At 45.2% G+C, this 72089-nt stretch overlaps 1 protein-coding gene and 1 long non-coding RNA gene across 3 annotated transcripts; one reads left to right on the top strand and one right to left on the bottom strand.

Annotated features, from left to right (window-relative positions):
- The first annotated feature begins 16585 nt into the window (after nucleotides 1-16585).
- Nucleotides 16586-16978, top strand: LOC148121090 (rhox homeobox family member 1-like). The gene has a single exon (XM_087909472.1). It carries the CDS (start codon nucleotides 16586-16588, stop codon nucleotides 16976-16978), a length of 393 nt encoding a protein of 130 aa, XP_087765598.1.
- A 10771-nt stretch (nucleotides 16979-27749) lies between these two features.
- Nucleotides 27750-70646, bottom strand: LOC125396255 (uncharacterized). Of its 2 annotated transcripts, XR_007230766.3 has the most exons (3): nucleotides 70522-70646; nucleotides 31993-32091; nucleotides 27750-28123 (listed from the first exon to the last, which is right to left on the bottom strand). It is a non-coding gene; the product is annotated as an uncharacterized LOC125396255 (long non-coding RNA). The 2 variants fall into 2 exon arrangements; XR_015738487.1 differs by lacking the exon at nucleotides 31993-32091.
- Nucleotides 70647-72089: the final 1443 nt, after the last annotated feature.

The raw sequence follows: 72089 nt of genomic DNA, 5'->3' as shown, positions 1-72089 counted from the left end.
ATGATGGCTACATGCACATGACACACTAGTAGACACAGAGTTCCAGATGAACCGTTGGTTATTAAGTGGTGATGGCCTGGTGTGGAAAATTAATACACTTATTTAGTAGAAGTAGCTAAAGTAACATGCATCCGTGGCTGAGATCAATTAGAATACAAATTAGGTGTATAAACAGCAGAATGAAGGCTTAATTTGTGTTTAATTTGATGCCTGGCATGTCTGAGTTATACACCTTTCAAATGGCAACAGCAAAGAGGAAATCAAACATCTAAATAGGCATTGATTTATAGCGTGGGCTGAGCTGTGAATACATACCCTTTATAAACATTTTAAGGTTATGCTTATTTACTGTGTGTGCACACAAGTGACTGTGTGTGTGTATGTGTTTGTGTGTGTGTGCGTGTGCACGTGCACACATGTGGGGGCACAAGTTCACACATGCACTCACATGTGCTCGTACCATGTTGCATATGAGCAGGTCAGAGGTCAGTCTGTGGGATTCAGTTCTCTCATTTCACCATGTGAATCCCAAGATCAGACTCAGCAAGTGCTTTACCCTCTTACCCTCTGGGCCACTTCACTGGCCCCAAACACAATCTCTTTTAAGGCAAAGACAGTGGAACAGCACTTATACTACAGACGCATCTCCTTTTCCTTTCTTTCTTTCGGTTTCTCAAGACAGGGTTTCTCTGTGTAACAGTCCTGACTGCCCTGGCTGTCCTGGTTATCCTTGCTGTCCTGGCCTCAAAGCCACCGAGATCCGCCTGCCTCTGCCTCCTGAGTGCTGGGATTAAAGGTGTGTGCCGCCACGCCCAGCTTTGAGAACCATTTTCTCCATCTTTCCCTTTTACCTTTCTTTTACCATACACAGCGCGGTAAATTGTAAGCCAGGAGCCCTGCTGTCACTCACCGATGAGGCCTCGTCCTGCTTCTCTGCTCCTTCAGACAGTGTGATTAGAGTAATGCTGTGTTCACGAGCGAGAAGGAAATCAAATGCTCTCCAGGGTCACACGAACACAATTCCATGTTCATTCTGCCCTGGTTAGCATGTATGGGCACATATACATAACACTGTGTATTTGATGATACAGCCCCAGTGACTGAATCACACATCCACATTCTAACAGTGAAACATAGTTTTAATGTTGACTCATATCTTTTGTCGATATGTCGTCTGAGGTTTTCTGTTCTACTTGGTTCCTGCAGTCATTAAGTCCCAAAGAAATCACACAGAGGTCTACATTAATTATAAACTGATTGGCCTAGAATCTCAGGCTCTTATTAACTCTTATAGCTTATATTAGCCCATAATTCTTATCTGTGTTAGCAGCATGGCTTGATACCTTTTTTGGAGAGGCAGTCACATCTTGTTGCTCTGTGTCTGGCTTCCTCTCTGTCTGGGTAACAACTGCAGACTGAAACTCCCCTCTTCCCAGAATTCTCATTGCCCTGCCTTTTATTTCTGACTGGATACTGGCCAATCAGCGTTTATTTAAAATACAAGTGACAGGGTACAGACTATTGTCCCACAGCACTGATAGTTGTAGTTGACACTGTCTGAGACAAAATTTCCCAGGTCATATATATTTCACCCCTCCCCCTCCTAACCCTTCCTACAAGCCAATGAGCAAGAGAACTGCAGAGATAAAAGCTGCTGGCTGGTTGTCATGGTAGCCTCTGTGGACAGCATTCGGAAGGCTTCAGGCACTGCCATCTCCTGTCTTGGCTTTGCGGGCCTCGATCATCTGCTTGGTGGCCCATTTGAGGTTGGTGGAAAGCCCCAGGAAGCACATGAAGTCAATGAACCAGGTGGTTGGGTTGAAATTTAAGCCAAATTCACTGGCAGAGTAGTTGAAGGGAAAGGTGTGATAGTAATTGTGAAAGCCTTGCCCTGGAAGACGAAGGGTGCAGAATAGTGGGTTTCATCATAACATCTTCATACATATGTGCCATTATTTCATTCTCAATGGTTCCCCTCCCTCGCTGCCTTCTCTTCTAGCCTCTGCCTTGCCCCGGCTAGTCCCCCCTCCTTCCCCAGTTAGTCTACTCTTTGTTTTCTTATTGAAAGTCCTCAATTGCCCACTCCTTTCTCTCTCTCCCTCCCTCCCTCCCTTAAAATCTCCCCCCCAAAATCCCCTTTCTAGTTTTATGAATGACATGTACATAAACACACATCTGTTCACACATGTTATTTTAAATCTAGATTCTACATATAAAATATGTGGCACTTGTCTTTCTAAACTTAGCCTATTTTGCTTATCATAATGCATGGTTCCAGTCATTTTCCTGTGACTATGAGTTCACCTTGCCTTGCCATTGCGCGAAATCTCACTGTGTATATAAACCACATTTCTTTTCTTTTTCTTTTTTTTAAAACAACCTTTTTGATTTTACATACCAATCCTAGTTTCCCCTCCCTCCCCTCCTCTCCTCCTGCTTCCCTCCTTCCCCCTACTCCACACCCCATCTATTCCTCGGGGAGGCGCAAGGCCTTCCTTGGGGAGTCATCACTTTGAGGCAGGATCAAGACCCCCTTCCCCCTGTATCTAGACTGAGCAAGGTATCCCTCCATAGGGAATGGGTTCCAAAAAGCCAATTCATGCACTAAGGATAAAACCTGAAGGACCACATTTCTTTATCCATCTGCTGCTGGACATCTAGACTGGCTCTGTTCCCTGAATGTTGTTAACTGAGCAGCCACAAACACAGATGCCTGCACAGAGGTTCTGTCAGTGTTTAGGGTCTACCTTGTATAAGGCTGTGCATTTGGGCAAAGGGCTTGGCTCCAGTCCTCAGAAACATCCACTTTGTTGCTAGACAGGCTAAGTTGGACAGAAAATACCAACAGTTGCTCAGCAGCAGCAAGATTAGCTTTCCAGTGTGGAGGGCAGAAAGGCTGCTGCTCCCTCGGGGCCGCCTCTCTCAAAGTAGATGCCGTGAGGCTGACAATCGGTCATTATTTCGACATGTGTTCATGAAAGGAAAGTAGTCTCTGTGGGCAGGAATGGGCACAGGAAGACTTCCTTCAAGCTTGGGTGGGAGACGTGAAAATGTTCAGAGAGCTGAGGGAGATGTGATGTGAGAGAGCAGACCCGAGCCTTTACAGATCCAATCCTCGGTGGAACATTATCTCGTCTCCGCTCAGCTGTCCTCCACGCGGCTCCCAAAGAGTAATCCTCACGACCTGAGAGCTTCGCTCTTTCGATTTTCTTTGTCTTTCTTCTACTAATTATTTTAAATAGCAAAAACGTACATATCACATATAACAACATATGTTGAAAATATATGTGCCTTGTAGAATGACCGAGCCGAGCTGATTAGCCTATACATTCCCTCCATACTTAGTTTTCGTGGTAGAAGCTAAAAAAACAAAAAACAAAAAAACACTGCAAACAATTTTAAGAACACAATACGTTGTTGACACCTGTAATCACCATATTTTATAATATTTGTACAATATGGTGATTATGGTGTCAACAACATAGTGTGTGTTTTTAATGGATTTCTTTTATCTGGTGGGACATGTATGTGTGTGTGTGTGTGTGTGTGTGTGTGTGCATGTGTGTGTATGTGTATGTATGTGTGTGTGTGTGTTTCAGTACCTCTCGCCCTCCCTACTGTTGACTGAGGTTTCTTTCTTGCCTGATTCCACAGCTGTTCAGTCCCAAAGAAGCACACAGAGACTTACATTAATTATAAACTGGTTAGTCTATTAGCTCAGGTTTTCTTATTATATTAACTAACTCTTACATCTTAAATTAACCCAAAATTTTTTCTGTGTTAGCCATGTGGCTTGGTACTTTTTATCAGTGAGGCATTCTCATCTTGCTTCCTCTATGTCTGAGTGATGACTGCAGACTGAGCCTTTCCTCTTCCCAAAATGCTCCTATCTGGTCACCCCACTTATACTTCCTGCCCAACTACTGGCCAATCAGTGTTTTATTAAACCAACACAAGTAACAAATCTTTACAGGGTAGAAGGCCATTGTCTCACAGCACCCTACATCTTCTAGTACACTGTGACCCAGTTTTGCTCCCTGCTTCTTTGAGTTCCACATTTTGAGGCTCAACAAATATACAAGATGCTGCAGTCTTTGTCTTTTTGTGCCTGGAGCTCTTCCCTAAGTGCCACAGCAAAGCCTTCAGGTTTGCTGCATATGACAGTTCCCCTTCTCCATTCAGGCTGACGAGCACTGTGCATTGCACACTCGTGCAGCATTTTGTCTGTGACAACCCTCCATTGGTGAATGTCCACTCAGTGTCTTGCTACTGCGAACAGTGCTTCCATAAACATGGGGGTGCAGGTGTCTCCTCAGGGATTATTTCATTTCCTTTAGATAAACACACACTTGTAGACTCGCTTGATCACTTGATAATTATGCTTTTTAGCTTTTAAAACACTTTTGTATTGTTTTCCATAATTGTCATGGCATTTCATTTGTATTTTAATAAATACGTTTGCTTGAAGATCAGCCCCACTGGTCAGCCTTACAGACCAGGCAGTGGCAGCGCACACCTTTAATCGCAGAAGCCGCAGTAGCTTGTCCTAGAAACCAGGCGGTGCAGGCCTTTCATCCCAGTGGTGCCTGCCTTTAACCCCAGCACTAGAGAGGATTAGAACATGGGAGGAGACAGCTCTCACAGTCTCATTCTGAGACTCCTGGAGGCAGGATCACCATTTTGGACTGAGGTAGGGGTGAGAGCCAGTGGCTAACTGTTTTGCTTTTCTGACCTTCAGGTTGAACCCCAAAATCTGACTCTAGGTTTTTATTAATCAGGCTACACACAGTGACTAAACTCAGTTACAGAAGGAGGAGGAGAAAGGGGATGGAAAAAATAAGAGAGAAAGAAAGAAAGAAAGAAAGAAAGAAAGAAAGTAAAAAAGAAGACAATGAGAGAGAGAGAGAGAGAGAGAGAGAGAGAGAAGTCGCCCAACAGTGTGCAAGGGTTCTCGCTCCTGCCAGCACTAATCTTTTGTCTTTTTGAGAATGGCCATTCTAACTAAAGTGAAGCACTGTCTCCTTTTAGTTTTAATTTTCATTTCCCAACGAATAGTTCATTTCCTTTAAGAAAGGGCTTCATTGAGTTATCATCCACAGAATTCCTGCTTCTAAAGAACCAGATACAATGATTTCAAGAATTTTCATAGAGTTGAACATTTTCAGTATTCCTCAATAACCATCCCCAGCCCCATTCCTCCGCCCTCCCCACATTCCCTAGTTCCACCAACCTCCTATCAAGCCCCACTGGCCCTATTTTTTCTCTATACATTTGACTGCCTTAGACAGCTATAGACATTTTGTTTGTAACTGTGTGTGTATTTGTGTGTGCAGAGAGATGGGATTGTATATGTGCCATGGCACCGATGTGGAGGTCAGAGGGTAACTTTAGGGAGTCAATTCTCTCCATCTGGTATGGGTCCACAAATTGAATTCAGGTTGTCTGTGTGCACCGTGTCTGTCTAGTGGTTTTACCGGCAGAACCATTTCTCCAGTCCTGTTTTGGACAGTTTATGTAAATGACATCATGAAGTATGTCTTTCGTGACTGACTTCTTTCACTTAGCACAGTGCTTCCAAGGTTCATCTGGGTCACAGCACATAGCTTAACCTGGTTCTTTTTTATTGATGAATAGTATTGCATTATGTGGATGTAAAACATGTACACATCTCTCTGTCAGTTGATTGTTATTTGGGGTCTTTCCCTCTTTTTAGTTTCTGTGAATCATGTTGCTGTGAGCATTTGTGTTTCTTGAGGACATCACTTCCATTTCTCTGATGCATAGGCGTGGAGTACAAGCTTACGCAATGACAGCTCTTCATGTGGAGAAGCTCAGGCTCCCCCCTCAGTCCTCACTTATCATTTCATGATTATTGAGTTTAATTATGGTTACTGGTTTTTGTTATTTTGTACCTGGGCCTTCAAATACCAGACTTGTTGGTCTGGGTAGACTTCAAGCCAGTGTCCAGCTCTTGAGAACCCCTGTCATAGCCATGCTGGTCAGCCATGGTTGCCTGACCCATGTGTGCCTCTAGAAGACATGGTAGCCTATGCTGTCCCCCACTTCCATTTGTGCCCAGAACTGATACTGGGTGGGGTTCCTATGCATTAGCCCACTCAAGATACAAAGAGAGAAGGAAAAGCAGCAGAGAGGAGAGAATTCCTTCTGCAGTCCAAAGCCCCTTCCCCCCCGCCCCCCGCCTAGTCACTATACAGCTAGAGTTTTGTGGTTATTCCATCTCAGATGGTTGTTGTCAACACAAGTTGACAAGACCGTAGGATCCCCAGGATCTCAATTGGATGATCGATGAACCGGTAACAGTAACTCAGCACCAAGGGACAGAGAGAGTCCCTCCTCAATGATAGAGCTTCCCTTTCTGGCTTGATCTCTGCTTGATGCACAGCTTTACCGAGAGGCTGAGTTGCGTCTGGAGAGGTGCAGCTAACAGTCACGGGTCACATACTGCACGCTGAGAACAGCACTGAGGTCTCCGTGGTAACAATGATCACCTTCCTGCCTCTCAGCTAGCTGCCATGATTATCCCAGTTTTAAAACGAGCACAGACATGCACAGGAGGGACAAGTAACTCATCTAAGACCATACAGCTGGCATGAAGGCAGTGCCATGGAAGGCCTATTTCATGCTAACTCACCTCACCCTCCAGTGACCCAGGGAGGAGGGAAGGGCTACTTGTTGTATTATCACAGATAAGAACATAAAATATTGAGGAGTTAGCTAGTACCCTACCCAGAGTGCAAATGGAGGACCCAGGATGTAACCTAACTTGGACTCTACACCGGCCTTGCTTTAAGCTGCTTGTGGTCCCATGAGCCCCCTTTCTTGCCATTGCCTGCCTGAAGACTTTTTTCCCCTGACAAATGATTGGATAGACCAGCCTAGAGCAGTCAGGACTGTTAGAGAAAAGCAATTGCTGCTTCTCCTGTGGGGAATTTTCATGATGAAAACTGTTGTACCATTTATGGATCATCTTCTGCGCTCCAGAACTACCCTGAGCAGTGTGCATGCTCATGAGGAGGCATTGCTATTTCCCATCTAACAGATAAGAAAGCCATACAGCAGAGAACTCGCCCGACTTGTTTAAGAGCTAGGATGCCAAGGCCAAAGTTTAATTTCTCCACACCCCTCTACTCTTTCTTATAGCTGTAAAACCTTCCCTCCCACAAAGTCAATAACATCTTGACTGCCATTTCCCCATTGACTCTCAACACCCCACTCGCCAATGGCCCCCTGAGTGACGAGTGGGTTCTGCCGAGGGCTGATGCACTTGTCATAAGGCCACTGTTCATACATGTGGACAGCACTGTTGACCAGCCAAGTACTGTTGAGGGCAATGGTGTGTCGGAGAATGGAAGCCAGGAAGTAGGAATTCCACAGAGTCTCTCCCAAGAAGTATCAGGGCACCAGTGCAGGGAGCACAAAGCACATGAGCACCACACTGATTTGGGGGTACCTATGAGGAAGAACACCACGCCATCACCGGGCACTGGATCTGTGGCATACGGGGTGGGGTCACAAGACAACATCACAAGGCTACAAAAGTGAGGCAAGCAGCTCAGTTCTGAGAAATGAGGCAGGAAGAATGTTGCAGGAAGTGGTCAGCCTTCCAGGTGCTTTGGAAGGAAGAATTTCCCTGTCAAAGAGCCAACAGTATGGCAGCCAACCCCATGCGACTCTGAGGTACATTTTTCCTGTTACCATGGTCTGATCTAGCTCCTGGACACCCATCCATCTATCAACCTGATACTCAGGCTTACTCAAATAATTTCAAGAAGGAGCCAGTATTTTTAAAATAATTTTAGATGCGTGTTTCTGGTTTTTTTTAAGTGTATGATTCTCCATTAGAGGTGTTCTCTATCCATCAGATGCTACACTCCTAATCAGCCCAAAATATAAACAACCTTAGTATGATAGGGAAGGCTGTGAACCCAGCTCTCAGGAGGCTGGGGCAGGAAGAGCAAGAATTCAGAGCTGTCCTGGGCTATAGAACAAGATGGTGTCTCAAAAAATAAAGTGTGAATATAAGCCTATAGTTATTACAAATAGTGCTGCTATGAACATAGTTGAACAAATGTCCTTGTAGTATGATTGAGCATCCTTTGGGTAGACGCCCAAGAGTGGGATTGCTGAGTCTTAAGGTAGGGTGATTCCCAGTTTTCTGAGAGACTACCATACTGATTTCCAGAGTGGTTGTTCAAGTTTGCATTCCCACCAGCAATGGATGAGAGTTCCCCTTACTCTCCAGCATAAGCCATCATTGCTGTTTTTAGTCTTAGCCATTCTGACAGGTGTAAGATGGTATCTCAGAGTCATTTTGATTTGCATTTTCCTGATGGCTAAGGATGATGAACATTTCCTTAAGTGTATTTCAGCCATTTGAGATTCTTTTGTTGAGCATTGTCTGCTTAGATATGTACCTGTTGGCAGAGGCCACTCATTCGTTCCCAGCTGCTTAGACTTGAAATAATCACACAGAGCTATATTATTTGCAATACTGTTTGGTCAATATCTTAAGTATATTTCTAGCTAGCTCTTATATTCTAGACTAACCTACTTTCATTAATCTGTGCATCAACACGAGGTTGTGGACTACCAGCAAAGTTTTAGTGGGCTCTAGAAGAGGAGTCTGTCTCCTGTGGCAGTTACATGGCTTCTCATTGACTCCGCCTTCTTTTTCCAGCATTCAGTTAGTTTTCCCACCTAGCTCTATTCTGCTAAGCCACTGGCCAATACAGCTTTATTCATTAACCAATAAAAACAACACATATACAGAAGGACTTTCCACATCATCTCCCCTTTCCTATTTAAATAAAAAGAAGGCTTTTAACCTTAACATGGTAAAATTACATATAACAAAACAGTTGTCAGCCAGGAATTAGAGTTACAATATTTATATATACATTATCTTTTATCATAACTAAGGAAAGCTATAACGATCTATTCTTCAACTCTATCAAAGACTCCAGTAGGATATAATATTATCTAAGTAAACAGGAAGTGTATTGTAAGCAACTTCCAAAACTTTAGAAATGACAGAAACATCTCACTACCTGGACAGTAACCCTGTATGGGAATGTGGTACAGTAGTGGTATTGGGATATCCTGACTTATCGGGAAGCAAGGATATACTCAGAGCTATGATAGGACAGCTCTGGAGAAGTAGAGCTGCTATAGGACAGCTCTGGAGTCTGGAGCTACAATATGACAGCTCAGCCCTGGAGGAAAGGTGTCCTGACTATCGGGAAGCCAGGCTACCTGGAGATGGGGTGCTGTGGGGGATGGTCTCCCTGCAGGATATAGGGATCCTGTTCTTCTCCTGGAGAGCTGCTACAGCTGAGTTCTGCTCTGCTCCCTTTTGGGAGCATCCTAGCAGAGTTATCTGCTTCTCCTGCCCAAGATGGTTTTTCTGCTAACACTCTGCTAAAGGGAAGCCACTGCAGAAATGTTGCAATCTTCTGGGGGAGCTCCTTTTGCTCCTTCAGCCAATAGCCTTTATGATACCAGCCCACTTGGGCGTGGTCTCATTTGCTTTAAAAAGCAGCTGTAGCCATGTGCTCACTCTCTTGTTTCTGGCTCCGCTTCCGGCTACTAGACTCCTTTCCTGATCACACAGAGGGCTGTTGTCTGGGCCTCCCCCATTGATCACTAAATCAGAAAATGCCTTACAGCTGGATCTCAAGGAGGCATTTCCTCTTCTGCGGTTCCTTCCTCTGATGACTCTAGCTTGTGTCAAGTTGACACACAGAACCACCCAGCACAACAGACATGCCAACAGTCAGGACCCCGTACCTTAGAGAGCTGCCCTGACCTCCCCTGGCTCCAACCCTCTAAGGATGCGTGGAAGTTTGGCTACAGCCTGCAGGATTCAACCTCTACTCAGAGCCCTCTGCCTCCTCCTTGTAAGCTGCCCAGGAAACTAACGATACAGCTTCAGTTCCCAAAGCTCCAATCAGCCAAGGCCATCATCCTGTGCAGAGAAAGGGCCCCCAACATGGCTTCCCCAAACATAAGAGAAAAATGTAGCTGGCTTCACTGGCTAACGTGATCACATACAGCCTAACCCCCTTTCCCTGAAAAAGATGTTTTTTACCAAAATGAAGCAATGCTAAACCAACCTAAGAGCAAACCCGAGATCCTTTCCATCCCAACCAAGCGCAGCAGGTCCAATTGCAAACAGTGTCCATCCTGGTTCCCTGTGAGGCTTCTATGTGCACAGTGGTGTGGATGGAAGGGGGAACATCAGGGGCCAGTGCAAGTTCAGGCGAGATGATCGCGGTTTATACCCCAAACCGTTACTCCCCCTGACCATTCCAGACTCCGCAATCCTGTCCCCTGTGGACAAGAAGCCTCCCCAGCACAGCGTCAGCCAAGCACAGCTGGTCTGCCTTTCATTACAGGCGTTGGCCTCTGTGTCCGAGGACAAGCCCAACACGAGTTGACTCATCGGCTTCCTTCCTTGACAACGCTCAGTCTAAATGGTCTGAATGCCCTTGCCAGCTGCCCACAATCTCCAGAAGGCCTCCAGCGTGGAAACCCTGCTCATTTAAAACTCCTTTCTTCAATCAGTGGCAGGGAGGAAGGGTGGAAAGGGGCTGTTGGTATCGTCTGGCTTTTTGCTTAATGGGTTTTTGAATTTTATAGAACATCACAGAGCATTTAACTACTCAACTTGGCTACTTCCGAGCTATGTGACCCTGAGTAGAATATTTCATTGGGTCGAGCCCCTGCTTTCTCATCTGCAAAATGCTGAACCAACAGATTTATTAAGTGCCCGCCCTATGCCAGGTTCTTCTCTTAGTACTGAGACTCCAGTGAAGTCAACAGATAAAAATCACTTCCCGTGTGGAACAGGGGCAGCCTGTACGGCTGATATATTCTGTTAAGAAAGGCAAAGGCTAAACGGTATAGATGGAGCATAGAGTACGTTAGTCATAAGTGCAGGAAAAACAACGAAGGACAATGTGATGTATTAAGGGCAAGCACTGTGAAATAAGGTGTCTGGGAAGGCCTGACTTATCCCGTGACTTCTCAGTGAAGACCTAAAGAAAGCGAGGCGCTACCCATTTATCTAAGTATGGCAGGGGAAACACAACACAAAGGCTCAGGAGACTTCAGGTAGCTGCAGGAGAGGGCGGTGGAAGGAGACAAGTGGCAGGGATAGGGGGCCAAGAGAAAAAGGTCTCGAAGGGACTGTGGCAGTAAGGATGACCGGGGTGACTAAATTCTAGGTCTATTTCAAAAGACAAGTGATAAGATTTAAAAAAAAAAAAAAAAGACCTTGATGTCGAAGAGAAGACATGGAGTGGAAGAAGACACCAGAATGGAGACACTGTTCGTTGGCATGGGCAAGAGCTGCAGCCTGTGAGCAAGTAGCACATGAGAGCTTAGGCCAGAAGTCAGAGCGGATGTTTGTGTATTTAGCCAGGGATTCAAAGTTGGGGACGTTGACACGGGTTAGGGGCATTGACACAGGTGCCTAGAGTTAAGGGATGCTCCAGACAGAGGAGGCGACAGGAATAGACACTTGGAACATGTCAGCATGTTAATATATGCCAGGCACACACACTTTCACACAAACAGCCCACAAAGCTGTTTTATCGTCTCTCCTTTGCAAGAGTGATGCAGTGTCCAGAGAGACACTGGACAGACTCAGAGTCACAGTGGTTCAGAGCCCAGCTACCTACCGAGGCCGCAGGAGGGAGGGGAACTTACTCAGGGGTGACCCACTCGCCCTTGCACTGTAAGTGTTCACGCAGAAGTGGAAATTCTGTTTTCTTGTGGTCAGACTCAAGACAAACTAGGTGAACTGAGCTACTACCCAACTCTTGGATGAACCACGTTCCCCCTGCTCTGTGAATCTGTCTGTCCATGCTTCCTTATGCCTGTGTGGCTGAGTCGAGGAAGTATTGGCCTACTTATGACTTCTTAGGGGCGTCTGGTGTGGGAGAATTGTCTGTATTCTGTCAATCATATTTTAATAAAATGCTGACTGGCCAGGCAGGCAGTATAGGCGGGAAAGCCAGACAGGAAGTAGGGGTGGAGCAAAGAGCCTGGGAGTATTCTAGAAAGCAGGAAGCTCCCTCGGCCACTCCTGCGCAGACCACCGAAGAAGCAACATGTAAGATGACAGCTGAGAAAGGTACTGAGCCATGTGGCTAATGTAGATAAGGATAATGGGGTAACATAAGTTATAAGAGCTAATAAGAAGCCTGACCTAATGGGCCAATCAGTTTATAATCTTAAGGAGTCTGTGTGATTTTCTCTGGGACTTGCCGGTTGTGGGGTACCGGGCAGGAACAGATACCCCAACAAGCCGGCCCTCATGTAGCCAGACCTCATGTTACAGGCTTCCTCAGTCCCCACAGGCCGGGAAAGATCCATCCCCAATGTGCCAGTCCCCAGTGTTCCTACCTGCTGCGTTAATGCAAAGTCTGGCACAGAGATCAATGCTCTTAGCCCTGGCTTCATGTTAAAAGCAACTGGAGAACGTTTTAAGGGGATGAATACTGGAAACACATGGCACAGACCCACTGACTCAGAACCTCTGGTGCGTGTTTCTATTTTGAAGGCCTTCCTACGTTGTAAACATTGAGGCCTATGTGGTCTTGCTTTCCGACGGGCACTGCTTTTGTCCAGGCATTCATCTGCCCTCCTCACAGCTGTGTGCCGGGGAATGCTGGTCCTATCTAGGTCAGCTCATTGGCTCAAAGCCGATTGTGATCGAATCTACCTCGTCAATAATTATTTCTGGAATGGGCCTGTGGCACCGTAGTGGCTAACAGGGTAGGGGAGAAAGGATGACTGAGCTTCATAAGGAAATAACAAATGCAGATGAGGCCCAGAGAGATTACAGTGCAGACCCAGATACTGGAATGTGGGGATGGTAAATGGGGCAGCCATGGCAAAAAGAAAAAGGAAATAAAGGGGGCTGGAGAGATGGCTCAGTGGTTAAGAGTATTGCCTGCTCTTCCAAAGGTCCTGAGTTCAATTCCCGGCAACCACATGGTGGCTCACAGCCATCTGTAATGATGTCTGTCAGACATACACACAGACAGAATATTGTGTACATAATAAATAAATAAATTTGAAAAAAAAGAACACTTGCTGCTTTAAAAAAAAATAAAAAAAAAAGAAAAAGGAAATAAAAATGGAAAAGCTGGTACTTTCTCAAAAAGTCAAATGTCAAGTGATGACGTGACTCAGTACTTCTGGTGTATATCAAAGCAGAGACCCGAACAGATCTGTGTTTGCTTCTGTTTGTAACAGTGTTATTCATAGTAGCAATGTGTACAATCAACGCATGTGTTCATCAATAGATGGATGCACAGACAAAGGGTTATCTGTTCATAAAGTGGGATACCACTCAGGATTTGGGCAGAAGTGATGAGGGGGAGGAAGAGAAGACACGTGACTGTTTAGTAACTCCCAGGACTTTTGGGGGTGAGAATGATAAAGGTTTGGGTGATTTGATGATGACATCCTAGTATCTTTCCTATTACTGTAATAAGTACCATGACCACAAAGAAACTTATTTTATATTACAGCTTTCAGTCTGTCATGGAGGAAAGCTAAGGTAGGAACTCAAAGCAGGAACTGCAGCAGAGTCCATGGAAGAATGGTGCTGACTGGCTTGGTCCCCATGGCTTGCTCATTTATTTTCCCTAATAACCTAGAACCACCTACCCGGGAAGGTACCATCCACAATGGCTGGGGTTCTCTCACATCAGTCATTAATCAGCAAAATACCCCAACAGACATACCTACAAGCCAATCTGGTGGAGTCCCTCTTCCCAAGGATGGCTAGGTATGGATCAAATTGACAAAAAAAAAAAAAAAAAAAAAAAATCAAACCTATGGCTATGGCAGAAGGTTATACAATATTGTGAATGTTCTTAAAGCCACAAACTTGTATACTTAGGAATAGTTAAAATGGTAAATATTGTGATACATATTATCACGACAAAAAAAAAAGATATGAGGAACCCTTTTCTACAACACGAAACTCACAGGGACAGACATGGTTTCTTGTTTCATACAGTGACCCCTTGTTCCACCATCTGTGGCTCTGACCAGAAGCATCCAGAAAGTCGGAAGGGCCTTGGAAATGTCATAGAGCCCTTGTGCTAACCAGTCTGGGGCTGCTGTTTCCCTGATCCTTTGCTTTGTTTAAGCCAGTCGAATCAAGATTTTTTTTCAGGAGAAGCTCTAAGGACACTGTCATAAGCCACACGGATCCCTTCTTAGAATGAAAGCCCTTAATCTCCAGCTGCTGGCAGTGCGGCCACTGACCGAGAATCATGCTGCAGCAGGGACAGTCCCTCCACGGATAACTACCACAGTGACTAAAAGCAGTAGACCACTGCCTGGACCGAGTCCCTGTGGTCTTGGTCGGTTCTGCTATAGACACTACACAGAGACTAGTTTCTTCTCTTGTCCCTTCCTGGTCCCATTGCTTCCTCCGTGGACACGGATCCTAAGGGCACTCCCAGGAGAGCTCCCTCTGAGCTGGCCTCTTAGGTGACTGTTGCATGATAGGTTCCTGCCAAATTAAAACGTCCCATCCTGCAGGAAGCTCCTTAAGCAGGAAGGCAAACAACTCAAACAGCTTCAGAAAGTCCCTGAAATTGACAAGATTCACTAGGCCCCTCCCAGCCAGAGTAAGCAATAAAAACTGAGAGTCCCTCTTAGACAAGTCGGACTGCAAAGAGAACTCTGAGACCAGACCAGCTGCCTTGAAGAAACAGAAATCAGAGGAGCTGCCTGGAAGTGGTTTAGACCATAAGGCACCTGGAAAGGACACTCCACAAATTATTAAGCTTTCTGCTAGCTGGGTAGTATGCTCCAGGTTCCCAGCTTTGTGAGCTGTTGCCCATGATGCACTGGGCTGTTCTGTGATGTTTTTGCTCTTTTGGCTTTTTGGGAGCCTAACATCCAGCTCCCAAATAAATCACAGACATGGAGGCTTATTCTTAGTTATGAGTGCCCAGTCTTAGCTTGGCTTGTTCCTGGCCAGCTATATTTATCTAAAATAATCCCATCTATCTTTTATCTCTGCACTTTTATCTTTCTTTATTACTGTATACCTTTCTTTACTTTTTTCTCCGCGGCTTACTGTATAGCTGGGTGGCTGGCCCCTCGTGTCCTCTCCTCCTGTTCTCTTGCTCCTCTTCTTCCTCATTTCTCCTCCAATTTATAGTCTGCCTGCCAGCCCCACCTATCCTTGTTCCTCTCTTACTGTCGGCCATTTAGCTCTTTATTAGGACCATCAGGTGTTTTAGACAGGCAAAGAATCACAGTTTGCAGAGTTAAACAAATGCAGCATAAACCAAAGTCACATACCTGATAATAAAATTCCCCAACAGTGGGCTTTGGTGATGTAGCTATCTGTAAGTCATTTCACTTCTGTAAGTAACCCCTCAACCATATTCCTCTAAGTAGCCCAATAAAACTCATTGGTTCACCCAGTTGGACTTTGATGTGTTGATGTTTTGGTCTGTCATGGGCTCCCTATCTGGGACGAGTAGATGTGTTGTGTCTTCCCAGGAAACACATCAGGTGACTAAGTCTGCCTCATGGGTACAGGGTGGTAGACACGCCGACTCCGGGCATCATCAAGGATATGGAAAGTGCTCCTAAATATTTGTGGACTGAATAAATAATACTTTGATTAATAAATGATGAATTCTTTGCTTCTCAGAAAAATAATATCAATGCAGTGATTTTAGTAAAGCAAATAGATTAGGTGTCAAGATTTTTTTAAAAGACATAGCCTTACAATAAATGAAGATCTGAGAAGCTTCTCTGTTGAGCTGTCCATTCAAAACTGTGCACATAAAGCTAACACCCTGTAAAGGCATTCTTGCACCCTGCTAAAACACCTTTCATTGAGAGATTTCCTATCCCTCCTCTTAAAGAACGATTTCTGATCATGAACTTCTGGGTTACTCTCCAATTAGTAAAATATGTAAAAAACAGTATGTAGACTTAACCATCATTCTCACGAGTATAGTTTTGCTTTGTAAGGTCAAAGTCTGTCTTCTGAGCACGTTTTGGTCCTGAACTAGGAGACAACATTTGAGATCGTCCAAGGATAAAAATAACAAGGTCAAGACGAGAGAGAAAATGATAAGTACAGAAACAATGACCGCAGAATATAGTGGCTATCCTCACAGGTTTCAAACCGTGACTCACATATTTAATCAGAAATGCGAAAGCACTCACACCACCTTGCATGTAGTTCCAAACCTGCTTTCTGTTGCGTGCAGACTGTTGCTAAATGTCGGGGACTCTCATTCCCAGGAGCTTGCCACTGCTTGTCACAGCAGAGCCACCACAGGAAAGACGCTCATCAGAGTTTAGTTCAGAACAAAGAACTCATTTTCTTCAAACTCAGGGTGGTACACACCTGGAATCCCAGAACTTGGGAGCTGAGGCAGGAGGATCATGAGTTCAAGGCTAGCCTAGGATACACAGTAAGACCTTGCCTCAGTAACTCTAAAAATACAAAAAAAAAAAAAAAAAAAAAAAAAAAACCCTAGGAGAGGAGGGAGAAATCCAAGAAAAAGAAATGGGAGGAGGACAGGCTGGCGCTGGTAGTGCTGGCCCCGTGGACAACCAAGTCCATGAGGAAGGTGGCCATGGCGCCAGCGTGGATCAACAGCAGCCTCAGCAAGAGGCGGCGGCAATGCCTGAGGGCACCCAGAGTCCCCAGACTGGGGAAAGGCTGCCTGTCAAGCGCCGCACCAGATTCACCCTGTCTCAGCTGCAGGATCTGGAGCGGCTTTTCCAAGAGAATCGCCACCCCAGCTTGCGGATGAGGAAGGATCTTGCAAGATGGCTGGGTGTGCCAGAAGCCGACGTGCAGGATTGGTTTAGGAACAGGAGAGCCGTTTACCGGAGGAATACTAGATTGCTGGTGCTGTGCGATACATTCCCTGGACCCGAGAACAACGATGCCTGAAGATTCCGGAGTAGCACTGAGTGCCATCCCTGTCCTGGAGCAAGATGTCCTGGAGCCTACCCCTGCCCCTAATGTCTGAGCCACCCACCATGGCCATGACAACCTTTCCTTCCCTGCATTTATTTCAGCAATAAAGAGGTGTATTCTCAAAAAAAAAAAAAAACCCTAAAATACTAAATAATACAAAAAATTGGTTATATTTATGTTATTCATTCAACCAATTACCATCACACTCCAAATACCCCATTCAAGACTGTTGGCTACCCTGTGCAAACACACACGGGGTGCTAACCTTTTGTCTGCTTCCACTGGTTGCAATCTTTCCTTATTTCAATAATCCAGAGGCAACAAAGAGAACTGAAGCATTGGAAACAGTCTGGAGACCCAGACTGTATTCGCTGTAAACGAATTCTGGATTTCTTCCCCACCCCCAACCTGGGTTTGATAAACTTAAAACTCTCATCACTCTTTTGGTGAGAAAAGAAACTGCTGAGACCTTTTCCTACCGATTGGTTGCACAGTGGTCCCACACTGGTGGTATGTGAAAAATGGAGAGAGAAATGCACTAGAGAATGAAGCAAGGGGAGCCACCTGCCAGCCTCCAGAGAGGACAGCAGCCCGAGGAAATGTGAGAAGAGGCAAAGGCTTCAATGGGCGAGAACAAGATTACAGCCCCATGGATATATCCTAACAATGGGCCTGAGCTGCCAGAACCATCTTGATTAAACACGTTTGCCTTTGTGATTTCACTCTAAGTGTCTCCAGAAACTCATTTCCCTTTCAATTCTTGCATCTTATTGAGCACCAGGAAAAAGAACAGAAGTGCTTAGTAAACATTTATGTATAGGACAAATGACCCCTGGCGGTTTGCAAATGAAAGGGGCCTCCTCTTCACCTGCAGCACCTGTGGGAGTGGGGTTGGGGTGGGGCTGGGGTGTGATGTGGCTGCGGTGCAGCTGGATGGGGCTGGGGTGGGGCTGGGTGGAGCTGGGTGGGGCTAGGGTGGAGCTGGGGTGGGGCTGGGGACTGGGGGGGGGAGACTATTCCCAGTGCACTGCTAAGATGGAAGCTCATCTATGGAGTGGGGGGGGACTTCGACTCTTTGGACTGTTTATGTTGAAAAGGGTGGTGGTGGCGCATGCCTTTAATCCCAACACTTACTGGGAAGGCAAAGGCAGATGGATCTCTGTGAGTTCGAGGCCAACCTGGTCTACAAGAGCTAGTTCTGTGACAGCTAGGATGATTACACAGAGAAACCCTATCTCAAAAAACCAAATGAAGAAAGAAAGAAAGAAAGAAAGAAAGAAAGAAAGAAAGAAAGAAAGAAAGAAAGAAAGAAAAGAAAGAAAGAGGGAGGAGAGAGAGAGAGAGAAAAGGGCTTTGTCTTTCGTGTGTGGTGTCTTTAAGCAAAAGCAGGAATGATTACTGTGTTCTACTGATGTATATTTTGCTTATCACCATAGATCCTTCATCTGGCGAAGGACGGCGATACAGACAGAGACCCACATTGGAGCACCGGACTGAGCCCCCCAAGGTCTAAATGAGGAGCAGAAGGAGGAAGAACATGAAAAAGAAAATCAGAACTGCGAGGGATGCTATCACCCACTGATACAAGGGAACAGATCTAATGAGAGTTTACCAAGGCCAGTTGGACTGGGACTGAACGAGGACGTGATCTAACCAGATTCTCGGAATTTGGCCGGATTCTCTGAATGTGGCTGGCCCGAGTCTTTCTGAAAAGCCATTGACTATGATACTGGGACTTGTTTCCTCTACATATACTGGATTTTGGGGATCCAGTCTGTTTGGATACTCACCTGCCTGGACCTGGAGGGAGGAGGGAGGAACTTGAACTTCCCACAGGGCAGGAAACCCTGACTGCCCTAAGGGACGAAGAGGGAGGAGGAGAGGGAGTGGGGGGAGTGGGAGGGTGTTGGGAAGAGGGGCGGAAATGGAAACTTTTATAATTTAATAAAATTTACTCTCAAAAAAAAAAAAAACCAAAATATCCCCTGAAAGCTCTGGACCCAGCCTTGACCCTACTGCATAATACCCTACATAATGACCCTACATCATTTATACAAAGTTGACATCCCCATGGAAGGAACCCTGTTGATGGGATCTCTAGAGGCACAGTCCTGGTTTGCAGCAGATGACAAACCGCAGAGCCCCCAAACCATCAGTCAGAACCTTGCTGAGCCATGGGGACATGGCGCCCCTGTGTTCTCTCTCTCCTTTTGGCTTGATCTGCCTGGTTAAACTGTACCAGGCAGAACTAAGGCTGAGGAACTATTTATCAGGTCATGTTCCCTCCAGGATCATCTTGGCTTTTCCTGTCTGTTTCTCCTTTCTCTGTTTCTCTCCCCCCTTATTAGTCACCATTTGTACTCAATAAGTTATAAGAACAATAGCCCAGCTGCTAGTGGCATGTAGCACAGGATTACTAAACTAAACAAAAATCTTTTGCAAAGTAATCTTTTAAAACAAAGTGGCTGCATTTCTAGTGGCTGCCACCCTTAGGACCCCATCTGGTTCACTCTCCCTTTCTGAGATAAACTGATCGCTGCAGGAAAAGACATAACTGCTTTCCTTAATCTGGGACCCATGAAATTGAATGCGATTCATTTGTGGGTTTTCATTTTCCTGGGGGGCAAAAGCTATGGCTCTTATCACATTGTCAGAGAGATTAGATACTCAAGGGAATGCATTTGTAGCAGAACTACTGTTTTCTTTGATGATGGTACTGTTATTTAACTGTGATTTTCTTTGTTTTGGGATTTACAGGAGAAATTTAATTCAATTTAAAGTGTGATCCTTTTTAAAATGAGACTGCCATCCCCAATTTTTTTGACAGTAAAAAAATGGAGAAATAATTATAGTGACATTAGATAACAGTGTGTGTGTGTGTGTATGTGTGTGTGTGTGTATGTGTGTTCCCTTAATTATTCTGTCATACATATGTGAAGATCTTGTTCTGTATGGATGACTGCCAACCAACTCTGCCACATCTATCAGATTCTGAGGGGAAAGAGGCAATGCAGTCATTTAGAGGTTCCATTCAGGACCAGTCAGCCCATTCCAGATGAAATAATTAGGCAGATGGGCCATTGTTCTCTTCAGGGACACAAGTCAACAGGCCATGACCACTTTGTTCCGTGTGTAGAAGGCACACCCTTCACACATGTCACATGGGCTCCAATCCTGTGTTCAAGCTGTGCTGTCCTTCCAAACTGCAGAAGCCCTCACTGCTAGGTCTGCTTTCTGTTTTAACATCATACGTTTTGAACTTCACTGTGGCTGTGCCAACACTCGAAGGTTTTCCTGCTGATTGACAGTTGACATGCTCAGCCACAGAAACTTACAAAAATCAATGTTTATGGGCAGGGATGTTGGAGCACACCTGTAATCCTAGCACTCAGGAGACTGAGGTAGGAGGGTCACAAGTTCAAGTCAGTGTGGACTGCACGGTAACTCTCAGAGACCAGTCTAAACTATGAAGTGAGACCCTGCCCCCATAGCTATATGTGTGTATACATATTCAACATATATTAATATTATATTGACTATATTGAATGTCTATATTATATATGCATATGTAATATTATATATAATATATTATTTATATATAATATATTATATATATAATATTAATATTATTGTTCACTTTTCTGCCCTAATAGTCAAGACCTTGATCTTCTTCAGATGGTAATGGAAATCTAAAGCTGAATAGCTAGACAGGATTCTCTAGAGGAGCAGAATATTACATACCATTAGAATGTATCTATATTATAAAAGGAGATTTATCAGATTGACTCACACAACAGAAGCTGGGTAGTCTGGTAGTGCCCACTGCATGATGGGAAGACAGAGAACCAGGCTCCTGATATAGGAAGGGAGATACTTTAGTCCCAATCTAGTACTGACAGCCTGGATGATCCCTGGAGAGTGGTTGGCACTGAGTCCACATTGAACGTGCTCCTCACCACTGAGTCAACTCTCCAACCCCTACTTAGCAAGTTGCTGACCCTTAGTACCACATCCACAGTTAAGCTGCCACTTCCGTTCTCTGTCTGCTTTGAACTCTGTTTTCTTAATCTGTGAAGAATTTGAAAATCAGAGATCTGAGTTTGTTCAATGTGTGTACAGATCAAGAACATGCAGGTGCTAGGTGAGCCCTAGAGCATTTGCATATACATTTTATTCCTCAACCTAGGGGAAGCTCATTAACATACAAAGTGCCATAATGAGAAATCATCTTGTAGACAGCTTAGTTAGAGGAAACTACCCTGTAGATAGCTTAGTTAGCATTGACCAAGATACCTCATGTGTCAGAGAAGGAAATTTTCATTGGTAAAGTAAGAGACAATACCTAATTGGTGGAAACGCTGTAAGTAAAGTAAGAGGCAGTACCATTGGTGGAAACACTACAGGAAAAGTAAGTGGCAATACCATTGGTGGAAACACTGTGCAGGCAATGCAAGAGGCGATACCACTGGTTGAAACCCTGTGTAGGCTCCTCCCAGCACCTACCTTTCTTCAGCGTGCTGTAACTTGGGTTTTCCTTTGTTTCTGCTGAACCACGATGGGGTTCTGTGGTGAGATTTACCAAATGGTGGTCTGTGCTGCTTGTCATTTTGAAATAGTACCATTTCCCTCATGGGACTGCCAGCATGTCCAAAGGGAAACACTTGGGGTATCAAGCTGACAGAAGTATATCATGGCGGGTTTTGTGTTTGGTCAAGGTCAGCCAATGACAAGCAGGAGATACACCTCATTGTCTATGCTCTTGTGGTCCTCTCTCCATGCCTGTGAGGGGCACCACCCACTAGAAGACACAACCATCCCAGTGGAAGAGTAATACTGAGGTAGGGATGGACCATGGAGCAAGAAGAGATTTGTTGAAAAGAAGAAAGAAGGTGAGAACACAGCCTACACGCCACTGTGCTCACATCCATGGGGTCAGCAAACCATGGTCTTCACGGTGAAAGAAAAGCTGCCTCAACTGTGAGCAACACTTCTTACCTTCTATCCTGTATCATGATAGGAAAAAGAAATAATTCTTGTTAAATCACCTGCCCCCCACAAAAAAAAAACATAGCAAAAACCCAGATAACCCACACAATGTCCTTTAGGTTAGCAGAAAATTCCCAAAAAAGTCTATAAAACATGACTCTTAAGAAGGCCCTTCTCTCTCTCTCTTTCTCCCTCTCCCTTTCCCTCCCCGCCCCCCCCCCCCAGACAGAGTCTTGCTATGCAGCCCAGGGTAATCTTCACGCCTCAGCCTCCCGAGCGCCAGGATTACAGTCATATACCACTGTGCCCAGTTCACCGTCTCCATCTCGAGTGTCTACTTCCCCTAATAAACCACACTTTTTGCTTCTCTTTCCTCTGCCTCATCTCCGAATTATTTTTCCAATGGTGACAAGAACCTGGAAGCATTAGGTTGAGGTCTCAGCTTCCCCATCTCCTGTCAGGATCTCCCTAGCCCTCATCTAACAGTGTTGGAGAAAACTGGGCAGTGTGCTCATTGGACCTCCATGCGCCTCCTGGAGGTAGAATAGCAGCTACTGAGCAAACCAGAGGGCCAGAGCAAGTTGAGGACTGTTGCTGGTGGGGTCTGCATGTGACTGACATTATGATACACACATCATCTACCTGGACTGACTACTGCTTTCTGTAGACTGGATAGTAAACACGCTTGATGTAGGTGGGCGTCCCACCCAATTCTGTGAGCCCCTGTTCCCCGATATGGTGCGTGCTTTCCGTATCGAGTTGCGAGCTTGGAATAATGTCCTAGGAGTTAAAAACAGACACACACAGACACAGAGAGACCTGGATCATTTGCCCAAAAGGTAAATGTCAACTTTATTCAGCGAAATTCCAGGTTTAAATACTTGGGGGCCAAAGGACGAGAACCCCCTTCCAGCTGGGAGTGAGATCGAGGTGTTGAGCTCTTGGCGCCAGTGACAGGAGGAACAGGGCAGGGGGGCTCGAGCTAGCAGCAGTGACAGACATTTCAGGCGAGCCTCTGCGAGAACCCTTGTTTGCAGGTGGAATTACCATGCCAATAGAAGATAAAGCTCTCTATGCTAATACCCCTAGCTGGTGGGGCAAGCAGAGGAGGTGACAGGAAGCTTAGACTGGTGGGGTAAACAGTCCTGCAGAGCGCCTCAAGGAGCCGGGAAAGGCCTGGAATCCAACAGGTGGGTCTTCTGTATTTCTGTTGCTTTCATTGGCTAATTAATAAAGAAACTGCTTGGCCTGACAGGTCAGAACTTAGGTGGGTGGAGTAGACAGAACAGAATTGTGGGAGAAAGAAAGCAGAGGCAGGCAGACGCCATGCTTCTCCTGCCCAAGATGGACACAGGTTAGAATCTTCCTGGTAAGCCACCACCTTGTGGTGCTACACACATTAATAGAAACGAGTTAATCAATATGTAAGAATTAGCCAATAAGATGCTACAGATAATGGGCCAGGCAGTGTTTAAATGAATACAGTTTCTGTGTAATTATTTTGGGGTAAGCTAGCCGGGATCCGGGTAGGAACACAGCCCACCATTCCTTTTACACACGCTTCATAGTATTCGAGGGTTGAGGGACGTCTTTAAGTTCAACAAGCAAGAAGGTGAACAGGACACAGCTGTTCCCACATACACATTTATGTATCATATACTTGTTCTTATATGATATATATGTATATCATAAAGTGATAATCATTAAAGAAAGACGGTCCTGTGACACTGTAGGCCTGTTGAGGAGGGGCACCTAATTAATCCCAGGAAAATGGATCTCAAACTTCCCATCTCAAGACCCTTTAGTATGTTAAAATACTGAGGACTCCAAAGTGCTTTTGTTTGTGTGGGTTATACAGCGTTTGATATAGCTGTGTGCCTTCATAGGAAATTTAACCCAGAAAATTGTCAGTAACCCATTAGGTATCAAATAAAAAATTATGCATTTAATGTCATATGTTAAATATAAAATATAGTGTTAAGAATATAAGATATATGAATATTAAACCAACCACCTATTGAGGCAATCTTTATTTTATGAAAAAAAAATTATACTTTTTTTTCAAGATAAAGTTCCTCGAAAATTATATTTTTCTAAAGTTGATCAAAAAAATCACTATGAAGTGTTTTATAAACTCATTTTTGAGTTGTATTTTTGTTGTCATTGATACTTACTTATTTGAGGCAGGGTCACCTGTAGCCAAGCTAGCCTCAAACCCACTAGACATCTGAAGTTGACCTTGAACTCTCGATTCTCTTACCTCCATCTCCTGTGTGCAGGTGTGCACCATGTCTGAGAGTGCAGGTGTGCACCACCATGTCTGAGAGTGCAGGTGTACACCATGTCTGAGAGTGCAGATGTGCACCATGTCTGAGAGTGCAGGTGTGCACCACCACGTCTGAGAGTGCAGGTGTGCACCACGTCTGAGAGTGCAGGTGTGCACCACCACGTCTGAGAGTGCAGGTGTGCACCACGTCTGAGAGTGCAGGTGTGCACCATGTCTGAGAGTGCAGGTGTGCACCACCACGTCTGAGAGTGCAGGTGTGCACCACGTCTGAGAGTGCAGGTGTGCACCACGTCTGAGAGTGCAGATGTGCACCACGTCTGAGAGTGCAGATGTGCACCATGTCTGAGAGTGCAGGTGTGCACCACCATGTCTGAGAGTGCAGGTGTGCACCACGTCTGAGAGTGCAGGTGTGCACCACGTCTGAGAGTGCAGATGTGCACCATGTCTGAGAGTGCAGGTGTGCACCACCACGTCTGAGAGTGCAAGTGTGCACCACGTCTGAGAGTGCAGATGTGCACCATGTCTGAGAGTGCAGGTGTGCACCACCACGTCTGAGAGTGCAGGTGTGCACCACGTCTGAGAGTGCAGGTGTGCACCACGTCTGAGAGTGCAGATGTGCACCACATCTGAGAGTGCAGGTGTGCACCACCACGTCTGAGAGTGCAGGTGTGCACCACGTCTGAGAGTGCAGGTGTGCACCACGTCTGAGAGTGCAGATGTGCACCATGTCTGAAAGTGCAGGTGTGCACCACGTCTGAAAGTGCAGGTGTGCACCACGTCTGAGAGTGCAGGTGTGCACCATGTCTGAGAGTGCAGGTGTGCACCACCACGTCTGAGAGTGCAGGTGTGCACCACGTCTGAGAGTGCAGATGTGCACCATGTCTGAAAGTGCAGGTGTGCACCACGTCTGAAAGTGCAGGTGTGCACCACGTCTGAGAGTGCAGGTGTGCACCATGTCTGAGAGTGCAGATGTGCACCACGTCTGAAAGTGCAAGTGTGCACTATGTCTGAGAGTGCAGGTGTGCACCTGTGCACCGCCATGTCTGAGCATGCAGGTATGCACCACCATGTCTTGAGCACCAACCTTCTGAGTGTCAGGCACAGCTGGATTCTCACATCTGTTTCTAGAGCTGCTGTGCTGTAACACAACGGTTTTGCTGAAGTCTATGAAGAAACTGCCTCACACATGTGTGCAGCTGCAAGAAGATACCCTTGAAAGTCCTGCCCTACCCACATACAAGTCTTTGAACCACATTTTAGAAGCGTCTGACCCCCTTTCTGGGGGTGAATTTTGAAGAATAAGAATGGATTATGTGAAAGTGTGGTCAGGTTATCCTAAGCTTCTCAAATCATGACACATCACCAGGCCAGGCCGGGGCCGGGGATGATACACTTCTAGCTGAATCCCAGGTGTTGCTGCTGCCATTGGTCACAGGATGACACCAAGGAGCAGTGTCTCAGCCCAAGAAATAGTGTGAGCAAAGCCGCATTGTCACAAGAAACCATGAAGAGCAACAAGAACAGAATGATTGGGCGTGAAGAATGGGTAGAGGGGCCTATGGATAAAGTGATTGTAGCTACATCATGGACGTATCGATTGTAACCTTTCCCGAGGGGAAGCTATTGACAAGTTTCAAGCAGGGGACCATTCATAGCTTCTTATTCTGAATAACTCAGAATTGCAGTGAAATATAAAACATTAAAGCAAAGTAAGTCAACGATAGGATGAAGTAGAGGAGCAGAAAGGAGAGGGGTGGGTTTCCCTGTATTGCCAGCAGGATAAACTGTACTCCGGACTGACAGCTGCATTTAAGCTCCAATTCTGTAGCTATAAGACAACGCAGAGGCAGAACCCAAGAGTCTGCGCTGTGCAAATCGGGTGTGGTGCAGGTTTATCAGACACCAAGAACAATTTAGTGTTTGTATACAGTCACTCTCCGGACGCCAGTATGCCTGTGTTGCAGAAGCAATACGCCCCAGCTTACCACTGTGACATGCAACTTACAATCCACTAAATAGAAGTCTTCTGGTTTCTGAGAGCAAGCTCATGTAGGTGACCTGCTGAGGGGAATTCCGCACACAAGCTTTGCTTATTTACACACGAGACATTGTCCCTCATGGTCACCCACAGAAATAGAGGAAGTAGGGATGCAAACATGCTGCTGGCAATTGAATGAAAAGTCTGACTTCAAGTGACTCAGCCCTGCTTCAAACACAGCTTGGCCCCACTTTCAGTATGCCCACGAGTGGTTTGACTTGTATTCTGCTCTCCCATTGCCCTCTCTCTTGGTATGAAGGCCTGAAGGGCTAAGAAGAAGAAAGTGTCTATTAAATAGAGTCTTTATAATTTCAAGACCCTCCTCTGCCTCAGCACCCACGTCAGAGGGCTTCCTAATTTCTATTTCTCTCTGGAAACACTTGGCCTTTAGTGTCCAGAAATCCCCTCCTCACCAGCTGGGATTCTGAGAGCTCAATATTCCGTCCACACTTGCCCTAAAGCCAGCCACAGCCACTCAGGAGCAGCAGCCTAGCTGCTCCTTTAGCTGAACATTTCCTCATCACGAACTCCAAGTCCCTAACTGAGCAGAACTTAAAAGTCTATGTGTCGTACCTATACACATGCAATAGCAAGTGTGTGTGTGTGTGTGTGTGTGTGTGTGTGTGTGTGAGAGAGAGAGAGAGAGAGAGAGAGAGAGAGAGCATGAATCTGAAGGAGAGCAGGGAGGTCATATGGGGGAGGGGGAAAGGAAGGGAGAAGTGCTATATCATATTATAATCTCAAAAAGAAGACAAAAAAATCTATGCGTGCATTTTTTTGATGAAATAAATAAGCCTTCAAGTTCTGTCCACTAAGACAGACACACATACATGCATGTCCACACATACACACACACATCCAGAGAAACACAGACAGATAGACTGACAGTCAGACATACACACACACACCAGAGAAAGAGAGGTACAGACACACAGACAGAAACACACACAACACATACACACACATTGAGACACATAGATACACACAAAAACAACAGTCAGACACATACACACATACATATATATATATATATATATATAGAGAGAGAGAGAGAGAGAGAGAGAGAGAGAGATACAGACACACACACACACACAACCCCCTCCTCCCCCCCACACACTGCTTCTTCTGATCTCTTGACGGTAATGCTTCTGACTTTCTCTATCATGGAAGGCAGCTAAAAGCCATTCAGGAGAACTGGAAGACAGCCAGCTCTCCCATTCTGCAAATTGTGTTATCTCAGCCCCGGCTCTTTATCAATGTACCCCACTCGTGTTATAGGAAGCAGGCCGTGGAGAGAGGAGTGCACTCAATGCCTGTTCTGAGGGAACCTGACACAGCTCATCCCTGCTAGGCAGATGGAGGTCGCTCTGGTCTCTCTTTCATCTCACGGGATCCTTTCTGATCTTAGGAAATGCAGCATTTCGACTAAGACGTCAACTCTCAGAACACTGCAATAAGGCATTCTTCCCCTAAGAAGGAGAATGCCCAGGCTCCGTTTAATTTTTCAAATTTTATGAACCCATGAAAACATGTTTTTAAGTCAAGGAGAGAAAAGAGGGTGAACTTCTACTCTCGAGGCTGGATTACATTAGCTATCCAGATAGTGGGCCTCTATTGGGAGCCTTCCTCCTCCTGTAGACATCGCGCTGGGTAACCACCTAGAAGACGGCCTCTGCAGGCTGTGGCTCCCATGGTGCTCTGCAACTTCCTGGGCCACTTGACAGTTCTGTGTTAACCAATGCTGCCGAGGGAGGCCAGGCCAGACGTCTGCATATCCTTCCAATGTGTGTCAGAAGAACTGTGATCCCTGTGGACGACAACAATGATTTTATGTTGTTTGGAAACAAACCAAGTAAGAAACATGCAAGACCCACACCACAGGTTTTCAAACACAGACAAAAGAGGATATTATTGGTGGGGCTGGCATTGTAGCTTAGGGCCAACCCCTTAGTGCACAAGTGAGGCCCTGGGCTCACTCCACAGACCTCACATGCACACAGACAAGAGTTGACTTGGGATGGACTCAGTTCCTGAAGAGAAGCACAGACAGAGGGATGTCATTTCCATAAAACTTCTAGGACTCCATCCACGTTGGTCCTTGCCGGCGGAAAGCACCTCAGCTTCTGATGAAATCATCACAGAGTGTCACTTTTGATGAGAACAGAAAGTAAAAAACTATGTAAGCAGCTTAAAGCAAGGTCTCCAAAAATCTCGGTTCTAGGGAAGTCCTTGCTGAAGGCCAGAAGAGGGCTCTGACTTAGTTCCTTGTTCTCTCTCCTCCTAAAGGAGCACTTCTGCCTAGACCAGTGGTTCTCAACCTTCCTAATGTTGTGGCCCTTTAAAACAGTTCCTCATGTTGTAATGACCCCAACCATAAAATTATTTTCATTGCTACTTCATAACTGTAATTTTGTCACTGTCATGAATCATAATGCAAATATCTATCTGGTATGCAACCTTCCCAAAGGGGTCGTGACCCACAGAGCTCTCTATGTGGGTGTCATTGAGACTCCAATCTAGACATAAACTCCTGATGTGGGATTCCCCTTTGTATTCTGTGAATACCATTGATTTAATGAGTAAAACTTTTTCAATCAGTGGCTCAACAGAATAGAGCAAGGCGAGAATTCCAAGCAGATAGAGGAGGAAAGAAGGCAGAGTCAGAGAAGCCATGTAGCTGCCGCAGGAGACAGACACCAGATGCCAGACAGAACCTTACTGGTAGGCCACAAACATGTAGCAATACACAGATTAATAGACATGAGTTAATTTAAGATATAAGAGCTAGCTAGCTATACACTTAAGTGATTGGCCAAACAGTGTTTTAATTAATACAGTTTCTGTGTGGTTATTTAGGGTCTAGGTGGCCTCTGACAACAAACTCCATGATAGAGATGGATTATATCTATTTCTGAATTTCAGCCCATCTCCTAAATGATGTTAGGGTCCCCCGCCCCCTGCCCTCAATTAAGAGATCAATGTAACCTTAAAGATCTTCCAGGATGGACCTTCCGTAATGGAATCTACCTCTGGTCCTGGGTGAAGATATGACCTCCTGAACTGCTACAGAGATTAGAACATTATATACGGCTGTGTACTCCATTAAGAGTCAATCCAGCTGGGCCAAAAGACAACCCTTTAAGACGGCTGGATCACCTAAAGCCAAGTTAAAGAGATGGCAAGAATAATTATCTGCTTAATAAGATAAGGAACTTTCCTTCCCGGGAACCCTGCCCTCTGTGCACTCACTTACAGAGCTGCCACCATGCAGCTAAGCCTGCCTGCCACTAAGTCATGCTGCTGCTTGCTGACATCCACTGCTGAATATGCCAGCCTGGCTCAAAAGACACATCTTTCTCTGCTCCTCTCCTTCATCTCCCTCCCTCCATCTGCTGCCAGCATTCAAAGCATGGCCAAATCAAAGTCTCTCTCAAAGTCTGGCCAAATTATTTATTAAGACAACTAAGAACCCAAAGGGGGTGCTCCAATTTCCTTCCTATTATAGGGCACTCAATGTGGGGCTCTCTGGGGCTCCCAGTAACACTTCCATGTGTAGACAGGATGGTGGTGGGGTCTCTGGCTGGTCTTCATTGATATGTCTTTACTTACCAGTCATGGTATAAGATCACAGGGACTGTCTCTTTCCTCCCTCTATGTTCCCCTTCCCTCTTAGTACAGAAATGCCTCTGCTTATAAATTTTCCATTAAAGATGGTCACAGGTACGGACAAAACAGAGTTTAGGAGACCCACACTGCCCACTGCAGCAGATGGTGTTAGTAACCACACACTGCTGGTCACTCGGGGATGAGAGTAGGATTTGTACACAGCCTGGGATATTTTATGAACATCAGTGCATTGTCAGTTTGAAGAGTATAAAAATGAATGTCTTAAAACACTGCTAAAAAGAAGCACATGCTTAGGATGGAAAAAAGTAGAGATTTTTTTTCAAATTCTCAAGTCAAGGGACAATGGTAAATGTTAGAAGGAGCCTATGGCAAAATTGGCGAGAAATTAAGTCCAAAGAATGAGTGATGACTTAGAAGCAAAGAGTGGAGCTGGAAGAATGAAAAGGGCAACTTGCTGGGGCCGCAGCTAAAGGTTAGCGGCAATGAATGATCTTGGCCTAACCTTTTTAGTGCTGATAAAGGGCAGGAGTTCAGGAGGGAATGTAAGGCAGAGCCTGTGAACGACAAATCAGAGAGAAGCCAAGGGTAGTTCGGGGGCTGAGAGCTGCACATTCAGGCTGTCAGAACATCAGAGCAGCAAACGGCTGACTGGATGGCAGTGGAGGTGCCACCATCCCTGCAGGAGTAAAGGTACTCTAAGAGACGCCTATGCCTCTTTCTTCAGCCATCAGACTACAGAGCCAGTAACTGGAAATTCCCCCAAGGACTTAGGGTTTCCTTGGGAGACTCATACTTGGAAAGAGGAAGATTTAAGGTCTGGTGCCCACTGGGGAAGAACCTGTCTCTCAGGAAGAGATTTTACAAAGTGCCAACCACCGGTAGGACAGGTCAGGAGCCAGGTTCCAAGACAGGAAGGCAGTTTGGTCAGGACTATACCGGGACCAGGACTGCTTAGCCATCATTTCTCTTGCCTTCTGTTTAACCCAAAATGTCATGCCAATACCCCTGCTGGGGAGGCTGTTACCGAACCTCTTTGTTCTTCTTCCCATTGTGGTCACAAGGAGTAAATCCCCTTTGTCTGCTTTTCATTATTAATTGCCTTTTTAAGTTGTCATACTGAAGGCCATTGACCAAGGCTAGCTGGTTAGGACTGTTAGGGCCTAGGCTTTGAGCTCCAGTAACAAGGACTTTGTAGACAGCAGAAGTCCATGGTGAGGAAGGCATGCAGCAGAAGATGAAGAAGTGTGTTCCTAGTTTAAAGCTTTCTGGGGAGCACTGCTGCCTGGAGCTATGGAAATGAGGTCCAGACATCAGTAACTTAAGTGGATCTTAGTCATTTGGGGGTGATTTCTAAGAAATGGAAGCTAGGGGCTGAGAATATGGCTCAACAGTTAAGAGCATGTACTGCTCTTGCAGAGGAAGCAAGTTTGGTTCCCAGGACTCATATTGGATGCCTCACAACCACCTGTAGCTGCAGACCCAGAGGGCTCCGGTGCCTCTGGCCTTTGTTGGCACACTCTTGTTTCCAACCCCTACATATACACATAAACAAATAAGCCTTTAAAGAAGAGGAAGAGTTATGCCTTTAAAAAGGACAGAAATGGCAGCTGGGTGTGGTGGTGCATGTCTATAATCCTAGAACCGGGCAGGCTGAGTCAGAAGGATCATGAGTTCAAGTCCAGCTTGGGCTATATAGTAGGATTGGTCTTAAATAGAAAGCCATACAAATAACCTTTTAGGATCTAAACTCTTCATATGTGGAATGGCTACACTACAATACTGTGTACGCAATTAAAACCATTGACATTCCATGTTCGCCTCCTCAGTAAGCTCACCCGTAGTAAGTAACTCATTCAGCTATTTTGAAAGAGAGCTATTAACACCATCATTACTTGTCACTGTGGAAACAGAATCTCAGAGAGAGAATGAGCGCATGGGCATTTTCCTTCTCATATCTTACACTCCTGCAGCCGCCTCCCCGTGCGGACCGATTAAGTGAACTAATATCTCGAGGCCAATCCAGACGATAATTCTGTCTGTGCTTCTTACCATCTAAATTGTCTTGGCGTTTTGATTTCCCGGGTCACTTTGGGTCACGTTCTCACCTGGTCTCGCTGTGAGTCTGGCCTTCAGAAAACCTCCAGGGACCTGGAAGAAACGTGTGGCACCAGGCAGCAATTCCAGGATTGGCTTTAGTGATTCTGTGACAGCTAAATGGTGTGCTCTGAGAATGTGCTCCTGATAACTCTTAGAAAGCACGTCACAACACAGCCTCTCGGTTGAGGGTTCCTCCTTGTTTGGGGACATTTTTGTATGAATAAAGAATGCCCAGGCATTCTCAGACAGGGATTAGCCTTTCCAGTGTCCCTGTGTAAATTGTGTGCCAAAGAAGACTCCACACAGGTCAACCTTACGTGTTAATCCTCCCTTAGCACATTTGATTGGATAGAAGAGACTAAAATGGGATCAAGTAATTAGAAAATACTGTGTCAGAGGAGGGCACACTCTCGAAGCTCTGACAGGACAGCCCGCAGGTGGCTAATCTAAATATTCATTTGGGGTATCGGAACAGCTATCAACAAACTCATTTTGAAGACAATATTTTCACTTCAACTGTCAGCCAGCAATGGGTCTCCACAATACATGGCTTTCAGCCATTGTGTCGGTAAGAGAGAAATGTACTTAACTTCACAAATACCAATGAATCACACCCTTTTCATTTTAAAAGAGAGCCCAGAGTCATTCTTTCGAAAAACTAGCTGTCGCAAAAGACATTAACCTCGTAAATCATTTCTTGGAAAAACTAAGAAGTTGTGAGGCAAATGGCTTTGTGGTGACCCAGTTCATCTCTTAGACACAGGCACTGTGATTTCAGGCGCTTTTTGTTTAGACAAAGCTTCCCTCTTATGCCCCTCCTGGCTGTGTATCAAAGTGTGGAGCATTACCTGTTATTGCACATAGAGTTCGGGTTGCTTGAGACAAGATCTCAGGTAGTCCAGTAGACCAGATTCTGTGTCCTTCCTACCTATGCCTAGCAGAAGTAGAGTGTGCATTAAGCTAAACTCCTACCTATTGACCCCCACTTCAGGATCATGAGAGAAAAACCTGGGAACAGGGTGTGATACCTGCCCTTTGCTGCGTAGACCTGGTCAGTTTGCTGCATAGGGGTGGTCAGTTGTGCTAGGGGGCCAGCGGGATGTCCTGCCTTTTCCCCCAGAGCTGTCTCCTGCAAGGCAAAAATCCTAAGCTACCCAGATAAAATAGAAAAACTGGCCTTTGGAATAAGACAAAAGAATATTGATTTAGATAAGCAATAAAAATAAATCAGGTTTGGAGAAGGGGGGAAAAAATCTATGCCCAGAAAGGCAACAAGCCAACACTGTTGAAGAAGGTATAGAAAAAAAAGTTTTAGGTCCTTAAAGGAAGAGTCAGGAGATCCTCTTCGCCCAGAATTCTCTACTGCTCCAAAGCACAGGTCTTTTATTACTGGGAAGGAGGCAAGTAGGCTGAGAACCGTAATCCCAAGATTCAGGCCAAAGGTTGATTCTGAACAGAGTAGCAAAGAAGCTCACACTCTTCCAATAAGCCAGCAGGGAGACAAGCAGGAGGCAGCTGGGGCAGAAAGGGCAAAGAGAGGTAGCCTCGGGTGCGGCCTGAGCTCGGAGGTCTGAAAGCTGGGGGCTGAGGATTTAGAAAATTGCTCTGGCACCCTGGGCTCTACACTGGGGGACATCAGCCAACCACTGAAGCTTGTGGACAGACCACTGAAGCTTGTAGAGCGCCCACTGAAGCTTGTGGAGCACCCAATGAAGTTTGTGGAGCACCCACTGAAACTTGTGAACAAACCACTGAAGCTTGTGGACAGACCACTGAAGCTTGTAGATCACCCTCTGAAGCTTGTGGAGCACCCTCTGAAGCTTGGGGAGCACCCCCTGAAGCTTGTGGAGCACCCCCTGAAGCTTGTGGAGCACCCCCTGAAGCTTGTGGAGCACCCCCTGAAGCTTGTGGAGCATCCTCTGAAGCTTGTGAAGCATCCTCTGAAGCTTGTGAAGCATCCTCTGAAGCTTGTGGAGCACCCCCTGAAGCTTGTGAACAAACCACTCAAGCTTGTGGAGCACCACCTGAAGCTTGTGGAGCACCCCCTGAAGCTTGTGGACAAACCACTCAAGCTTGTGGAGCATCCACTGAAGCTTGTGGAGTACCCACACTAATGAGAGCAACACCATCATCTAATGCAGTTCAGCCCTGGTTGGTTGGTTCATTCTGTAATCCCTGCCATTTGTTCACACAATAGCAGCCCTAAAATGAGGTATTCTCAAGAATAAAAGTAATAGACCTTGGTCTCTTTTTGTTCTTCTTTTATGTTGACAGTGTTTAGCTCTTGGGAGTCAGGTCTCTACTCCCACCATGCAGGTGCCCAGGAGCAAACCCAGGCTCAACAGCAAACTTATTTACCCACGGAGCCGCTTCACCCACCCACATCTGATGCCTGAGAGCAGAAATAAGGGACAACCAATGCCGCGCAAGACTGTTGCTAAAAATCTTTGCCTGAAGACTTGGAGCTAAAGCCACACACCTGCCTGGAAGGATTTTGCATTAGATTAGAATAGTAATCCCTCTTTAGTCTGGAAAGTATTTATTGGAAAGAGAATAGCTTGTAAAAACAATCACTTATTCTTTTGACTTGGTTAATCAGCACAATGGAGAGCTAGGGTATTTAAAATTCAGGTCCAGAATCCAAGTATCATCATCTGCATGGCAAAATTATTGAAAGGATCAGAAATAATTTGTGTAAAGAACAAATGTAAATACACAGTTAACAAATGAGGCTGTCATTGGCTACTAAAGTGAATCAGGATGCCCAGCGAGACCCTCACTGTTATCAACAGTCAAGGTGGGGTCGCACCCACAGACTGCAGAACCCGCACTCCCTGACTCCTGCTGGAGGAGGTCTCCCACGCTGTGGGAGAAAGCACTGTCTCATTCTTCCAGGGGAATTTCCTGTACACAGAAATGAACAATGTGGGGAAAGAAAAGTGAGTACTAATGCAGTTGTTGTACACATGCATACACACACCCATACACACACACGTACACGTGCACACATACACATACACCCATATACAGACACATACACACACACGTACACACGCACACATATACGTACACCCAAACACACATGTACACACACATACACCCACACACATGTACACATACACACATGCACACAGATGGACACACATACTCACTCACTCACTCACTCACTCACAGAGTCTCCCAACACTCAAGCAGGGAAATTACCCTTACACACAGAGAGAGACAAGTGACATTTTGAGTTGGAAATTTTTTAAAAGTCAAAATAAGCCGTTGAATTGTCTGCCAGCCACACTGACTTCTTTCTGAATTTTGAACCCCTAAGAGGGAAACTTTTGCATTGAGACTGTCAGTTGGATCCCAGTTCATCTCTGTCCTGCACCCAGATGATTCAGCAATCAAAATCTCCTTCAAAGGACCAAGAGCTGAGTTACAGCAGTGAGAGAATGGCTAATCCCTTCCACCCACTTTCAGCAGAAAGGAATAATGAGACACGGGATACACTTGGAGAGTTGATTTTTTATTAAGTCTGTGGAGCTGAATTCGTTCAGAATTTTCATCTTTGGCAACTCTGTCTGGGTGCAGGGGAAATACTCAAAGAAACAGAGTTACTTTATTCTCAACATTTTTGTAGACCTAAGATAAGATGCAGAGAGATGAAGTTAAGTGGAGTGGGAACGGTCTGGGATTCGGGGCTGGAAACCAAAGGCAGGCTGCGTCCGTCAAAGGGAACATGAGACCAAGAAGAAAGAGTTATTTTCATAAGGATGTTCAGAAAGATTAAATCAAAGCAAGATGGTGAAGTGAGGAGAGACTACAAAAGCGTGAGAAACAAAACTCTCTGTCTTCCGACCAGACACAAAAGCACGGTCTGCTAAGGAATGTGGCAAGTGGGTTTTTCTCTAATAAAGCTGGGAAGGAAGGGAAGCATGGGACAGAGGGCACACTGTGAGTTAGGGGAAAGGTCCCCATGCAGAGAAGAGCAGAGCTGACCGGCAGGGGAAGCAGAGAAGCAAATGAAAGCTGCAGAGACACGGGGACAAACAGACAGGTACCTAGGACAGATCACCGAAAGCAGATTTGCTGCAGGGATAGAATTATGGGAGAGAGCAAACGATGAGATGAGCAGAGAAACTCAGCCAGTGGTTGACAGACTCCTGGTGGAGCATCCTACTCTTGCATCCCAGATCCAAGTTGAGAAGCTCTAGAAAGAAGGACCAAATGGCTTCCTGAATGTGCTCTCTTGTTCACTGTTCAGTCGCCAGCATCTTCACCACTGACTGGGGTATAATGAACACTCAGTATAGTAAGTGTTCAGTGAGTTGAAGAAGAAACATGTGAAGAAAACAGAGTGAGGATAAGAAATAACCCAACAAAGTACCGCATAGTACTTTATCCATTATCAAACAGCAGGTTCACAGGCGGGATAGCAAGGGACTGGTTCTGCTATAATTGAACCAATTTTAGTTTTCCCTGATTCAGGAACAGTCCAGGACCCCAATGAAACAGGCAGTGTGCAAAGCCAAGAGGGGCTGACTTTGGGAATTGATCATAGAGACATCTGTAGTCTCCACATCGCCCCTAAGACTCAAGCACACAGTCAGGTGTCTGCATGTCATCCCTTGACCTCCTTTGGAGATCAGTTCTATAGTTTCCACACAATACAAATAACCAACCAAGTCCTGAATATGTTCAGTCATTCAAAGCCTCTAATGCCTGAATAAGAAATGGTCTATCAATCTAACAATTGGCAGGGAAGGATCCATGGTAAATCTGTTAGGCAGATTTCCTAACAGCCCTCCACAGAATCAAAATTAAAGGCAGAGGGGTTGCCCAAGAAATATGGGGCCAGGATGGTTATGAATCTCCAAATGATTCATCTTCCCCACAAAAATCCCCAAAGTGGAAGGCAATGCTGGCAAGGGTGGGTTGGTGCAGATGGCCTGACTGCTCTGCCCGGGGTATACCAGGTGGCCCGACTGCTCCACCCTGAGTAGATCATGCTCAAAATATAGGGATATACTTAGGGTCTGGGCAAATGGGGAGTTTTAAAGTAAAAAGCTGACAGGTTGAAAAGTTAGCAATTCTTAGACCAGTAAAATAAACAAAGTCACAGGGTAAACTCCTGCACCAGAAGACAGCTGGAAAATGCTCGAAATTACAACACAAAAAAACAGTTGCCTCTATAGGACCTGGTGCTGATGCAGGGAAACCTGAGCTTAACTGATGAGTTAAAATGGGTGGACACATATGTGGGAGCTGATACTCCCAGGTGACCTAGTCCCAAGTGGCTCTGATGCTTTTGTGACTTTTAAGTCCAGGAGCTAGAGTAGGTTTCCACAGTAGAACCACACACACACACACACACACACACACACACAAACACACTCACATACACACACACACACAATTTCCTTGTGCTCAGATGTAGAGGGAAGAAAAGGGGGCCATTTTTTTCTTTTTTCGTTTTCTTGAAAATAGATTCTTTTCTCATATAATCTATCCTGACTATGGACCCTCTCCCTCTACTCTCTCCAGTCCCAACCCACCTCCCCTTCAGATCTGCTCTCTCTCTGTCTCTCACTAGAAAAGTTCAGGCTTCTGAGAGACAATGACCAAACATAACCAAACACCAAACAAAAACCATCACGTCAAAGTTGAACAAGGCAAACCAACAGAAGAGATAGAGCCCCAAGAGAAGGCACAAGAATCAGAGACCTGCTCGCTCACACACTCAGGAGTCCCATAAAAACATTAAGCTGCAAGCTATAATAGAAACGCGGAGGACCAGGTGCAGAACCTTGCTGGCCCTGCACTTGCTGAATTCAGCCTCTGGAGGGAGCCATTTCTTAAATGCACCAGCTCATTCTGTTCTTTAACAATGTCCACCAGAAAGAGAAACTAGCTATAGAGGACATGCTGGTGCTTTCTCAGAACATTGGCGTGGGGACAGGAAAATATTCAGCTGAAGCTTGATATAACCTTCCACACGTGAGGAGGGAACATTTGTTCTAAAAGAAGACTTCTTTTAATGAGGAATACTTGTGACATTCCCAACAGAGGCCTAGTCACAGAACTACAGGGGGCTCCCCTTCCCTGACTCCTCCCTTCTATACTCCCAAAAGTCAAGCCTATGCACAAACTCTACCCAGTATATCGTGTCTAGAGGGCAAAAGAAAAAGTGCAAGGCATACTGAAGACAAAAGCAGTGTGCAGAGGCAGAGCAAGTGTCAGAAGGAGCTGCAGCAGAGAGGGCAGCGTTATCAGGCAGGGGACTGGAAGCAACTGTGTGACTAGCTAGATGCTCTGCCCCATGAAACAGGCGCCCAGTGAGAGTATAGGCGGAAAATCAGTAATCATGGTCACCGCCTTGTCGGCCCACAAAACTTGGAAATGATGCTACAGCAGAGGCAATGATCTCTGATGGGCTTTTAGGAGTTGCAGATACAGCTGGAGAAGGAGTCTTCAAGAGCCACGAGTCAACTCTGCAAGTCCTAACAAGCAGTTGGGAGAGCAGAACAATAGGAGACAGGAGGGAGGCAGGAGAGATGGCTAAAGCAATAACTACAGACTTTCCAGGAAGCTCAGGGAATACAAAGCAGGTAAATGGGGTGGGGAGAAGAGCAGCAGACAGAAATAAATAATCCTATGTGTAGGGCGACAAAAGAAATCAAAGACACAGAAAAAAATACTGAATAGTCTGGAAGGAAAGAATACAGCCCCTTTACCTATTCAGAGGCAGATAAAAACATCACTCAGTAAACAAGAAGACAGTAGGTTGAAGGACTTGAGGTTTAAAAGGAGAAAGCATTAAATGAAATTATCTCTGAAAAGTGAAAAAAAATACATTCTCAGACCTAGAAAACTGATGGGGTCTGTTGCCCGTGTCTGCATTTCACAGAACATGAAAAGAAGTATAAAAGCAAGAAAGAGAACCATGCAGGTCAGAAACGCAATGAGCAGAAAGAAAGGAAAAACACCAAAGAAGGATGAATAACTAAAAAACTCCATAAATGTTCAAAGTAATAAGAGCAGAAGAGTGTCTTTGTGTATCCTTATCTACATATGTAGCTCTATAAATGTATATTTAGAGAGAAAGGGGCCTGTCTGTGTGCTTTCGGATGGGAGAAATGCGTACAACAGTGGCATAAGGGACCGGAGGAGGAATTCAAATGTCTTCATTGAATACGGAATGCTAGATGTGAGGTAATATAGAATCATTTCAAAGTGAACTCGAGTTAGACATTATAAGCTTCATACATTATAAGCTTTAGGGCAACCGCTATTTTTTTTTTAGGGTAACATGCCTGTTATTCAAAGAAAGACGATGTAATCATAAAATAATCGAATCACGAAAGACCAGACACAGTGATGATGCCTGGAATTCCAGCATTCTGGAAGCTGAGGTAGTGGGATCTTAAATTCCAGCCCACATGGGCTATACAGCAAAATCTCAAGAGCAGATAGACAGACAGACAAGGGTGCTAGAGAGATAATGGCTCGGCAGTTAAGAGAGCTTACTATCGTGGTTCCCAGGACCCACAGCAGGTGGCTTCACAACTGTCAGGAACTTGCTTCAGGAGTATTCAACACCCCTGGCCTCTACAAACTCCTGTAAGTGTGCATGCATGTGTGTGTGCAATAACTTAAAATCATAAAAATAAGCCTTTAAAATCAATAAACTAGAGATCAACCCATAACACCAAATGAAATTACAAACTAGAAATCAATAAAGATTGTTAATGAAATTCAAAGCTTGTTTATTGAACAAAGATCTATAAAATCATTAGCCTCATGAACAAATGCATTATTAGCATCAGAAATCATTAGTCTAAGAGGTGCTCTCTCTAAAGATGCCATGGACATTAAAAAGATCCCAAGGTACGATTTCCCAAACTCACAGAAGGAGAAACGGGCATTCTGAGTAGAATTACATCTACTAAAAGAGTTAAGATTGACAATAATTTTCTAAAATAAAAAAGACCAGGTCAAGACAGGTTTATTAGAGGATTCTGCCAAACTATCCTAAATCTCTATTTATGCCATTATCTTTCAGGAGGTAACAATTGGGGGAATACATCCGAACTTATTCTATGAGATATTATCACCATGTGGTTGTTTTAACTCTTTACTCTTTTTTTTTTTTTTACTGTTTTGGCCCCCAGCTCCCAAATAAATACACACAGAGTCTTATTATTCCTCGTGAGTGCCCTGCCTTCGCTTGGCTTGTTTCTAGCCTGACCTTCTTAGCTTAACTTATCCCTTCTACCTTTTGCCTCTGGGCTTTTATCTTCCTCGAGTCTCTACACCTTTCTTTAGTTCTTTCTCCTTGGCTTGCTGTGTAGCTGGATTACTAGACCCTGATGTCTTCTCTATTTTCTTGTCTTGTTTTGTCCTTGTCCTTGTCTGTCTTTTCTCCCCCTGATTTCTTCTCTGTCTGGCAGCCCCACCTGTCCTTTCTCCTGCCTAACTATTGGCCATTCATCTCTTTGTTAGACCAGTCAGGTGTTTTAGACAGGTAAAGTAACACATCCTCACAGAGTTAAACAAATGCAACATAAAAGAATGTAACACATCTTTGCACCATTAAATGTTCCACAGCATAAACAAATGTAACACATCTTAAGCCAATGTTCCACAACATCACCACAATACCAAAGCCATTTAAAAATATTACAAAAAGATGGCTACAGAAAACTACCTCTCATGAACATAAATGTCATAAGCCTCAACAAAATATAAGTTGTCATCATTGTCTAAAAAATATATTCTCTGACCAAGCATGACTCCGTATTGGAAAATCAATTGCATAAACCAGAAACAGGCAAAGACAATTATACAATCTTATTAAGAGATGAAGACAAGCCAGGTGGTAGCGGCACACGCCTTTAATCCCAGCACTTGGGAGACAGAGGCAGGCAGATCTCTGTGAGTTTGAGGCCAGCCTGATCTACAGAGTGAATTACAGGATAGCCAGGGCTACAAAGAAAAACTCTGCCTCAAAAAATAAAGCAAAACAAGAGAGAGAGAGAGAGAGAGAGAGAGAGAGAGAGAGAGAGAAGACAAAAGTATCTGATGAAGCTAAACACCCAGTAAACTGGGAATAGAGGGAAGCCTCCTCTACTTGGTCAATGTCCTAAAAACAAGAAGTTCCCACTAAGACCAGAAGCAAGACAGGGGTGTCCCTTCTCTGCACAAGTTTTGAATACCATACTGGAAGTCCTAGCTATGAAATAAGACAAGATAAAGAAATGTATACTGATTGAGATAGACCTCATTGTTATTCACAGATGGCATGATTATCTTTGTGCAGAATGTAAGGGAAGAAGAAGAAGAAGAAGAAGAAGAAGAAGAAGAAGAAGAAGAAGAAGAAGAAGAAGAAGAAGAAGAAGGGCCATGCCAGAACTTAAAATCAGGCTGTACAGCAAGGCTGTCAGTACAGGGTTTGTGTACAAAATCCAACCAGGTTTTCTATACACCAGCAATAAACAAGTGGGATTTAAAATTAAAAACACAATACTGCTTAGCATTAGCACTCCTGGAAATAAAACCACTGACTAGAAATTTTATAAAATATTTTATAAAGTAAAATATGCTTTTTGTATACACACACACACACACACATGCACACACACTATGTGAGGGAAATTACAAAACTCTGATGAAAAAAATCAAAGATTTAAATAAATAAGTGATGATGTCCCATGCTTATGGGTATGTGGGTTCAGTGTGTCCAAGACACCACTTCTTCCTGTTTGATCAAGTCACTATAATTCCAACTGAAAACCCAGTAACATCTTCTATAGATACAAAGTGATTTTATAACCTCTACATGAATAAACACACAAAGAACAGAATAGCCAAGACAATATTGAAGGAGAAGAACAAAGAGAAGGGTTAGAATCATCTGGCTCCAAGATATACTGTCTATCTACAGTAGTCAAGACAGTGTTGTATGGGGGAAGCAGACTAACAGATTAATGGAAGAGAATGCACCCCGGAAATAGACTCACAAAAATACTCAACTGAGTATAACAGAGGAGCGAGTGCAATAGATAGAACACATGCAGTGATTTCTCAGAAAATTAGAAAACAACCTTCCTCAAGACCCAGTAATACCACTTTTGGGTATATATCCAAAGGATGCTCAATTATACCACAAGAACATGTGCTCAACTATGTTCATAGCAGCATTGTTTGTCATAGTCAGAGCCTGGAAACAACCTAAATGTCTCTTGACCAAAGAATGGATACATGAAATGTGGTACATTTACACAATGGAGTACTACACAGCAGAAAAATAACAACATCTTGAAATTTGCAGGCAAATGAATGGAGCTAGAAAATATCATTTTAATCCCAGCACTCAGGAGAAAGAGGCAGGTGGATCTCTGTGAGTTTGAGGCCAGCCTGGTCTACAAGAGCTAGTTCCAGGACAGGCTCCAAAACTACAAAGAAACCCTGTCTCGAAAAACAAAAAACAAAAAAAAAAAGGAAAAGAAAATATCATTTTGAGTGAGACCGAGACCCAGAAAGACAATTATAATATGTACTCACTCATAAGTGAGTTTTAAACATAAAGCAAAGAAAACCAGCCTACAAATCACAGTCCCAGAGAACCTAGACAACAATGAGGACACTAAGAGAGACATACATGGATCTAATCTACATGGGAAGTAGAAAAAGACAAGATCTCCTGAGTAAATTTGGAGCATGGGGACCATGGGAGAGGGTTAAAGGGGAGGGGAGAGGCAGGGAGGGGAGCTGAGAAAAATGTAGAGCTCAATAAAAATCAATAAAATAAAATATAAAATAGAACACTTGCATGCAATCTTCTCAACAAAGAGTCCTACAATAGCTAGATATAGTCACACTCAAAAATCTGCATTTAGCCACAGACAGAAAGGTAAAACACCACCCTGCACAACTATGTGAAAATGGCAAAGGAGCAAACCCAAACAATGCTGGATTCGATAGATGGTTTTCAGGTAAGACAGCAAATATAATCTGAGACTCAACAAGCTGTCACTGACCTGGAAATGTCTCCTGCACCGAAGACATGGGAAAATAGTTACAAAAGACCTATCTGATAAAGAACTGGTTTTCAAAGTATACAAAGAGCTCTGAAAAGTTCATTAGAATTTAAGCAAGGGACTGAAGAAGTGGCTCAGAGAGGAACCTGACCCTCCCTAGATGCCCTAGAACCTGGGTTCAGTTCCTAGCACCCACAAGGCAGCTGCAACTCCAGTTCCAGAGGATCTGATGCCCTCTTCTGGCTTCCACAGGCACTGCATGCATGAGACTCACAGACAAGTGAGCCTTATACATAAAATAAAAATAAATAATTTTTCAAAACTATGGACTCATAAAAATGTGCCAAATATCACAATATATCTCATTTTTTTAAAAAAAGAAACACTGGTGGTAAATTAGCAGCACATGGAAAGAGACCGTACGACATATGCCATCAGGTAAAGGCATCATAGCGTGACAATGGAATACCACTACACATCGACAAGAGTGTCTAAATCCAGAACAGTGACAACACTGAATGCTGGCAAGGATGTGGGACAAAAGACAGTCGCACCCACTGCCAGTAGGCGCACAAAACGATGCAGACACTTTAGAGGACAGCTTGGCCATTTTTTCTAAAAACTAAAAATTGTCTTACCATATAACTCAGTCATAGTGTTTCTCGGCACATTTATTCAAATGAGTCTAAAATGTACGTTCACAAAAACAAAAAAACAAAAAAACTTGCTTGTGAGTGTTCATAGTAACTTTATTAATAATTGCCACCAAGATGCCCTTTAGTGTCAGGCTAAGTAAACTGAGGCGTGCCCAGACAAGTATTGAATCATTATTTTGTGCTAAGATGTGTTAAGCTGGTGATGAAAAGACATGAAGACCTAAATGCATATTACTCCCCCAAGGAGGGTGCCCAGAAAAGGCTGTGCCCCATAAGAGTCTGGCTGTGTAACATTCTGGCAAAGCCTGAAATGTGAAGATGAGAAATGCATGTTTTCAAGCATGTGGGAGTACGAGGGGTGGAGGGAAAGCATACAGTGCCACCGGGGGAGTGAAATACTCTATGATTCTGAACAGTCCTTGTCATTACACACGTGACCAGACCCATAGAACACAACACCGAGACTGAACCCGGATGTGAGCTGTGGCTTCTGAGAGTGACAGCAAGTAGACATTCATCGCTTAGGACAAGTGTACGGCTGAAGAACACTGATACCAGAGGGTGTGCGTAGACACGTGTGGGGTAGAGGTGTATGGGACTCTGTGTGTGTGTGTGTGTGTGTGTGTGAGAGAGAGAGAGAGAGAGAGAGAGAGAGAGAGAGAGAGAGAGAGAGAGAGTCGAGGGTACAAACATGCTCTCCATGTGGAGGCCAGAGCAGGACATGGGATCTTTTCCTCCTTTTCCTCTATTGCTCTCATCTTGTTGCCTGAGACAAAGCCCGCCCCTGAATTGGAAGCTCACCGTTTTGCCTAGGTACTCAGCAAGCTCCTGGGAACTGCCTATCTCTGCCCCATGCTGGATTACAGGCATGTGCAGCCATGCCTGGTTTTTTACATGGGCACTGGATATTTGAACTCAGGTCCTCATGCTTTCAGAGTAAACAGTTTCACACACTGAGCCATCTCCTCGGCACCTACACTGCGTTTTAAAAATACGAAGAAAACGGGAGCACGTCGTTGGAAGGTAGGCTTGAGACTAAGTTAGGGTGCTACTGGACCACGGGAGCTAAATGACGTCCCAGGACGAAGCCCCTCCGCTGTCTTTCATCCTAGAATGTCACTGTCAGACCTTCTCATCTCTTCCTGGGGCTTTAAAACAGCTCCTCCGTGCTCCCTCAGGCTTGCTCTGGATTGCAGCATCTCTCTCACTCTCTGTGGGTTCCCTGCCCTTCTGCACATCTGGGAAGACGGGCTAATCTTTGGGGTCACCCCCACAGCACTGGTTCCCAGCAGAAGCTCAAGAAACCCCATGGAAAGATGAGATGAGCAGGTGATTTCTGATAGCTGAGCCCTCTTTAATGGTCACTGGCCTGGTGATGAAAGAGACACTCCCAGATAATTGTTCAGGAACTTTCCAAAACAGTCTTTGTTCTTCACTCTGCATTTAGAAACGCCCGGGGACATGCGGACATGTGTCCTGACAGAACCACCCATAAGGAATCAGACTCTAGCACTTTTGAAGTGGAAAGAGTAGAGTGGTCTCCCATTCTTACGGTGCTAGAAACCTGGACTATGATTGTTTTGGCTCAGCTCTTGTTAATAAAACAGAAGAGCCCTTGCCTTCTCATCTGGGCGTCTGGGCTCTTGACATCAATGCAAGGGCTGATTGTCCCAAAGCATTGCTAATTGTATAGCGACACCATTTATATTGTAGAATAGGAAGTGACATACATATCTAACCACAGCACAGAGTTGGTTAAATAAACTATCACACCCTCAACTGAAGGATTTGCCTGTAGGCTTTGACAATGGTGTCTATGATATAAAATTGAAGTTAAAGGCAAAACATAAAATCCCATATGCAGTGTGACTGCCATCATGCCAAATACACCAAATATATGCCTGAACATAGAGATGGCAGAATGTTAACAGAGACTGTGTTGATGTGAAGGCTGTGGGTGATTCTGTTTCCTGTGCTTTTCTCTAACTCATTCTCTCTCTCTCTCTCTCTCTCTCTCTCTCTCTCTCTCTCTCTCTCTCTCTCTTCCTCCCTCCCTCCCTTCCTCTTTCCCTCCCTTCTTCCCTCCCTCCCTCCTCTTTTCTCCTCCCTCTTCCCTTTTCTCTCTTGGCAGTTTTGCAATCTCAAGATTGAACCTGTGCCTCAAGCATGCTGGGTAGGTATGCCCCAGAAAGCTGTATCTCCAGCCCTATGATTTTTAATATTTCACTCTGATGGTAAAAACTCAAAATCAGGAAATCTCTTCCTCACTAATTGAGAACACTGCTATTTTCTGCTCTAACACTTTTGGCTCGCGGTATTGGGTATGTTTGCCTGAAAGAGCAGAGACCTTACAGCACAGCCATGAAAGCAGAGAGAAAAAAAAAACACAGTTCTGCTTCCAAGCCAGCAGGTCACCAGGGCTAATGCACAGGGGAGGGTGGGGGTGGGAGGGAGCTCTGACTATCCAACAACCATTTCTCAAACTTTCCTTTCACAAAGCTGCGTGGAGTAAGTATTACACTGTTACCCCCATTTTATGATAAAACAGAGACAGTGTAACTAAATGTTCGCCGGCAGGTGGGAGCATGGCCCCGGATCAGGACGGTCTCCTCTTCTCACGAGTACAGTCTATGCCACACCTCCTTTGTGCAAGGATGCTTGGGTCGGACAAAGGCATGGTATCTGTTCCCAGGTTCAGCCTGAACAGATTCTGTGCTGAGGGGCCTCCAGCTGACTGCAGCCTGGCTGAGATGATCTTGAGTAACCTCTGACTCCTCACGTTATCCCAGAGACCTGAGCACAGCATGGCCCCAAAGCTGTCCTCCTCACTCGTAACTCCATTGCTTTCGGGGCAACAAGCCTGTTTATAAATGCTTTGGGAGTGGCCAGTGTTGCAGACCCCAGCTAACTTGAACACTGTGCATGGCAGTTGCCTAGCTAAAGGGAAAGGATGTGTTAATCCCACCAGGTGAGAATAAGATCACTACCACAATTTCAAGCCAAATCTGAAGCAGGTTTTAATTAAATATTGGATGACAGACGCTGGTGAGGTCCATTCTGACATTTCCAGAAAATGGACATGAACTATGTCGGCCAGGTGCTTATGAAGGCAAATCGAGAAGCCTACATACTTGCTGCCTTCATCCAATCAGGTCTCCTGATGCACTTCCTGCTTACATGCCTGACGCCTATGTGCGATCAAGCTTATCAGTGCAACAGGATCAAACAAACCTGTGTGGCTTGTTATCTTATGTGAGTAACAGCCTCCTGCACCTCAGGAAGTAGCCTTCCTTCGGCAGGGGGCTTACAGGTTAGAGGCATTTTTGTTTTATGGATCTCCTAGGCACAGTAATTGAAACATAACTTTGGCTGACACAGCTGCTTTCGTCTTGCTAACCCTATTAATGGGCACCCTTTCTTCGTGTGCTAATTGAAAGCAGTTTCACCTTGCAAATGGTGGTCAGCCCAATGCACTTGGCTGACACATGGGTATTCAGAGGTGTTCTAATACCGGGCCTCATTTTCTGTACACAGAAACCTACTGGTACCACACGTTCGTGGGGCAGAGGGAGGACCGCAAGAGAAATGAGCAAGACACCTGGAGACAATCAGTCATGTCGGAGCTAAGTGTGTCCCTACTTAGGTTAGACACCACCACCACCTCTGGGAAACAAAAATTTTTCATGAACTCAGTCAAGCAAGAAAATGATACCCGGTGAGTGAAAACCCATCACACAGGAATGAAATTCAAAACAAACTCCCCCTCACGGATAGTTGCTTTGTCTCGCTGATGAGAAAGGCCTTAAGAAACTGTTCCGTTCTTTAATGTACTATTCACCCAAAGGAGGCTGCAGATGTTTGGAGTTATTTGGCTCGCCCAATGCTAGTCTACTCAACTGTGTTCATCCAATAGTATTGCTAAGGAAAATCTGGGCCTAGAGAATTGACTCAGTGGTTAAAAACACTTATCGGTGTTCCAGAGGATCTGCGTTCACTTCCCTGCCCCCACATCAGGTTGCTCACAACCACCTATAACTCCAGCTCCAGGGAATCCAAAGGCTCCAAACTCCTCTGCCACCTGCACTCATGTGTACATACACACACACATACAAACACACACATATGCATAGTAAAAAACAATAAAAATGAATTTTAAGAAATTAAATCTGCTTGACCCAAGTATCTACTTAGCTTCGAATGTGAGCAAAGACAGAGATTGTCGGGAAGTCAATATTACATGAAAGTCACAGTTTACTATAATATTAAAGAGGCCTTTGGTTTTTGCCAGTTGTTTTAAAATATGGTGTTTGGAAAGAGTAAAAACAGTTTATTATCTATAATCACACAATTTGGGGTTAGGAAAGACTATTGAGTTTTTAGCTTACCGCAGTGCCCATGTGAACATGACCTAGGAAGGAAGAGCATGGTACCCCCTGTTCACAGCTGCAAAAATTAAGGCTTAGACAATATTTCCTCAAGTTCATCTGGTTGTCAGAAGAGTTAGACTTAACATGGCACTTCTTCAGTCCCCAGTTCACACTTCTAGGATATGCCCCTTACTCATTGAATGTAGGGAAGAATCATCTACAAAGACCACTCGACCCTTTTAAAAGATTTTAACAGTTCTTTAATGTATGCAGTTTCTGAGGAAACCCGAAGTGGGACATTCCAAAGGGCTAGAAACATTGCTCTCCCGCAACCAGGCATAATCCAGAAGCAAAGCGAAATGAAACACAGCAAACCAAGGGCATGGTGCTGACAGGTTGGAACGGAGGCATTCTTTTTCATTCCTCTTGCTAGACACCTTCCTTACAGAAGCTTAGAACTGTAAGAATGGGATGAAGGAAGGCTTTGGGCCCCGTTCCAAATAAGCACGTAGCTGAGCCAAAAATACTTCAAGGTATACCTTTGCTCTTGCTGCGATCGTCACTGTGAAGCTGAGACCAGTGAAAGGAACTCAAAGAACAAACGGTGAACCAATAATAGAGCAGAGAAAAAAAAACAAATGTCACGTGCTTGACCCACGGGTCTCTCTCCTCCACCTAGCCTGCATTACAGTCTGATCTGGTAACAACAGGAAGCAGCTGGTGAAGGAGAAAGTGCCTACCGGGGACAGCATCTGTGACTGGTGAAAAGCTGTGTGTGCCGAGGGTGTGCTTGGGTATAGTCACTGCATATGTGTGCCAAGGGTGCTTGGGTATAGTCACTGTGTATGTGTGCCGAGGGTGTGTTTGGGTATAGTCACTGCATATGTGTGCCGAGGGTGTGTTTGGGTATAGTAGTTGTGTATGTTAGAGATGGTTAAAGGGAAAGCTGGGGATGAGTGAGAAGATCAAGATGTCCAAACTGAACCTGAGGACGCAGAGACAATGGGGACAGAAGCCCGAGTCCCATAGTGTCGTCATGAACTTCCCTCCTGCCCATGTTTATACAGTGCTGACGGCTCCAGGCTAAAACTGTTCATGTTACAGCGTAGAATAGAACAGAACAGAGCGGAGAGGCACAGAGTTGAGCAACTCCCACTGATGCCCTGACTCTCATGCCTGTGTATTCCATCTGTGCCTGTCTTGGGTGTACATCCTGAAAGGGACACAATGGTGAATCAGTCACAGTGCTGAAAGCCTAAATTCATATACATTCTAAACTAGCAACTAAATTATTAAAATTATAATTTGGAGTTTATATTTAATGGTAGACTCTGACAAACCAGTCTTTTTTTTAATTATTTTTTATTGAGCTCTGCATTTTTCTCTGTTCCCCTCCCTGCCTCTCCTTTCTCCTCTTCAATCCTCCCTCAAGGTCCCCAGGCTCCCAATTTATTCAGGAGATCTTGTCTTTTTATACTTTCTACTTCCCATGTATATTAGATCTATGTATGCCTCTCTTAGTGTCCTCATTGTTGTCTAAGTTTTCTGGGATTGTGGTTTGTAGGCTGGTTTTCTTTGCTTTATGTTAAAAAACCACCTATGAGTGAGTACATGTGATAATTGTCTTTCTGTGTCTGGGTTACCTCAGTCAAAATAATGTTTTCTAGCTCCGTCCATTTTCTTGCAAAATTCAAGCTGTCATTATTTTTTTCTGCTGTGTAGTTAGTACTCCATTGTGTAAATGTACCACATTTTCCTTATCCATTCTTCGGTCGAGGGGCATTTAGGTTGTTTCCAGGTTCTGGCTATGACAAACAAAGTTGCTATGAACATAGCTGAGCACATGTCCTTGTGGTACAATTGATCATCCTTTGGACATATACCCAAAAGTGGTATTACTGGGTCTTGAGGAAGGTTGTTTCCTAATTTTCTGAGAAATACCCACACTGACATCCAAAGGGGTTGTACCAGCCAAAAGAACACATAATCCAATTTAAAAAATTGGAGTACAGACCTAAACAGAGAACTCTCAACAGAGGAATCTAAAATGGATGAAAGACACCTAAGGAAATGTTCAACATCCTTAGTCATCAGAGAAATGCAAATCAAAACAACTCTGAGGTTCCATCTTACACCTGTAAGAATGGCCAAGATCAAAAACACTGATGACAACTTATGCTGGAGAGGTTGTGGGGAAAAGGAAACACTTCTGCATTGCTGGTGGGAATGCAAGCTGACAAACCAGTCTTAATGTGGAACCCCCACTAACATTGCAAGTGGAAACCTTCAGACATTCATTGGTCATTCCTGAGAAAGTACTGGAGAGTTGAAGGAGTGACATTTGTTCTAAGACCCCAAGGAATAACTGTGGCAAAAGCAGGTGAGTGAGTGGGACAGAACTAGGAACTGAGAAAACTGAGAGGGTACAATGATGGTGGCAGGTTCTATTAATGAAGAAGTCTTTCAAATGTCTTAGAAAATATCTGTCTATACATACTATCACACACACACACACACACACACACACACACACACACACACACACACCGTAAACATTCAAAATGCAACCAGAGCTTAAAAGCTGGTGAACATAGGTAACGGTTATTGAGTGGTTCAATATACCTTCCTTGAAACTTTCCAAGGCCTGAAGTTTTCCAAAATTAAAATAAAATTTTAAAAAAGTATATGAAAGAATAGACTAGCCCTGCTCTGGGGTGGGCCCTGTCCTGTGGAGCCGGCATGAAGCACTGAGACTCAGCCAGTGAAGCGATCCCTCCAGTTAACATCTTCGTGCCTCTCCTTCTGTGTCTGCTCTCCTAGCACTGATGACCGTCATGTCAGCTAGTGTGCAGGGCTCTGTCCTAGCCTGCACGACTGTACTGCCTATCACAGATAATGTCCACAAGCAAGGTCCCCCGTGAACCAAGCTGATCACCCAGAGATTCTTCCTCAGGTGTCACTCTTCACAACCACAGGAGACTTGAGCAAAGGCAACGGACCTCAAAAGCTGCAGTGAGCGTGCCCCGAAGCAGCCTGCCCTCCGAAACTGCTTTCCTCCTCCTTTATTTCATGATCAAAACAAACTCCTGCCAGGCATGCTGACACACCCCTGAAGTCCCAGCACGTGGAGGTTGACATGGGATCACCATTTGCTCGAGGCCACCCTGGGCTTCAGGGAGACCCTGCCTCAAAAGGGAACACACTGTATGCTCCCGTCCAACCATCAGTGGGTGTTGTAGGACCTTGTCATTCCCCCTGGTGAGCAAGAGGAAGGCTGCTGACTGCACACAGCTCCGAGCTTGCCTCTTTCCAAAGGATGAAAACAAACCATTGCTTGGGGTTCCCCTGGCTCCCGTGGAAACAGATGTTTGCTTCCGAGCAGACACAGTGTGGCCGTTCTGTTCTCTAATTCAATTTTCTGGTTACTTAAAAGTCCAAAAGAACTTTCCAGGTGGGCACGAAACCCAGCCAAAGGGAATTCCGCTTTTATTCATAACCTGTCTGTGCTTACAGTAAGTTCTGAAAAGGGAACTAGACCCAACATGTCAAAATATCTGCTGAGATGGGGTGGGGGGGTTGGGAGAGGAAGGGTTTGTGTGCACGAGCGTGCCTGCACTCTGAGTGTAAAGGCATCATTCTGCCAAGGGGTCAAATAGGAAAAGGCATGGTGCGCACCTCCTGGGAGCTGTTAGTCACTGGAAATCAGTCTCAGGGGTCTGGTCTAATTCCAGTCCAGCTCACATGCCAACACTGCGCTGTTTAGACCGTGGAGAACTTTCCGTGCTTTCCCCACTGCTGATGCTAGGCCACCACTAATTCACTTACAGACGATGCTTACAGTCTGTAAAACTAGTCCAGGAAGTCTCCAACAGGGCCTGGCACATGTGTCCACCATCTGGCAGGGGGTGGCTCTGAGTGGGCGAGCTGCCGCCTGCTAGTGCTTGTCTTCACAGGCTCCTCAGCCTACAGCAGGTTTGAGACGCTGGGAGGGAGTTTAAAAGACAACCTAAGGGGTTTAAAAGGTAGAATTTAAAGTCTGCTAAGAGGTAAAGGGATGCTGCATCATTTACGCTTTATTTTACATTTATTTATTTATTTATTTATTTATTTATTTATTTATTTATTTATTATGTACACAGTATTTCATCTGCATGTGTGCCTGCAGGCCAGAAGAGGGCACCAGATCTCAGTACAGATGGTTGTGAGTCACCATGTGGTGGCTGGGAATTGAACACAGGACCTCTGGAAGAGAAGTCTGTGCCCTTAAGCTCTGAGCATCTCTCTGGCCCCCATCATTTACACTCTTTTTTAAGGTCTCACTATTTAGCCCAAGCTGGTTTTGAACTCACTATATTGCCCAGGTTGGTCACAAACTTGCAGAAATTTACCTGCCTCGGTTTCCTGGAATTAAAGGTAGAAACCACCACACCTGCTTGACACTTTTTACAAGCATGTTGTTGGAAGGGGTGTACTTGTTCATCTATATAAGTGTATGAATATGCACGTGGAACCAGAGGCTGACCTTAGGGTTTCTACTGCTATGAAGAGACACCATGTCCATGGCAACTCTTATAAAGGAAAACATGGAGTTGAGCTTACAGTTTTAGAGGTTTAACCCATTATCACCATGGTGGCATGCCAGCAGCCATGGTGCTGGAGAAGCAGCTGAGAGTTCTACATCTTGCACAGGCAACAGGAAAGTGGTCTGTCTCACTGGGCATGGCTTGAGCATAGGTGAGGCCTCAAAGCCACCTCCATAGTGACACACTTCCTCCAACCAGGCCACACTCCCTAACAGTGCCACTCTGTTTGGGGGCCATTTTCTTTCAAACCATCACGGTGTCTTTCCTCAATCGTCCTCCACCGTTTTATTTTTGAGACAGGGTGTCTGAGTCTGGAGTTCATCAGTCCTGCTACTCCGCTGGGTAGTGAGCTTCAGGCACACACCTGGGTTCTCCCCCTCCCCCAGTGCTGGGATCACAGGTGTGTGCCTCTGTGCCTACACCTGGGTTCTCCCCCTCCCCCAGTGCTGGGGTCACAGGTGTGTGCCTCTGTGCCTACACCTGGGTTCTCCCCCTCCCCCAGTGCTGGGGTCACCGGTGTGTGCCTCTGTGCCTAGTCTTTAAAGTGGGTTCTGGGGATCCAAACTTAGGTCCTCATGTTTGCACACAAGTATCTCACACACTGGGCCACCTTTCAGCCCCACAAAAAACATTTAAAATGATTGTTTTAAAAGTGGCTTGGGTGGATAGAGGAAGGACTCAGAAAGCCTCAACTCTGACCGAGGAGCTCTTGGCTGGAGGTGGGAGAGTCACTTTACCTTGGGAAGTAGCTTCTGGCAGGTTGCTCAAGCCTTAGCGGAAGATGCCACATTCCAATGTGGATGGGCACATTAATTGGGCTTGATCAAGTTATGAAGAAGAGGAGACCAAGTTTGGAGGGAGCTGTGTTAGGGGTGTGAGATGAGTTGAGAGAAGGACTGACTGAGTGCACAGAGTCAAGATATAGTGTATTTATATGTGAGAATTCCAAAGAATAAAAAAAATCAATAAAGATGTCTCTGATACTTCTTCAATGAAAATTTCCATGTTCAAGTTGGGAGGAATTGTTGGCCAGAGGGCTGGTTGTTATTCTAGACTCCTGAGCTAGATCTCCTTTGCTTTCTTGGTAAAAATTTGGTGAAAAAAAAATGGCTACGATGGCTAGTTTTACTTGTCAACTTGACATAATCTAGAATCACCCTAAAGGAGTCTCAGTAAGGAATTGTCTAAATTAGGGGGACTTGTGGGGATGTCTCTTAGGGATTGTCTTGATTACATTAACTGAGGTGGAAGGCCCTACCCCACTGTGGGCGGCACCATTCCCTGAGCAGAGATCCCGGATTATATGAGTAGAGAAAGTGAGCTAAACACTTGCACTCATGTGTGGGATTCCCCTCTGTATGCTGTGAATATATATTTGATGACCATTAGTTAATAATGAAGCTGCTTTGGGCCTATGGCAGGGCAGCAGAAAGGGCCAGGGATGGAGCCCTGCGGTAAAGTGCTCACCCACAAGGCATAAGGCACAAGGCCCTGGGTTTAATCCTCAACACTGAAAAAAAAAAAGAAAGAAAGAAAGAAAAAAGAAAGAAATAGTCTGAATGGATTAGGCCAAAAGTGTGGTATGAGTCTATCTGTAATGCCTCAAACTGAATAAACTAGGGTAACTGGGCCATTAAAACAAATAACAACCACCATTAAGTGTGATTCATCCAATAAAGAATCCACAGGTCCAAAATAAGCAACAACAACAAAAGATACAAACAGTCTTCCTCCAGGAGAAGGCCAGCCAACAGATGTAGATGAAATGACAACTACAAATCTTTATTTCACATTCGTCACGGGCACAACTGATTTAGGAAGCATTGCCAATGTAAGCTAAAACTATTGGGCAAAAGTGTAATGAACATAAAACATTTAGAGGGTCTCATAGCACAGTAAACATTGAGGCTTTGCATAATTCACCATTCACCACAAAAGGAAAAACTTAGGCATCTTTAGGTAGAGAAACTCAGCAGAGGCCACCTTTTCCAAGCAATCGAAGTTCATGCGAGAGTAGTATTCCTGCCCCAAATGCACACTCTGTGTCCAACAATAAGGAGATACAAGCAAACCCTACCTGAGCCATTCTACAAGGAAAATGACTTTGGCCAGTCTGTTTCAAATATGTCAACCTCGTAAGATTAAAGAAAAGGCTTAGAAACTGTTCCAGATCATAGAGAGACAACACAACTCACTATAATGTGTAACCCGAAATTGGGTACTGGGCTAAGACTCTGATTAGCACTGGACTTGATAAGAGCCATGTCTATGCTAAGTGACTTTGTTAGCAGGAAACGCACTCCGATATTCTTAGGAATGAAATAGCGTGATGCTTAATAAACTCTAAAAAGATTTCAGAAGATACAGATGAATGCGTGTGTGCACGAATGAGGGAAGAAGAACACGCAAAGGAGACGTTAGTCTAGGAGCGAGAGATATAGATGGTCTCCGTGAGGGTTTCACGTTTCTCCGAGTGTCAAAGCCCAAGGTTTAAACAGAAATGACTTTAAATGAGAGTGAAACCTAAGAAGAAAAACTTCAAAGGCATCCTTTCTGCTAAGGCTCCCGCGGTGACTTTCCTACAGCCTCCCGCCGCCTGTCTTTTCATCAGCGCCATGCGTGGGTACTTTGCCGACATCCTTCTAGCGCTCTGTAGCGCTCGCATTCCCCAAGCACCTGCCGGGCTCTCGCTTATTATGTGACAACCTGCCCAGCCCGCTGCTCTCACAAAAACTGAGCTCTGCAGCCATCGGTGAGCTTTACCTTGGAAGAGCTGGCCCTGTCGTTCTTATCTCCCTCACGTTAGCTTTCAGTGTGGAAAACGTTCGTGTTTGGTTTGATGCTGGCAGACAAGAAGATCGGCAAAATCAAGATTCTGTCTTCAGGGAATCTCTATAATAGATAAAAGCAAGCACAAAGCGAATGAGATAAAAATACAAACACGGCGAGGACTGAGATTGGAGCCACAAGGCAGAGAAGCGAGCGCTGCAGGGGCTATCAGCAGGAACGTGGACAGACAGACAGATGCTAAGCCTCTCTCACCCAGCAGTCCTCGGGTTGGGAGGAGCTGGGGATGAGAGTGGGGGAGAGCTGGTGAAGCCAGCAGAGTTAAAAGGTCTTGGAAGTAAAAGAAGGACTTGGAAGGTCATGTGTCTGCAGCGCAGAGCTAAGGCGAGATGGTGCAGGACAAAGACAAAGATGCTAAGGCAAGATGGTGCAGGATGCAAAGATGTGGATAAAGAACACATCCTGTCCCTGGTTCTCAGCTCAGAGCTTTGAGTAGCCTGCCATGGCTTAACTGCTAGGCCAGTGTTTGTCAAGCTAAAGAGGTGACTCAAGTGGACCCCTAGAGCCTCAAGATGGGGACAGATCACCAGAAAGACAAACCAGATGACTGGAAGGTTGGCGCTGGGAGAGAAGGAGACTGCGTTGAATTGGATCGCCTGACACATGATTTCGTCAGCTGTACCTAAACAACAAAAGGTGATCAGATCTCTGCAATGACAGCTTGGTAAAGCCTACGGGCTGGTGACCACTTTGCTGTGCAGGGAAGGTGATGCTCCTTGACCCCCGCCCCCCAGGGACAAGGTGTGGCAGCTCTGAGCTCTGGATTCTTCCAGACCTTCTGAGATGATTTCATTGCTGCCTGAGTTGTAGCCTTTTTAAGAAATAGAGCACCTTCCTAAGTTCTGAGCCAGGCAGTCGATTATGAGTGAAGGCTGCAGAAGTCCTGGGATTGCGGCCGACTAGTTAGAAGCATGGGCAGACTGGAGACTCCACCATTGTTCTGGAGTTTTTCCATCGGGTACCTGAAATGTTTGGACGACTGAGCCATGAACACCGGGTTAGCACCACCGCTGAACTGAAGTACACTGAATTGGGGTGAAAACAGAGAATTGATATGTAGACACCTGAACATGCATAGACTTCTAGCCACAACAAGGAGGCTGGACTTGAACCCATTTGCAAGGCTAAGCCACTGAAACTCTTGGTTTCTTTTGCTAGAGAAAGGTTTAATTCTCAGTCATTCTCCTGAGCTGCAACATGGCACCGGTGAGTACTAAGGCAAGAAGACCCATTCGGGAAGCCTTTGGCTCTCAAAGCAGGGACCCAATGCAGGGCCTCATGCCTGCCAGGCAACACTCTATCTCTGAGCCATCCCAGCCACGGACTGTGGCAGGAACAAGTGGGCACAGTAGGAACAAAGGAAGGGGACAAGAGAGTGGCCAGGGGTGGTTATAGGGATGGTGAAACTATGGTGACAGTCCCATTTCTGGTGGGAAACAGGAGAGAAACATTTTGTGGCTCTGACTTTGGTTTTGAACACAGTGAGTTCAAGATGCAACAACACCCCCTGGAGTGTTGGGTCTGCAGCATGTGACAGCCATCCATTTGCTCCTTCAGTAAGACATGCTGTAAGCCACTGCCACACAGCAAGTGAGGACAATCTCCTCTCTCAGCCTTGCATTTCCTGCTTTTCCTATCTAGAGAAATCCTGCACATCTTTCAAGATTCATCTGGAAGAAATCTGGTATTTAGTTGGGGCTGAGGAGACAGCTCATTCAGTAAAGTCTTGCCAAGAAAGCAAGCAGACCTGAGTTCAGATCCCCGGCACCCACATAAAAACTTGGCACACCACCCACCTGCTTGTAATCCCAGCCCTGAGGAGGTAGAGATATGGGGACCCCAGGGACATGCTGGTCACCCATTGTAGCTGAATGGGTGAACAAGTGGTTCAGTGAGGAAATTTGTCCTTAAAAATAGGTTGGACAGCAATTACAGAAGACTACAGATTCATCCTTTGGCACCCTGTGCACACACGTGTGCACACTTGCACACACATGTACAGGCACATGCAAATGCACCAATGTCATGCTGAGCATTGCATCTGGACCACACTGAAGCCTGTCAATCTGTTTCTTCAGTCAGACGGTGTTGTAAGGATGCTGTCACTTCACACCACACATGGTGGTCACTCTCTGCCTCTGCCCAGTGTTTCCTTCCCCCTTTCTCTGCTTAGATAAGTCCTTTTGATCTTTCAAAGAGCCCTTTCAAAACCTGTGGGCGGCATTAGGCTTTCACCAGACACCCCAGCTTGTATTCATATTTCTGCAGCCAGAACAGACAGTGGGAAGCCTCTGAATAATTTAAGTCCACACTGTCTCGCAGGAGACTGTCCTTACTGTACACAGTCTCGTCAGTGCGGTTAGATTGTGAGCCCCTGTGACAAGAGCCGTTTCTTTCATAGCTCCCTGCATCCTCAGAAGCCCAGAGCAGTCTCTGTGCCCTCAAAGGGGACTCACGGTGGATTCACACAAAAGCAATGAACGACTTCGTGGAACATGGATGAAACCAAGCAAACGTTTCTAGCAATGCAAGGTTAGAAATGTCCATATGTCGTGTGTCGTTCAGTCAGTTTTGCTGTCAATTAAATCTGTTTATTTGGTGACACTGCAAATATCATACCTTTGTAACTTAAAAGGCACAGAAACAGCATCCGGGAACATGCCTGGGGGGGGGGGGGGAACCTGAGGCTGCACCGAGGAACTGGGGCAGGATAATGGAAAAGTCTGGACTGTGATGAACAGGAGCTGCTGGCATAGAACCACTAATGAGGGGGGTGGCGGCTAACGGGGGAGGGACGCGGCCGCTAATGGAAACCCCTGTGTCTGGGAGACCCAGTTTCATGGAGCATCTTCATTAATGGCAGAATCAAGGGTTCTTGATTTGGCTAATAGCATTTTGAACTGGTTCTAAATAGGGAGGTGCAGCAGGCATCGCTGAGGACAGGGAAGTTTCATAGATGGGTCTACAGAGCCTAGAAATAGGAATAAAAATGATCACAATGAGATCTGATTTAGGAAAAATGCAGATGGAAGCAGCGAGGGGAGAAATCCTCCCAAATGCAGGCTCGCCCGCAGGCTGGGAAACCTAGAAAGCAGCCTCCGGAGAGTGTCTGTGAGGACAGCAAGGGAGTAGGGACGCGCTGTAACAGCATGTCGCTCAGCCCAGTGACAGGTGGCAGGAACAGAAAAAAACTGTCAAAGACTGCATTGCAACAGTCTTCCTCGACAGCTATAAACAGTGTGGGGGACTAGCTGGGAAAAGAAGCCAGCAAAACCACACTTGGCATTTGGGCTTCATTCCTTCCTTTGTTAAAAAGGGCTAAGCCTTGCAGCTCAGGACCCAAACTGTAGTTCTCTGTGATTCTGGCAGGAGGGATTGGTAAGACAGTGCAGTGCAGGGTTAAAGTGGTTAACTACCTGCAGCTCCCCTAAAAATCTTCTTCGTGATAAAAAAAATATCCAGCATCCCTTCATGATAAAAGTCCTGGAGATACTAGTCTAGCATCCTTCATGATAAAAGTCCTGGAGAGACTAGCAGTAAAGGAGACCCATCTCAAGATAAAAACGTTGACATACCAAGCCACAGATAGCATCTTACTAAGCAGACCAAATGGAAGGTGTTTCCACTATAAGCAAAAGCAAAACAGGTGTGTTTACTTGCCCCTCCTGTTCAAGTCTTAGCTAGAGCACTAAGTCAAGTGAAGGAGATCAAGGGGATACAAATAGGAAAGGAAGAAGTCAAAATAGTCTGTCTGAAGATGATATTATTCTACACATAAAGGACGCCAAGGACACCAGAAACCTTCTATGACTGATAAACACGTTCTACAGTGAAGCAGGACATAAAAGTAACACACAGTAGCCTTGCTATTAACAATGAGAAGATGTAAAGAAAGAAATCAGAGAACCAATACCACCCAAAATAGTCTCAAAAATATTGGAATAAATCAAGTCAGGGAAGGAAAAGACTTACATGATAAAAGCCTTAAGACAATGAAAAAAAATCAAAGAAGACAACAGAAGAAAGCAAGACCCCCTTCCCGCCTGGGTTAGTAGGATTAATGTTGTGAAAACGGTCTAAGAGACAATATAACTCCCATCAAAATTCTAATGCAATTCTTCAGAGAACTTAAAAACAACACAATTTTCAGCTACATATGGAAACACAAAGGATCCAGGAAAACTAAAACAATCTGAGCAATAAAAATTACTGCTGGGGGCTTCACTATCCCAGATATCAAGTCATACCACATGGTACAGTAATAAAAAGAACATGGTAACAGCTTAAAAACAGATACACTGATCAAAGGATCGGAATTGAGGACCCAGATACGGGCCTACACTCCAGCAGCCAACAACAGACACTGGAAATAAGACAACATCTTCAGCAAACGGTGCTGGCCAAACCGAATAGTTACATGAAGAATGAAATCAGATCCCTGTCCCTTACCGTGCATGAAAATCAACTCCCGATACATCCAGGACCTCAACGTGGGATTTAATGTCCTGAGAGAGAGAAATGGGGATATACTCAAGCTTATCGGCACAGGAAAGAGGTTTCTGAGCAGTAGCCAGTGGAGTAGGCATTAAAACTGATAATTAATACATAGTTCATCATAAAACTAAACACTACTATGCAGTAAAGGACGTTGTCATTCAAGGGAAGCAGCAGCCTTGAGAATGGGAGACTCTTGAGTTGCCATTCTGGCAGGTGGTTAGTATCTAGAATAGTCAAAGAAGAAACTAAACATCAAGAAACAAGCAACTCAACTTACAAACATGGAACTCTTCTCAGCACAGAACTGAACTGAAAGTTCTCAGACAGGTGAAACACAGACAGTTAGGAAACCATTGTTTTTGTTTGTTTTTAATGTTCAACATCCTTAGCCTTCGGGAAAATGTAAATTAAACTACTTTGAAATTTCATCTTACTCCAGTCAGAATGTCTATATATATACATGCGTGCTGGCACGGATGTGGAGAAAGGAGAACATTTATTCACTGATGGCGGGAATGAAAACTTGTCGAGTATCTTCTAAAAATAGATCTAAGCTCATGATCAGCTCGATCACTCCCAGATAGACCCATGGGACTCTACATCCCACTACAGCGGGGGTTGCTCATCCTTGTCCATGGCTGCTCCACTCACAATAGCCAGATGTTGGAAACAGCCTGGATGTCCGTCGTGCGATGAATCTAGTACATTCACACAATTTCATATTATTCAACTGATTTGAAAAATAAAACTAGGAAACTTTCAAGTGAGTGGATGGAGCAGGAAACCATCGCTCTGACTGAGGTAACTCAGACCCAGAGAGACAAATGCCATGTGTTTCCCCTCATTTCTGGAGTTAGCTTTGACTCTCTAGATAAGTGCTTCATTTGGAACACCACAGTGGGCAGGAAGTTAGTAAGGGGTCAGAAGAGGGAGCTTTCAACGAAGGAGACCTATGTTATGACAGGGTAGAGGGGAAGAGTGGAGCAATGAGACCTGAATGTGTGTGGGGGATGGGGCAGGACAGAGGGGAAAGCTGAGGGTATTTAACTAACACTAAAGACCCTTCAAAAAGTTATATGGAAATCGACTACTATAGAAGCTACCTAAAATACACATATACACACACATATATTAAAAACAAATCCCGGTGCCAGGAACAAGTTACTTCTCCTGTGGAGTTTCTGACTACTGAGATCCCATAGACCCCCAAGACATTACAGGGGTCTATTCGATATTTTCTTGGTCACCTTCCAGAATGTGACAGAAAAATCTTTATTGCCAAAGATTTCATACACTTAAGTCACAAGACACGGAGAGACCAAGCTGGTCCTGACCTAGAAGAGTTATCCCTACTGGCTGTCTTTCCTCATTCTAGAAGATGCTATGCATTCCACTGGTGGAGAAGCGTAGCCATCAGCCTCCCCCTAGAACGACAAACATGACTGGTCTGGCAAGGCATGCACATTGGGGCGACAGTGGCCTGAATGTTGTGGGAGGGAGCCACCATCTCTGCTTGGGTTTAAGGTCCGCTCTCCAAGATGAGCCCCCAGCACCATTACCAGGGCCAAGAACCTGTAGTGAGAAAGATGACAGATCCTAGAAGAGAACTTAGCACAATCGTTCTGTAAATGGGCCTGGCATTAAACCTCCTATGGTTCATGGTTACACTACCATAAGTGCAAGCTCAACCCTCATTAGAGAGGCTGATTCTCGCAGTAAATGGCGATCAACACAAAGGGAGGGGAGGTGGGCACGGACCCCACTCCTAGCGGAGGAGCAGCTAGGAGGTCAGGGAAGCAGCTACTAAAGAGAAAGCCGCTTCTTTAAGGCTGTGACAGCTTGTTGGTCGATTTTATCTCACCTATTTTCACTGACCTAGATTTCCAACAATGACGGGAGAGCGACATCTTAGGGGGTGTGATAATTTTACTCTCTACTTGAAAGAGAACCTTTGTATCAGTAGGATGGGTAGTTCACTTTCGCAGGTAAAAACAGACCATGGAAAATGTCTCTCCCAGCAGCTTTGGGAGTCGCCCACTCTCCTGAAGTCACCCCCACTCCATCGGCGTCTCCTGCTGTGTCTGAAGGAATCAGAAAGAGTGGCGATGCTTAAATTAATCAACCCCATCCTGAACAGAGGACAAAGGTCCTGAACAAAGGAACTGTTCAAGGACACAACACTTCTGCCCTTGCCACCTCTTCCCAGTGTTCCCAGAAAAGCAAGACATGGTGGAGGAAGACAAGGTGGGCCTTCCTTAGTCACCCAGGAAGTTAAGCATCTCAGGAGTGTGGTCAGGTCCTCCCACTGTCTGATTGCATGGAGAAGGAAATGACACCAGCTGTTGCTGGTGTGCTGATGGACGTTATCCACGTGGAACTTGTGCTTGCGGTTAGGAAAGGAGGCAAACCTGAAGAGAATCTGCAAGCTCAGATCTGAGAGCCACTGAAGGAGCTCCGGTCGCTGGAGCCTGCTGCGGTGTTCTGGTGTTTGCCTACCCAACTGCCACTGCAAGCTGCCGTCCACAGCACAAGTTGCACTGAGGGTCCCAGCCCATAGGCACAGAAATCTCTGCCCTAGGACATAGTTTGTACGGCCCTCCAGCTCAAAACCTCCAGGCTCCTATGACTGTGGTCTGAATCTCACTCATGCCAATGAAAGTCATGGACCTGTCAGTCCCTTCTTGTGCCTTCCCAGGGCATTCAGAACAATGTCTGTGGCCCCTGACTTCCTCTCCAGCTCCTTTATAACCACCCTCCTCCATACATGGGCTGGCCATGCCAGACTCTGCTTTAACTCTTCTTTCTAGCTACAGCTACTAGACTGTTCCTATTTTTTTTATATCCTATATTTTTTTGAGATAGGAAAAAAAAAAAACCCTGACTCTGGGAGTTCAGATCTATCCCACTACGCATCTGAGGATGACCCTGAATCCCTGCTTCCCAGCACTCACCTCCCAGGCGCTGAACAACCGGTGTGCGCTAACAAGCCTGGTTTATCTGGCACTGAAGTTCATGCCCAGTGCTTTCTGCATGTTAGGCAAGCACTCCACCGACTGAGCTACACCCCTGCTGCTTAGGCAAGCACTCCACCGACTGAGCTACACCCCTGCTGCTCTTCTCTGTTCTGAGGGCGCCCTCGGCCAGGTCTTCTCTACACCACCCTGCTAGGTACATTGCTGCCCTTAAAATTTTTGTGTTCTTCTTCATCTGGATACATTTGTTTATTTATTTGTTTGCATGTTTGTTAGTGCTTTCCCCCCCCCCACGTAACATATGTGTCCTGAGGACAGGAACTCTGCAGGGTAGAATAATGCGTAGCACTTATATGCAATTAGCACTAATTATTTTGTTTTCTTTGTTTCAGATTTGCTTGTTTGTTTGTATGGTTATTTGAGACAGGGTTTCTCTGTGTAGCTTTGGAGCCTGTTCTGGATCACACTCTGTAGACTAGACTGGCCTCGAACTCACAGAGATCTGCCTGCCCCTGCCTCCCAAGCACTAGGATTAAAGGTGTGCACCATCACCACCCAGCATTAATTATTTATTATGCTATTATTGTTGTAATTATTATATTCATACCAAAGTACAAAGGCCAAGATTATGTGATTTCCTTGGTGTATTTAAATGTCAAGTTTGGTCCATTCCCAATTATTATTTCTGCATTCTGGTCCAGAATGTTTAGAAGTTATCTTCTACCCTCACAGTAAATAATAGCCAAACAAACTAAAGACTAGAAATTCTCACACTTACTGGAGCCTTACGGTGATACTGCAGCCCTATAAACCAGCAAGACAGACACAGTGTAGTAGCTTATAGGCCAGGGACAGAGGCCTGCATCTGGAATCAGGAGAAAAAGCACTTATGCTCTAAGTGATGGATGGTGGCCTTCAGGGTGGACAATAAAAGCTAAATCCACAGGGGTGTCCAGCTCCAGGAAAGCCCAGCTTGTCCATGTATTTCACCTGCAAGGTCGTGTCAAGTTCTCAGCATGAAAATCTCAAAAAAATGGCCTTGGACTTCTTGAGGAGTAGATGTAATCGGTCCTTTTCAAATCCAGCCAAGAAAACAATTCTGAGATTCCATCTTACACCTGTCAGAATGGCTAAGATAAGAAACACCCATGATAGCTTATTCTGGAGATGATGTGGAGTAAGGGGAACACTCATCCATTGCTGGTGGGAATGCAAACTTGTCCAACCACTTTGGAAATCAGTATGGTGGTTTCTCAGGAAATTGGGAGTCAACCTACCTCAAGATCCAGCAATACCACTCTTGGGAATATACCCAAGAGATGCCCAATCATACTATGAAAGCATTTGTCCAACTATGTTCATAGTAGCATTATTTGTAATAGCCAGAACCTGAAAACAACCAAAGAATGGATAAAGAAAATATGGCACATTTACACATTAGAGTACTACTCCGAGGGGGGGAAAATACAATGACATCTTGAATTTTGCATGCAAATGGATGGAATTAGAAAACACCATCCTGACTGAGGTAACCCAGGCCCAAAAAGATGAATATGGTATGTACTCATTCATAAGTGGACACCAGTTATAAACAGAATATTGAGCCTATATAGTTCGTGATCCTAGAGAAACTAAGTAACAAGGTGAACCCTAAAAAAAACATATATAGATCCACCTGGAAGATCAAAATAGACAAGATCACCAGACAAAATTGGGAACATAGGGGTGGAGGGAGAAGGAAGGGCAGAAGGGGAAGAGAAGAAGAGAAGGGGAAGAGTGAGGAGAATTTGAGGGAATGGGATAGCCGAGATGGAGGAAGGACAGAGATGAGAGCAAGGAAAGAGATATTTTGATTGATGGAGCCATTATGGGCTTAGCAAGACACATTGCGCTAGAGAAATTCCCAGGAATCCTCAAGGATGACCCCAGCTAAGACCCTAAGCAATAGAGGAGAGGGTGCCCGAACTGGCCTTGCCCTGTAGTCAGACTGATCAATATCTTAAATGTCACCATAGAACCTTCATCCAGAAACTGATAGAAACAAAGTCAGAGGCCCACAGCGGAGCACTGGGCTGAGCTTCCAAAGTCCAGCTGAAGAGTGAGAGGAGTGAGAATATGAGCAAAGAAGTCAAGGCCATGATGGGTTCACCCACTGAAACAGTTTACCTGAACTAATGGGAGCTCACCAACTCCACCCGGACTGGGAAGGAACAAGCATAGAACAAAACTAGTCACTCTGAATGTGGTTGACAGTTGCATGGCTGGGGCAGACTGGGGGGGCCACTGGCAGTGGCACCAGGATTTATCCCTACTGCTTGTTCTGACTTTTTGGGAACCTGTTCTCTTTGGATGAATAACTTGCTCAGCCTAGATATAGTAGGGAAGGCCTGAGACCTTCCCCAAAGCAATGTGCCTTACGCTTTCTGGGGATTGGATTGGGGTGTGGGTGTGGGTAAGTGGAGGGGTTTGAAGGAGGGGAGGGAGTGAGAACTTGGATTGGTATGTATAATGGAAAAAGATAGTTTGATTTCTTTTTTTTTTTAAATATGAATCCAACCAGGTTCTCCATTCCCCTTAATAAGGCCTGTCCCCTAAAGAAACTGTTTTACAGGAGCCTAACCAACAGAAGTTTTACCAAATCCTAACCAACCTGAACAAAGAATAATATCCACCCCAGCATGGTGGCCCAGCACTCAGGGAACAGAGGCAGGTGGATCTATAAGTCTGAGGCCACACTGGTCTACAGAGTGAGTTCCAGTAGAGCCAGGGCTACACAGAGAAACCTTGTGAAGAAGAAGGAGGAAGAGGAGCAAAGAGGAGAGAGACAGAGGAAAAGAGGGAGGGAGGAAGGGAGGGAAAGCAACCTAACTGAGGCACACAAAGCGACTGAGACCTGACCACAGACTGTCTTCTGTCTGTCCGCAGTCCACGACTGTGATGAGATATCTGAGATGAACAAATTAATGATGGGAAAGTAATCCCCAATCCGCTGACTCCATTGCTTGGATCTCTGGCATCATGGTGATGGAGGCTGATCACCTCCCTGAAGCCAGGAGGCAGAATTAAAAAGGGAGGAACCAGGGTCCATACACACCCTTAAGCACCTCCTCCGTGACTTAGCCTCCTTCCACTGGCCTCTACCTCCTAAAGGTTCTTCCATGTCCCAACAGAGCCGGTCCTGATCTAAATGCTAACTTCTCCCTAACGAATGTGCCCTCTCCACCCCAGCGACTAGCAATTCAACAGGACTCCTATGCACTTGTGGGATTAGAGGGGGGCTGTGCACAGAGGGCACTACATCTTCACCATGTCTAAGAAATCACTAGGAAGACAGAATCAAGAACACCTGAGACCATTTTAGCCAACTGATATACCACCTACATCAAACAGTAAATTCAACCCAAGCCAATAAGTATACAACTTAACCCCAATCCCTATCCAACTCAGGGCCTTTTACGTGCTATACAAATTTAAGAAAAATTACAGTGCATTAAGAAAGGAAAAGAAACAGCCTAAAAACACAAAGCCAGCGTTAGAACCAGGGCTCCAGAGAGCAGAGATGCTAGAGGACCAGTCTGGTAACAGAAAGCAAGGAGGATGAATGTGCAACAGCTGCAAGAGAAAATGGACACCACGGAAGAACAGCTGGGCACCTAAGAGAGAGGGAGGAGCCTGAAAAACAAAGAGAAGCACTAGGAAGCCAGAGAGCCGGGGGAAATGAAGAGCCTTGGGTGGCTCATCAGCACAGCAGACCAGGCCTGGCTGAGCTCATCCCTGAATTCAAAACTATATGAATAGAACGTCTTAATCCGAAAAGAAAGAGGAAAGATGGCCCAGCATCTAGGCTGTGGAATGTTTACAAAGGGCAGAACCTGTCTAGTGGGAATTCTAGAAAAAGAATAAGACAGAAACTAGTGATATATTTGAACTAGTAACAGATCTTTCAAAACTGAGCTTGGACACTTAGACACCTGAATAGAACGCTCGGGGCACACAAGGCACGATGCAGAAACCCTACACTAAGAAGCATCCAAACTGCAGGAAACCAAAGACAAGAAGGAAACCTCAAAGAGAAGAAGATGGGAAGCCTTGGCCTGTATCAGAGGAGCTATGGAAAGCTACACCTGACTTCAATGCAAGCGGCGAGAGAGTAAAAGGGAATATAGTGGCCCATCAACCTGGGATTCCCTACTCAGAGAGACTGCTCTCGAAATACAATAGACTTTTCTCACAAAATTGGGTGAAAGAAGATTTCAAACGGAAGGAAGATTAGATCAGAAAAATCAGATGTGAGAGAGAATAAATGAAAGCAAACAGAGACTCCTGTTTCTTAGTTTTAACCATCCTAACGCTTAACAGCAACGACGCGTATGGAATGGCACCAATGTCATAAAGAATGCCAGGGAGGACTTGGAACACTGTTAGAGTTTGCACCATGGCCCTGAGGCCTGGGTGGGTGGCACAGTCTGTAAAGAATTTCCCATGCGTGCATGAAGACCCAAGTTCAGCTCTCTAGCACCCACAGAAAAGTTGTGCATGTGGCGGGAGCCTGTCATCCAAGTGCTGGGGAGTCAGACAAGAAGGCCCCTTGGGTGTGACGGTATTCTAGCCAAATCCACAGGCCAGATTTAGTGAAATATATATGGGAGCAACTGAGGAAGACACCAACATTTTGCCCTCTGTCAGCCACCCACATGTACACACACACGCACGAGCTTGCACAACACACACAGAGAGAGAGAGAGAGAGAGAGAGAGAGAGAGAGAGAGAAAAGTAGACTTAAAGCAGTTATAAATACACTGCAAATTCGGAGGAAAGCACTAATTTTTTTTTAAAGAAGTACAGTTAAGATCCAGTGAGATGGCTCAATGGGTAAAGACATTTGCCACCAAGTCTGATGACCGAAGCATGATCCCTGGGGTCCACATGACAGAAGGAGAGAACAGACTTCCCTATGTTCTTCTCTGACCTCCACATACTCACTTTGGCGTGCACACATGTGCTCACACACAATAAATAATGTGAAAAACGTTTAAAAGAGTCTAGGAGGAGACCAAGTGAAGCAGGATTCCCCTCTGTATGCTGTGAATATGTTTGATTGCCATTGGTTAATAATGAAGTTACTTTGGGCTAATGGTTTAACAGAGTAAAGCTAGGCCAAAAAAAAAAAAATCTGAACAGAGATGCAAAGAGAGAGTAGGCAGAGTCAAAGAAAGGCCATACAGCTGACGAAGGAGACAGACGCCAGAATCTTACCAGTAAGCTACGAGCCTCGTGGCAATACATAAAATAATAGAAATGGGTTAATTTAAGATGTAAGAGTTAGCCAGGAATATGCCTAAGCTACTGGCCAAGCAGTTTTCACTGGCTACTTCACCCACCCCATCCAATGATTCTGTCTGTGAGGGTGATGGGCTTGTGTCCCCCTTGTAGGCAAAGAACTGAAGATTTCTATAAAGGCCCACAGTCAGCAAGTGCTGAGCCAAGGATTTGTTCTATGCCTGGGTCCTTCCTCTACCATGTACTTTCTTTAAAGCCACAGTGTCTGTTCTGTGATATTTTGTTATGGAAACATGGGTTTTTAAATGTTGAGTTATAAACAAAAAATTTCACTGAGTTTAAGCTCTCAACTACAAGTCATTTATCTTGAAAAAACATTCCAATAATCGAGTTGTTTTATTACTACATGAATGTATAATTGGAAGCAAAATACAATAAACTTCTTGAGCAAAATAAATGAAAATCGTAAGTCCTGAGTGACATCTCAGACCTCAGTCAATGAGATTCTAATCTATGGCATAAACAAAGCACAACACAGCAGTAAGACGAAGGCTGAGCTCAAAGTAAAAGGCAGAGTTCACGCTGCATAGGGCAAGCAAAAGAAATGGAGCCCGGATGCCACCGGCTGCTCCTTGGTGTATTCTGGGGACCCTGGTAGTAAATCCTGGCTGTGTTAAATTAGGAGTAATGCCTCTCCCACCGACTGTGTTTCCCTGACTGCACCATTGCGTGGCCCCCTGTTTTCTTTATGAACAATCCAACTGTAGAGAGGCCTGAAATGGGGAGGGAATTCTTATCCATGATGGCAGTTAGAGAACCACTCAGGTCAGATTTTTGGAGGGATAAAGGACCCACTTCAGAGGTGACCACAGCAGGTGTGTGTCTGAGGCCACAAGGAGGCCCCTAGGTTGCTTTATTTCCCTGGACTTTAAACCATCATTCCTTCTGGATGAGCGAAAATCATTCAGGTCCGGAGTCATCTGTGTGCAAACATGGGTAGACACTTGGAAAACAGTTGTTCCGACCCAAGCAGCCTCGATCAGATGAGGAATTTGAAAAACAGAAATCTCTTGTCAAAGCAAAGTTCCAGCAGCTCAGAAGGTGTCGAAGGTGATGGCGAGGGTCTAGGGCGGGAACTGCCCTGGAGGGCAGAGCTCCAGCAAAGCCAACCGTGTCTTAAGTTTCTCCAGCGCCCAGCAACCTTTGGTGATTATGTAACAATCCTGGCAATGAAGGCGCAGGCGCTCTGATTTTTTTTTTTTGCAGAGGAACAAACTAGAGAGGATGTGTGATTCACAGCTAGCATCTGTCAGAGTGAAGTCCCCGAGTCCCGGATTCCAGAGCCAACAGACCGCCCACCGTGATTTTGCAGGGCAATCGAAAGACTGGATTTTGCATGCTTGATAGCTTCGGAGTAAGAGGAGCGGCATTTGCCCATCCTGGATGTCACACACTTTACCTCTCTAGACGTTGAGTGGGTTTTTTTTAAACCTTATTAAGTATCATTTAGGGCAGCAATTCTCAATCTGTGGGACACAACCTCTATCTTCAAATATATTAATATTACGATTTGTAACAGAACCAAAATTACAGTTATAATGTAGCAACGAAAATAATTTTATGGTTGGGGGTCACCACAACCTGAGGAACTGTATTAAAGGGTCACAGCATTGAGAAGGCTGAGAACCGCTGCTTTAGGGGACAGGAATCTGAAACGGTTTGTGACTACCTGCCTAGCTCACATGAGCCCACTACCTGCCAGCCCCACAGAAGCTACCTGTGGAGATACATGCCTCTAGTCCCAGCACTGGGGAGGTGGAGGCAGGAGGATCAGGGATTCAAAGTCATCTTCATCTACACAGTGAATCTGAGGCTAGCCTGGGCTACTTGAGACTTTGTCTCAAAATAAAGAAACAAACCCACTAATTTCCTTGTCTGTAAAATGGGGTCCCTGTACACACAAGCTCATGGGTAAAATGATCTAGGACTAATGTTGAGACATCAAGGTATCTTCCCATGGACTCTGGATAAAGAAGTCTCCTTTCCTCCTTGGCAGCATGGCCTGAGGCACAAACTCCCCAAGACACAATGATTGTATCTAAAGCTCCAGGAGGTTAAATCTGAAAACTCTGGGGCAGCCTGCGAGGGTTTGAGCTGAGCACTGGGCCGAGGGCAAGGGAAGGGAAGGACCAGCTCATCTTCTCTCTCCTCTCACGTTGCTGGCTGAACCCAGGAGCCCTCCATCTCACCTGGAAAGCCATGCAGTTGGCGGCAGCCAGAAATATCCTGAGAGGCGGCTTGGTCTTGGAGGACTTGTGGCTTCACAGATGATGGGCACCGGCCGTCACACCCAGAGAGTCAGGAGGAAGCAGAAGTAAGCTGCAAGACACAAGCAGGGACAAAGTTCAACCACTGTCACCAAACCTTTTAGCTGCCCCATTTTTCCCTCCTGAGTAAAGATTTATGGGAAACGGTGTCCATCCAGGGAAGATGCTGTAACAGGAAAAACCAGGAACTTAAGACGATGCAGCCATTTATTTATTTATTTATTTATTTATTTATTTATTTATTTATTTATTTATTTATTTATTTTGTTGGGCAGCATTCCAGAACTGGGAAGAGGCAGAAAAAACTTTCTGGAAACTTTGACTTACTTCCCAGAGACTTTAAACACCATTTTTCCTCAAGAGCAAACAAGCCCTTTTTTGCCTGATCTTCCTTCTGGTCTTCATGCAAAGGCTCAAGCAGTTTAGTGCACATTTGCCTTCCCAGTTTGCCTGTCTGCCTGCACTCCTGGAAGTGGGATTACTCTCCTTCTCCTCAGTTCTGTAAGTGTCCTAGGCAAAGCATGTCTGTGAGCAGTGGGGCCAGGAGATGGTTTCACGAGCCCTGGTTTGAAGGAAATTAGGGCAGACTTAACAGCAGTGCAGCGACTGAGCCAACTGAATGAAGCTTAGACTGACCATAGGGACTGTGAGATTCGTCTACTGGAGACCTAGAGATAAAAGAGGGCGGGTTGGGGTGTTGGGAGCTTTGGAGACCTTACCGCCTCTAATGTTTGTCACAGCCGTTACTTTCTGTGCTTTATACTCGAGGGTAGTGGTGGTGATGACGGTAGAGGAGGTAGCGGTGGTGATGGTTATTGTGGTGTTGTTTTGCTCTTTGTGTGGAGGCCTATGCTACCAGTCGATGGTAGAAAACACACAGGGATCCAACAATGATGATTCCTAAAATTATTACAACTAGCTCCAATGACATTAAAACAATATGTCCGCTGGTATTAACTATTTTACCAGAGTTATCTTGATCATGTTAAGCAAGTCTATGGGCTTTGTATTATTACTAGTGCCATTTCATAGATGAGAAAACAAAGACTCACAGGTATGACTTTTGGTTCCCACAGTCCTGAAGATGGAACCTGTTTGCTAACAGTCAAATTCAAGTCTTTCTGAGCCAAGAATGAAGTTCCTGACCAGGACACAACTGTTTGCTTGGAAAGCATCGAGTAAGTGTTATCTTTAATCCTGTATGCCTTGCTGTTATAAAGTGAGGAAGCTCACTTCTACATCTAGGGAAGAGAAAGTCCTAAGCCAGGCTGTAGGAAGGTGGTCCCTGTACTTAGCACTGAGGGCCACCCGGAAAGAACCACTGGGCTGTGTGCCAATCCCCACAGTGGTTGTGAAGAGTCCCCAGGCAGAACGGGCAGTCTGTGTAGCCTTTGTGTGGGAGAATTATGGTCAATGTACATGTTTAATAGTAACGTTCCATCTTACAATGTTACATCTTACAAAACTTTAATGCTTGACTGATCTTGATC

The sequence above is a fragment of the Myodes glareolus genome, chromosome 8 (genome assembly GCF_982192425.1).
Source record: "Myodes glareolus chromosome 8, mMyoGla1.1, whole genome shotgun sequence".
NCBI lineage: Eukaryota > Metazoa > Chordata > Mammalia > Rodentia > Cricetidae > Myodes > Myodes glareolus.
This window is presented reverse-complemented; position numbering and strand designations above follow the sequence as displayed.

Bases quoted from the DNA above. Each gene is read 5' to 3' on its own strand.
- LOC148121090 (XM_087909472.1), top strand. From the start codon at position 16,586: ATGGGAGGAGGACAGGCTGGCGCTGGTAGTGCTGGCCCCGTGGACAAC.